This window comes from Carassius auratus, chromosome 27, assembly GCF_003368295.1.
Source record: "Carassius auratus strain Wakin chromosome 27, ASM336829v1, whole genome shotgun sequence".
Lineage (NCBI taxonomy): Eukaryota > Metazoa > Chordata > Actinopteri > Cypriniformes > Cyprinidae > Carassius > Carassius auratus.
In genome coordinates, this window is record NC_039269.1 from 10,901,781 (window position 1) to 10,961,286 (window position 59,506).

At 35.0% G+C, this 59,506-nt stretch overlaps 10 gene segments (V, D, J or C); all 10 read right to left on the reverse strand.

Annotated features, from left to right (window-relative positions):
* Positions 1-5,762: 5,762 nt before the first annotated feature.
* LOC113046394 (T cell receptor alpha variable 5-like) lies at positions 5,763-6,450 on the reverse strand. The segment is given in 2 exon segments: positions 5,763-6,196; positions 6,385-6,450. Coding segments are annotated over 2 exon segments (462 nt in total).
* Positions 6,437-8,657, reverse strand: LOC113046289 (T cell receptor alpha variable 6-like). The segment is given in 4 exon segments: positions 6,437-6,455; positions 6,946-7,285; positions 8,339-8,416; positions 8,549-8,657. Coding segments are annotated over 4 exon segments (507 nt in total).
* Positions 8,658-13,439: 4,782 nt separating this feature from the next.
* Positions 13,440-13,992, reverse strand: LOC113046290 (T cell receptor alpha variable 14/delta variable 4-like). The segment is given in 2 exon segments: positions 13,440-13,783; positions 13,881-13,992. Coding segments are annotated over 2 exon segments (384 nt in total).
* A 1,492-nt stretch (positions 13,993-15,484) lies between these two features.
* Positions 15,485-16,157, reverse strand: LOC113046291 (T cell receptor alpha variable 14/delta variable 4-like). The segment is given in 2 exon segments: positions 15,485-15,801; positions 15,920-16,157. Coding segments are annotated over 2 exon segments (357 nt in total).
* A 488-nt stretch (positions 16,158-16,645) lies between these two features.
* LOC113045447 (T-cell receptor alpha chain V region RL-5-like) lies at positions 16,646-18,894 on the reverse strand. The segment is given in 2 exon segments: positions 16,646-18,462; positions 18,655-18,894. Coding segments are annotated over 2 exon segments (471 nt in total).
* On the reverse strand, positions 18,886-34,541 carry LOC113045448 (T cell receptor alpha variable 6-like). The segment is given in 3 exon segments: positions 18,886-19,598; positions 34,262-34,339; positions 34,466-34,541. Coding segments are annotated over 3 exon segments (456 nt in total).
* A 3,875-nt stretch (positions 34,542-38,416) lies between these two features.
* On the reverse strand, positions 38,417-40,378 carry LOC113046292 (T-cell receptor alpha chain V region RL-5-like). The segment is given in 3 exon segments: positions 38,417-38,592; positions 39,749-40,147; positions 40,330-40,378. Coding segments are annotated over 3 exon segments (615 nt in total).
* Positions 40,379-44,221: 3,843 nt separating this feature from the next.
* LOC113045449 (T cell receptor alpha variable 20-like) lies at positions 44,222-44,916 on the reverse strand. The segment is given in 2 exon segments: positions 44,222-44,717; positions 44,859-44,916. Coding segments are annotated over 2 exon segments (453 nt in total).
* A 1,532-nt stretch (positions 44,917-46,448) lies between these two features.
* LOC113046293 (T cell receptor alpha variable 18-like) lies at positions 46,449-46,943 on the reverse strand. The segment is given in 2 exon segments: positions 46,449-46,762; positions 46,860-46,943. Coding segments are annotated over 2 exon segments (354 nt in total).
* A 10,534-nt stretch (positions 46,944-57,477) lies between these two features.
* On the reverse strand, positions 57,478-58,066 carry LOC113045450 (T cell receptor alpha variable 12-2-like). The segment is given in 2 exon segments: positions 57,478-57,899; positions 58,003-58,066. Coding segments are annotated over 2 exon segments (390 nt in total).
* Between the last annotated feature and the right edge of the window lie 1,440 nt (positions 58,067-59,506).

The following is a 59,506-nucleotide window of genomic DNA, read 5'->3' on the forward strand; positions in this document are numbered from 1 at the left end:
TGAATTTTATATCTAAACAAATGTGCATAATTATTCTTTAGCTTGGGTAAAACTGATTACTTTTACTTTTTTGAAACAGCAGCTATAATTATGTTTACTATGGTAAGATCAGTTTATTAATGTTCTCTGTGCTCCAATTCTAATATATGCATTCAGTCCTCACAGTCCTCTTTTTTTTCTTTTTTTCTTTTTCTTTGTTTTAAACGTATGGTTTCACATGCAAGTGATCGGTTGGAAGTGACAGTTTTGAACACAAGCACAAGTGTCTTGAAAAAAGAAATCAGAAAGTATGTGATCATGTTCTGTTGGTCTGTTTACTCATTCTGGGTCACTGTACTGCAAACACGGTTTAAAAAAAGTTGAAGTGATAAAAATAATAAAACAATGGAAGTACTATAGATCCTCTACCCTTTAGTTGAACTTCACAAATTCATGACTGTAGATTCATCTTGAACTTTTAAATGGCTTAATGCTTTAGTTACACAAAGGAAACTTTACTGTTTATTACTGATGATTCTGACTTGATAGCTTATGAATTATGATACATTTTATAATGTTTTTACTTGGTTTATAATGTTGCATTGGCAAAGTTGGATTTTTATTTTTATTTTAAAAAAAATCATGTTTTTGTATGAGTGTTGAGTGTGTTTCAGTCACTGTGGGCCTCAGAGCACAGTAGTACACAGCAGAGTCAGACACACGCACATCCTGGATTGTCAGAGGAACTGTTTTTGATGTTGTATCCAGTGTCGCAGAAAATCTCTTCTTAAAATCAGACTCCGTTGTTCCTTCACCAAATGGAATTTTATTCAGAATGAATGCTGGTGATTTGTTTGATAGTTGTTTGTACCAGAAGAGATAAACATTTGTAGCTTTGGTTGTGTAATTGCATGTCAAAGTTATTCGATCGGCTTCATTTGCAGTCAGTTCTCCTGGAGGCTGTTCAACACTGTCTTGTCCCCAGCACACTGGGAAATAGATTTAACTATTAATCTTTCAAACATATGAAGTAACTCACATATAAAAAATAATAAAGTAAAAATTAAGAACTTTCTTACCAAAGTCACGTGCTGTGAAGAAAAACATAATAATCACCCATTTGTCCATTGTTGAGAGAAAGAGATTCATATTTTAATGTGTATTCTTTAGAGTATGTCTCTCTGTCTGGTGTGATCGTAGCTTTTGGTTTCCTCTGTGATGCTCATCTCTTGATGTTTGAAGTCTTCAGGTCTGGAGTCATGTCTCCTTAAAGAAACCTTAAGGGATGCTGCCTCCCTGTGGTGAATTTATGTATTTCTAACCAATTCAATCAGATACCAAAGAAGCCAGTAACAACAATACGCTTAATGTTATCAGATTTCTGCAAACACAGGAGTACTACATTGTAGGCATGCTTCCAGAGAAGGTGTCTTGTTTTGGAAATTGCAGTAATTTGAGATTGAAAGATTAAGATATTATTAACAAACCTACTTATAAATCCAAAATGTATTTGTCTCTGTCTTGTTTGCCAGCTTTGTAATACAAATTATGTATAACAAATGGCAAGATAAAGACACTCTGTATACACAGATTAATGGTTTGTCGAAAGAAATAGAAAGACATTTTAAGTTTAATTGTATTGATAATAACACTAATTAAAATATGTGACAATAAGAAGACAAAATGAAAAACTAAACATTGTAATATTACCAAACTTGTGAATGCTCACACAGTTTTTGTATGAGTGTTGAGTGTGTTTCAGTCACTGTGGGCCTCAGAGCACAGTAGTACACAGCAGAGTCAGACACATGTAGATTCTTGATTGTCAGTGGAACTGATTTGGTTTTTGTGTTCAGGCTTGCATTAAATCTTTTCTTGAACTCTTCCTCATTATTTCCATAAGTACCAACTCTGTTCAGCATATACTTTGGGAATCCATTTACTTGTTGCTGATACCAGAAGAGAGTAGGGCTTGCATCAGTGCTTATATATGTACAATCAATTATTACAGTTGCACCTTCATCTGCTGTTTGAACTCTCAGATTCTGCTGGACAGCATCCTCAGATTTACATCCTGGAATTTAGAAAAACCATTTGCCAGTTTAATTCATTCAATTATTAATTCATTGAATTCACAAGGAATAATGTTTAAGACTCAACTTACCCAAGAAATATGAGATAAACAACACTAAATATTTTTCCCAATGTGTCATCATCAGAATAATTATGCTGTGGTAAATCAAATCAAACTGAATGAACACACAAGCAGTTCTGACTCCTTGTTAAATCAGTCTCTCTTTGCTAAAGTAACACTGAACACATTTACAAACACCTGGAGGAGGAGTCTGACTATACCAGTGCAGAGATAGCTTGACTGAAGGGTTTTATTCATTAGGAAACTTAGGGCTCATAGCATTGTAGAGTAATTTGCTTTAACTTTAAAAGAACATGATATTTTAGTAGTCTCTCCTTTTTTTGTAAGCAAAAATGCATAGTAATACAGATATTAGAAAATCAGGTATAAAGTTAGTAAATTAGTTTTTTGTCTATACAGTGGAATTCATTTTTTGGTTGTACTGTAAGTCAATCTTCGGTTACCAGCATTTTTCTAACTATTTTGTTTTGTGTTCTGCATAAGAAAGTAATACGGCTAGGATAAGATGAGGGTGAGTAAATCATTGCAGATTTTTTATTCTTTTTTTTTTTTTTTTGATTGTATGATTTTTTATTTATTTATGATGACAGGAGTGGATTGCGGTAGATACACTTTTTGTGTGAGTGTTGAGTGTGTTTCAGTCACTGTGGGCTGCAGAGCACAGTAGTACACAGCAGAGTCAGACACACGCACATCCTGGATTGTGAGTGGAACTGTTTTTGATTTGGAGTCCAGTGTCGCAGAAAATCTGTCCTTAAATTCATCCTCAGTATTTCCTTGACCAAAACTAAATTTACTCAGCATGAATGTTGGTGATCTGTTTGGTAGCTGTTTGTACCAGTAAATATATACACTTGTAGCACTGGTAGAATAATTGCACTGTAGAGTGACTGGATCTCCTTCATCTGCAGTCATTTCTTCAGAAGGCTGTTCAACTTTGTCTTGCCCCCAGCACACTGGAAAAATAGATTTAACAATTTATAATTGACATAACTTAAACAGATGCTAAAGTATACAGAAATTAATCTTTCTTACCAAAGTCCTGTGCTGAGATGAAAAGCATAATAATCATCACTTTTTCCATTGTTGAAGTGAAATTAATATTTTGGTGTGTGCTCTAATGAACGTGTCTCTCTGTCTTTACTGTAGCTCTCTGTTTCCTCTCTGCTGATATACTCTCTTGATATTTCAAGTCTTCAAGAAGGTCTAAATCCTCACATACAGCAGCACACTGTTGACTTGACTTGACTTCATAGCTCTTTTTGGTTTTGCCCTCCAGTGGTGAATTTATGTATTTCTAACACACATAGGCAAATACGGTTTTCATTTTGTAGCAGTGGACATACAGAGGACACACTTCTTGACATAAAGGTTTATTTTTTATGATTAACTTCACCATCCAGAAACGTTTCAGAGTTTATCTACGTTGACTTGTTTGATCAGAATTCTGCAGTCTTCATTCGGTTCTTGACATTTGCAGCTATTTTAATATTAATTTAAAATAGATCCTGACAACTGGTGGCAACATTTGCTGATTCACATTGTGAAATTAATTTGTTATAAATATTGATGATATCTGAAATTTTTGCATATTACCCTAAAAATCTAAAATGATGTTTTTGTTGTTGTTGTTTTCAAGTCAAGACCAGGCTGATTAACAAGGGTGTAGAAACACCTAACCCTGATTTAAAGCCTATAACAGAAATTTCTTGAATTTCTAACAGAAATTCAATTGGTTGATTGGAATATTGTTCCAGGATCAACAAGGAACATGTTGTACTTGGTGACATCACGCTCACCTTTACATCTTATGGTAAAATCAAGTTTCATTTCGTAATAGTTTTCTAATTAGCTAGTTTGTTTGTTTTAATATATGTATTGATCTATTAATAAAGGTAATTTGAGAATTAAAGTCTGATGAAAACATTCAGTGTCTGAGTTGTAAATGTTATTATCTTTATTGTTTTGTGATTCAGTCTAGAAAATGTAACAAGATCATATACAGTAGGATGAATGTGCATACGTATCATATAGCTGAGCACTTCCACTGTTCTTGTGTGAGTGTTGAGTGTGTTTCTGTCACTGTGGGCCTCAGAGCACAGTAGTACACAGCAGAGTCAGACACATGTAGGTTCTTGATCATCAGTGGAAATGATGTAGAGTTCATTGTTGCAGAAAATCTCTTCTTAAATTCCAGCTCAGTGCTGTATTGACTCAGAATTAATGTTGGTGATCTGTTTGGTAGTTGTTTGTACCAGAAAAGGTTTATGTTTTTATCAGTGGCAAAATAATTACACCTTACAATAACTTGATCTCTTTCATCTGCAGTAATTTCTCCTGAAGACTGTTCAACCCTGTCCTGTCCCAAAGACACTGGAAAATTTTAGTAAAAAAGTAAATCATTAACATTAATTATAAGAGAAAATAAGTGTAAACATTTAGTAACCTATACTTAAGTAAACCTTTTTCTGTTTAAACATAGAAACAAAAATTTGCTTACCATCATAATGTGCTATGACGCATAGAGAAATCAAAGCCCATCTAAACATAGTTGATCTATGGTAAAAGAACAGAAAATTAACTTGACTCTGCTCTCAAAAGCTCTGTGATTCACATAAAGCTCTTCTATGTTTGTATCATGTCACATGATAAACTCATACATGCAGAGAGCAAGGCTGACCCCTTGTGGAGGAAGTTTGAAATGGCTAAACATTGTTATTTTTCAAACCTTGAGCAATTATGTTTGGTATAAATAGTGTTTTTGACCAAATGCTTGATCACCACTATTCTTATGTTTTATATCTGAATGTTTTAAAGCTGCAGTAGGTAACTTTTGTAAAAAAAAAAAAAAAAAAAAACAACATTTACACATTTGTTAAACCTGTCATTATGTCCTGACAGTAGAATTTGAGACAGATAATCTGTGAAAAAAGCAAGCTCCTCTGTCTCCTCCCAGTGGTCCTATTGCCATTTGCAGAAATACATCGCTCCCGTTAAGAAACAACCAATCAGAGCTGCGGTCCGTAACTTTGTTTGTGTTCAAAATGTAGAAAAATGTTAATACTAAGCGAGTACACCATGAATCCATTTTCCAAACCGTGGTTTTAACCTGTCCTGAATCACTAGGGTGCACCTATAATAAGTGTTTATATTCTGACTATTTTAGATTGCTTCGGGGATACCACGGCGGAGTAACCTTTGTGATTCTTCATAGACATAAACAGAGAGAAGTAGCTCCGGCTACAATGTCCTTCCGCAAGCAGTTCTGTTTATTAACCACTAGAGCATCAAAAGTTACCGACTGCAGCTTTAAAGCTATTTACTGATTTGTAGAATAACTGAATGTCATATCATTGAATGTACTGCATGCTTACAGTCTGAGTTTAAATGATCTTATGACTCAGTCTCTGTCAGGTTCATTAAAATACCCTCAGATATAAACCCTTCTTTCCTGCAGCTGGGAAAAAGAAAATGCATATAAATATGATTTTATCACCCTTTTAACATGGTTGCTGTATAAAATGTTATGAATATCTGGAGAAGCATCTTTTAACATTTTTAACCTTTGTTTTTTTAATCTTTAACCCTGCATGTTATATATTTTTTATGTTGTGATTGTGAATGACAATCTATACTGTTTTTACTGATTAGAGGGTAGTTCCCTTGTGTTACAGCAGATATGGAGGTTGGATATGTGTGATGTAGATGCAATACTGTGAACCAGGTTTTTGTACAATGTTCTTGTGTTTCCTGTCACTGTGGGCTCCAGAGCACAGTAGTACAGAGCAGAGTCTGATATAGATACAGAGGAGATCTCCAGATCCACATGGTTTTCTTTGTCTTTGGTGACTTTGGCAGTGAATCTGGGATCTACAATAGATTCCTGATCATCTTTTGCACTGCCTGAGATGAACACGATGAACTGAGGAGCCGATCCGGGATACTGACGGTACCAGTAGAGAGTTAATGCAGATGAATAACTGTAGGATAATGTAACACTTGAACCCTCCTCAGCAAACTCCAAAGTTTTGGTAGGTTTAATTTCATTTCCATATGCTGCATCTGCAAGAGGAGATCATATTTTTTTAAGTACATTTGTTTAAAATGAATGTATATTCATTTTAGATTTATCAGTATAGAATGCAATGTACAACATAAAAATAAAAAAATAAAAAAAATCTTAATTTTGAGAAGAAATTAGTCATTCTGGCTGCTCAAAGTACTAGGATGCAAAACACTTCAGTACTTACATGTAAAGGCAAAAAGCAGAATTACAGAATGGAAAATCATTGTGTGTGTTTCTTATTCTCTCTCTAACAGACTTGAAGTTTTACAAGATCACATCAGATATCAATGTTTTAAACCCCACCTCCCAGATTCATTGGTTTTAATGGGTCTACGATATGTGTTTCATGTACAACTGTCATTTGATTACTATTCATGTCCTATAGTGCATTGCGCCCTCTTGTGGTTACTTACTAACTCTATTGTATGTTAAAGTATTTGAATATAATCTGCATAAATTTTTCATTCTTTTGTTTTTTGTTATAGCACTTTTTATAGTCTCTGTTTAGATGTGCATATCCACACAGAATAAATTTAGGGATGATGTTTATTTTGGTGGTAAAAAAACATTCATTTGGCATGCCTATACATATACTGTAAGCAAGTTGTATTGTTTTTAAATCAACATTTAGTCAGGGAAATAGAGTGTAGTGTAAATAATTAAAAATAATAGTATTCATAATTTTAAAATGTGCATTCATTACCTATAATTCATATAATTGTTTGTGTTTTTGTACAGTGTTCTGGTGTTTCCTGTCACTGTGGGCCTCAGAGCACAGTAGTACAGAGCAGAGTCTGATACAGCAGCAGAGGAGATCTCCAGATCCACACGATTGATTTCTTTTGTTGCTTGTTTTTCTTTTCTGAGCTTAGTAGAGAACCTGGGATCTACATCAGATGTCCTAGTCTCTTTCACACTCTCCATTATGAGCACAAGAAATTGAGGAGCTAATCCTGGAGACTGACGGTACCATTGAAGTGACTGTGTTTGTGCAGAGGAATAACTGCAGGATAAAGTAACAGTTGAACCCACTGCAGCAGATTCCTCAGTGCTGTCTGGTGTGATTTCATCTCCAAAACTCACCCCTGGAAAAGAGAAAATGAATAACTTATTTTTCAAATAGTGTTTTAAATTGTGAAATTGTATCCTGACAATAAATCAATTAGATAACGATTATTAAATGCTGCTACATTGTCATCATGGTATTAAAAATACAATACTTTTAAAAAAATATAATAAGCTCATTTAGCAATTGAAATGTGAAAATGATGTATAATACTGTAAATATTCTCTATCTGATCTTTTTCAAAATGCACATGCATGCAAAACATACACAAATGCACTTACATGTCGAAGAAGAAAGCAAAATGAGGAAATGAAGTATCATTTTGTGTGTGAGTGTGTGTGTGTGTGACAGCAACAGGACTGAGGTTTGTGACAGTCTAGCAAATTCAACAACATCATCTCAGATCTATTTGCCAAACTCCTCCTCTTTTATCCATATCTTACGGCGATATTTTTTTTTTCAAATCTATATATTCTAAACCCAGCCTGTACATGAAGTAACATGAGCTTTTCTCACGCAGGAATTTTTTTTTAAATATATACTGTATTAATGTATATATTATATTGCATTATATTATATATTATATCAAATTATATGTTATAGTAGTGGTAGATAAATCATGTAGATTTGCATGCTATATAATTGAGCTCTTGAAGTGACTGTATGATTAAACTATCTTTTTTCACAGTATCAGGATCAATTTATACACCCAATGAATCAGTCTCTATGGATTATGTTATGTTATAAAAATAAATGTGATTCAAAGATGTGTTTGTACTTGATGTATGGCATAGGTTCCAGTAGTATTTTTTGTACAGTGTTGTTGTGTTTCCTGTGACTGTGGGCCTCAGAGCACAGTAGTACACAGCAGAGTCAGACACACGCACATCTTTGATCATCAGTGGAACTGTTTTTGATGTTGAATTCAGTGTCGCAGAAAATCTCTTCTTAAAATCAGGCTCAGTAGTTCCCTCACCGTAAGTTAATTTATTTAGAATGAATGTTGGTGATCTGTTAGGTAGCTGTTGGTACCAGAAGAGGTATGGGGCTGTATCAGTGGTAATATATTTACACCATACAATAACTTGAGCTCCTTCACTCGCAGTCATTTCTTCTGAAGATTGTTCAACTCTGTCCTGACCCAAAGACACTGGGGAACAATAGACAGAGAAAGTAAATCATTAAGATGAATCTTTATGAAAAACAAGTGAACATATTTGGTATCCCATATGAAAAAAAAAAACACTTTTTGTTAAAAATACAGAAACAAAAAAATGCTTACCATCACAATGAGCTATGAAGCACAGAGAAATTAAAGCCCATCTAAACATAGTTGATCTTTGAACAAACATTCACTCAACTCTGCTCTCAAAAGCTCTGTGTCATAGAGCTCTTCTTTAAATGTTTGTATCATGTCACATGATATACTCATTCATGGAGGGAGCAATGCTAACCCCTTGTGGAGGAAGTTTGAAATTGATAAACATAACTTCATCTTGCAAACCTGGAATAATTTTTGTTATAAAGGTATCATGTCACGGTGTCTGTTCTGTGTATCCCTGGGTGTCCACTAGTGGTCTCACTTCCCCATAGGCACCTCACCGCAGGCACTTCATTTCCCACAAAGCCTTGTCCCTTCGTCACGGTAATTGCACACCTGTTAATTGCACTCAGGTGTCTTTACTTTCATCGTCATTATCTGTCTATTTAAACCGGTCTGTTTTCTGTCTGTTTCATGGAGTCCTTCATTTCCATCACCCAGTTTCCTTGGCAGCAGTTCAACCATACATACAACACAGAATACACAATAACATAAGACAACTAAAATAGCAGATACAACAACCACAAGTCCTTAGCATATCATGCAGAACAACTACAGCCAGATGTGGCTGCTTCCAAGTCAGTTAATATCCTCTTAAAAGTAACCGATGAGACAAGCTTATTAAGTTTCAAATCTTTCTGTAACTTGTTCCATGCAAAGGGAGCAGCAAAGTTAAACGCCTTTTTCCCCAGCTCAGTTCTAACATTTGGTACAGACAGAAGAACAAGATCCTGGGGCCGAAGATTGTGAGTCCCAGTATTTTTTACTCTGATGTAGGTCAGAAGGTAGGATGGAAGAAGACCTAAAATAGCCTTATATATAAAAACATACCAGTGTTGAAGTCTCCGTGTTGACAGAGAAGACCATCCAACATGTTCATACAGTTCACAGTGGTGAGTGAGGACTTTAAGACCAGTGATGAACCTCAAAGCTCCATGGTATATAGTATCTAGTGCATGTAAACTTTGAGACGAAGCATGCATATATAAAACATCACCATAGTCAATAATAGACAAAGTACCAGCAACTAACCTCTTTTTAGATTTGAATGAGAGACAGGATTTGATTCTTAAATAAAACCCTAGTTTAAGTTTTAATCTTTTTGCTAGCTGCTGAATATGAGAAGTAAAAGAAAGAGATTCATCTATTAAAATACCGAGATATCTGTATTTATACACATTCAATCTTCTTACCCTGAGAAGTGATGATTGATTGCAGATTTAATTTAGATTTTTAGATGATGAGGCCCTGAAGCACCTATTCAATGATTGCCTGGATGACTCTTTGCCTGGGCTGGAGATCCTGGACTTTTGGGGGTTTACCAGTTACCTTAAACATCGTAGCCAATGGGATATACAGACCACACCCGTCTCTCCAGACAAGATGACCGCTAGCCCAGCGCCACAGCGTGCTATTAGAAAGTACAATTAGTAGTGATCATTTTCCTGTTTGCAGTACAATTGGAGTACACGCAATAAAAACAGGAAAGCATTCCTAGGTGGAATTTTAAATCAGGAGATTGGGAGTTGTACAGTGAGATATGCCAAAACAAAATGGTTGGAAGATATTGATGTTTTAAATAAAAAAAAAAATCAGTGAGGTTCTTAGGAGCACAGCAGAAGAAGTATTTGGTAGAAAGAAGACGTAGGAAAATTGTTCCATGGTGGAATGAAGAATGCAATGAGGCAATTAAAGAAAGAAACAAAACACTTAAAAAGTAAGAGGATCGTTTAGCTATTATGACTTTATTGTTTATAAAAAAGCTCAGGCAATTGTGAGGAGTGTTATCAGGACAGCAAAAATAAATTATTGTAGAGTACTGCAATAATATTGGGGGAAACATTGAAATCAACAAGATTTGGAATATGATTAGAAAGATGGGAGGAAAACAAAGAAATAATACTATTCCAACGATAATTCATTAGGGAGTAGTTGTGTCCGATAGCAGGAAGGCAGAGATACTAGCACAAACATTTGTGAAAGTACATAGTAATGAAAATATATCAAATGACATGATGAAGATAAGGGAACAGAGCGTGAGGAAGAATCCACATATATTGGAAGTTGAGGAGTCAACTGCAGATCCATTGGATTATGAATTAACTTTGTATGTACAATTGGTGGGATCAAACAAACTTCTCAAGGTAGGATCATGAGATATGCTATGAAATGATTAAGCATTTATCAGATCCTTCATTAAATGTCATTTTAAATCTTTATAATAAGGTATGGAATTCAGGAAAGCTGCCAATGGAATGGAAACATGGAGTAATTATCCCAGTAGCAAAACCAAGAAAAGATAATACGCAACCCATTAATTATAGGCCAATGAATCTAACCTCAAATATATGAAAGATTATGGAGCGTTTGGTAATAAGCAGGCTGGTTTATGTTATCGAGAGGAGGGATATCTTCTCCCCTTACCAAAGTGGCTTCAGAAAAGGGAGGAAAAATTATGGATTCTGTGCTGTGTTTGGAAGCTGACACAAGACATTGATGTTGAAAAGGCATATCATATGGATATGATGGGAATAAAAGGTAAAATGTATAACTGGGTTAGGTACTTTCTGTTAAATAGAACTATTCAAGTCAGAGTGGGATGTGTGTATTCTCGATTTTATTTAATCGAGAATGGATCTCTTCAAGGAAGTGTCAGCAGTCCTATTTTAGAAACTTAAATATCAATGACATCTTTTCTCAGATAGAACCTGGGATAAGGAAATCCTTATATGCTGATGGTGCTGCAATATGGAAAAGAGGAATGAATGTTAAGTTTGTACAGGAAAAGGTTCAAAATGCTGTCAATTTGATAGAAAACTGAGCAAATAAATAGGGCTTTAGACTCTTCATGGCAAAAACACAAGCAGTTTGTTTTTCAAAAAAGAAGACGAACCCTATACAATAAATATTAAAATGTATAGAGAAACATTGGAGCATCAGTTGTTAGGTTTTTAGGAGTATGAATGGACTCAAAATGTAATTTCAGAGTACATATACAGAAAATAATAGATACATTTAAAAAAGTAATAAATATAATGAGATGTCTAGCTGGAGCTAAATGGAGAGCATATTGGAAACTGCTCAAAAGTATTTATGTGGCCCTAAGCTGGAGCAACTATAGATTATGGTAGCATGGTGTATTTATACCTTAATTTGAAGTAAACATTTTGAAAAGAACATCTTAATAGCATTAATAGCAATTATATTAGCATTACAGTGGGTTGAAGAAGTTCAGCCTATAAGATCAGTTATATGCACAGACTCTCTATCTGCAATTGAAAGTCTAGAAAGTGGAATTTCTACAGCTAGACAGGACTTAATTTATTAAATATTACAAAGTCTTTTTAGAACCAGACAATGGGGAATCAATAAACATTTTCTTTGAATAACAGTTCATATGGGGGTGGTGTGACGATCGTGTACCCAGAGAGACACAGGGAGAGCGAGAGATCCAATTGCAGGTATTTAATATATGGTAATCCAAATCATAGTCAAATACAGCCAAGGTCAAAACCAAAAAGACAGTCCAAACAAAACAAACAAATGAAAGGGACAGGAAAAGGGAACTCGGAATGCAAGATGACTCGGAGGACGAGCAGGCAGGAAGAAACTCGGGGGACGAGAAAGCTGGACACACGAAGGGTAAGGACTCCAAACAAACAACAGGAAAAGACTGGAATTTATAGGGAGGCTAATGACAATAGAGTTCCTGCACCTGGTGCAATTAACCGGAGTGCAATTACTGTGATGACAGGACAAGACTCGAGGAAATCTAGTGCCTACGGTGAAGTGCCTAAGGGGAAGTGAGCCCACTAGTGGACACCCAGGGAAACAGAGACCAGACAGCATGACAGGTGGCAGGAAATTAAGAGGTGGATAGTTTAGCCAAACAGGCCATACATTTCCAGAAGTTGATATTAAAATTGCATTGAGTAAGACTGAGATAAAAAGTATAAAATTAGCAAGAAATGGCAGAAGGAGGGGGAGAGTGGAAATAAGGGTCAATCTTTATACAACATTCAAGGAACAGTTGGTTTAGAAAGAAGAAACACTGGAAATAGGAGGAAGGGTGTTTTAATTTCAAGAATGCGCATTGGCCATTGTCTACTAAATCAAAGTATGGTCAGGATTCGGAAACACCAGACTGGGTATTGTGACATGTAGTTTGGAAAATATGGAAACAGTAGTACATGTATTATTAAAATGTAAGGCTTATGCAAGAGAAAGATTTGAATTATTTCAAGCAGTAAGAGAAATTGAAGTTTTTTTTTTTTTTCTATCCAAGCTTTATTAGGTAATGGCCCAAAGCAATTTAAAATATAGGAAGAAGTATTTAATTTCTAAAAAGAACCTCATTTAATTAACAGGATTTCAATCAATGGTCAATACCATAATGTTATCCACACTCCAATCCAGTAGGTGGCGGGAATGCACCATTTAAGTTTGGTTTGCCAACTGCCATTATACTTGAAAAGAAGAAGAAGCCTTTCTAGTAGAAATTGCACTGAAGCTTCCATTTCCATCATATTTACAAATAAGGTAGATGTTTTTCCCTTCAAATTTTCCCTCAAATGTTTGTGTTTTTACAGTGGTGTTATTGACGGTGCAAATGTGTCCCTCGCAAATAAACTATTAATACAGCATTTAAATGTATAAACATAAATGCAAATGATATCAAAGATTCAACCCTGGTTTTTACTTGTTTATTTTATAATATACATCTGTAGTCCAGGAAGTATTGTGTTATATTTTCATTTTTTCAGTAACCACACACAGGTTTTTCCACAAGTATAATTATATTGTGTAAATTATAGATTGTGGGTCTGACAATGCTTGACATCAAAGGGAAAAATTAGTTTTTGTACAGCTTCACATAGATTTTATAGCACTGTGCTCCAACTCTTAGAGCACAATAATAGAGAGCTGAATCTGACAGAGTTACTCCAGTAATAATGAGTTTAGTGGATGATTGTGGTGTAGTCGACTGAAAGCGGGGATCATCGGAGCTCCCACTTCCACCTCCTACAGTCTTATATATTAAATAGTGAAGCTCTCCATTAGGATACTGTCTGTACCAGTAAAGCCTAACATATCTGCTGCTTGTATCATATGAGCAGCTGAGGGTCACAGTCTCATCTTCCTTCTTCATGACACTAGTTTCTTGATCTGGTCTAATCTGGTCTGCAGTCATCACACCTAAAACAAGCAAACAACATAAGAGTCAAGTTACAAAACAATATCCCATTGGATGTGTCTGGATACACCTGTAATTATTAAAAGAGTCAAATTGTACCTGAAATCATAATTAAAATCAGCAGGAGGTGTTTCTCCATGTTGACTAGGTCAGATCAGGAGTGTGTTAATGTTGTCTGTGCTCTGAGCTGTAGATCTGTGAGTCTCTGCAGGTTCACTCTCAAACACACTGGAACTTCCTGCTTTCTGTGTGATGATATCATCTGCTGCTTCTCATGTTTTTGCTTAGAGGAAGGCAACTGCAAGAAATTATATATATATATATATATATATATATATATATATATATATATATATATAGCAGATGATTTTCAAAAAAAATGCAGACATGAATGACTTTGTTGTGATGGTTTTAGGCTCATGGGATTTGAGTTTGGAAGTTCCAAGTACATTGAGTATGAAAGTTGTTATAAGATGTTGTACAGTATCTTTCTGTGATTAGGACTGCAGAGGATTGATGCTTATTCAGGAGCAGTATTGAACAGTTATGATTTTTTTCATGTTTTTGTATGAGTGTGTTTTAGAGTACAGTAGTACACAGCAAAATCTGACATACACACTCTCGATTGTCAGCGGAACTGTTCTTCGTATGAAGATAAAAAAAAAAAATCTCTCCTTAAAATCAAGCTTGGTAGATCCTTCACAAAAAGTAAATACTGTACACTCGGCATAAATGCTACTTGCTAGTTGTTGTACCAGAAGAAATAGAAGTATTAATTTGTAGCTGTGGTAAAATAATTGCACAGTAGAATAGCTAGATCTCCTTTATTTGCAGTATTTTCTCCAGAAGGCTGTCCAACTCTATCTTGAGTCAGCACACTCTGATTTATGCTTTTCAGTCTTTAGCACTAAAGATCTTTCTGCTCTTCATGAAATACTGTGCGAGTCTTTATCTGCTTTGATTATTTGCTTCTTCAGATTTCTGCATTGTTAACCAAAAAGTTAACCATGCTTTAAGTAAATGAATTCATTATTGTTTTATAGACTATTCCAATACTAGAATTTATGATAAATTGACAATTCTGTAATAATTTATTGAATTGTTTCTTTTAGAAAAATACTATCATTAGCTTATTACTTTGATGAAATTTTGTAAAGTCATTATGATCATGTCCACCTAAAAATGACAATTTTGTCATTGTCAGTACTCAGTAATTGTTTTGTTCAGTTTCTACAAAATATTTACTGTACATTAATTAGAATTAAAAATCAATGAACAATTTGAATTGACATTTGAATTAATCATTTACCACATCATTTTGGCAATAAGAATATTTTGCTGATTGTGATAAATACTTTTAATTATTACAGATAATAATCAGTAAATCTTTAAATTTATACACACACACACACACACACTCACACACACACACACATACATGTTATCTGAAATGAACTGAATTTATTATGTACAGTAGTCTGTAAGTGTCAGAATGCAAAATGTTCTTTTGTGTATTGCTTCACTTCTACCTCTTTTTTTTTTTAACAAAACATATTCTGATAAATTATGAATCACACTCTCACACAGGTGTTTCCACAAGTGTAATTATATTGTGTGTGTTACAGATTGTGGGTTAGATCAGGTTTGAGATCAAAGGGAAAAAATAAATGTGAGTTTTTGTACGGGTTCACAAAGACTTTGTATCACTGGGCTCCAACTCTTAGAGCACAATAATAGAGAGCTGAATCTGACAGAGTTACACCAGTAATAATGAGTTCAGTGGATGTTTCTGATGTAGTCGATTGAAAGCGAGATTCAGCTGGGCTCCCAGTATCACTCCATTTCCGAGCATCTTTCCACATTAAATACTTAGGTTCTCCATTAGGATACAGTCTGTACCAGTAAAGTGTAACATATCTGCTGCTTGTATCATAGGAGCAGCTCAGTGTCACAGAATCTCCTTCTGTACTGAGGACATTTTCACCCTTGTTTGGCCCAATCTGTTCTGCAGCCATCACACCTGCAAACATAAACATAATTATTTGCTTATATTTTAAAAATCAAGTCAGTAAATTTCAGATTTCACATCACACTTAATTATCTATTGTCCTTAGCAATGGCATCAAAAGGTATTTTACCTGAAATCATGATTAATATCAGTAGCAAGTGTCTGTCCATGTTTTCTAAGTCAGATCAGTTCTGTTGATGTTCTTCTGTTCTGTGGGTTGTGATGATTGTGATGCTCTGAGTTTCTTCAGGAACTGAGTCATACAGTCGATCTGGGACTTCCTGCTGTCTGTAGAGATGATGCTCATTTTGGTAAATGAATGAAAGAGGTAGAGAAGCAGATCTGTAAATAACATGTTATTTATTAAATAAAAAGGAGCTAATGATCCTGTAATGAGGCTTGATGATATGAATTTGTGGTGTATATTCCCATCTTATGGTAAAAGCATTACAAATTGAAAATCAAGTTAAATGTTGTAATAGTTTCCTAATTAGCTAGTTTGTTTGTCTTAATGTATGTATTAATAAAATTAATTAGAGAAATAAAGTCTGATGGAAACATTCAGTGTCTGAGTTGGAAATGTTATTCTCTTCATTGTTTTGTGATTCAGTCTAGAAAATGTAACAAGATCATATACAGTAGGATGAATGTGTATCAGTATCATGTGGATTTGCAACTCTTCATATAACTGAGCACTTCCTCTGTTCTTGTCTGAGTATTGAGTGTGTTTCAGTGACTGTGGGTATCAGAGCACAGCAGAGCACAGTAGTACACAGCAGAGTCAGACACGTAGATTCTTGATGAAGAGTTCATTGTTGCAGAAAGTCTTTTCTGGAAACTGTGCTCAGTGCTTTATTGACCCAGAATGAATGTTGGTGATCTTTTTGGTATTTGTTTGTACCAGAAAAAAAACCAGTAAATGAAGAAAGCATCTTCATCAGTTTGACAACACAAGTGTTGCAAATCATCACAACACATGCATATAATGAAACACACTGCAAATCCTCACAAATGTGTGTTCACCCCAGCGTCTGTGAGAAAGAGAGAGAGAGACCAGTCACTCATATCACAGTGGAGTCAGCCGTCTGAACGTCAGTGGCTTGTGTACTGTAAACACATACAAACTTCATCACTGTGTCTGTCAGGCCATCTGTTCCTCTTTCAGGCTTGAACTGATGCCAAAACTAAGTACATTATTAACTGTCTTTATATTTATTTTGAAAGAAGATGCTCAGCATTATGGAAAGGGGCATTACTTTTCCGATAGTGATGTGTCATTCTTGAATGATACGCTCATTTTGAACAAATCTTTAATGTGACTTGGGAAGAACGAGTCGTCTCGGGGGATGATCCATGATTCATCCATTATTATAGGTTCTGTTCCGCTAATAGTAATTCACCTGTGTCAGTCAATGCCAGCCTGAGCCGGAAAGAGAATTGATTAGTTCATAGTTCGGGTCTATCAATAGACAGTAAAAGAAATGGACACAGCGACCCCATTAGATTCAACGGAGACAAGTGAAGTCAATTAGAAGCACGCACTTCCTGGTGGTCGAGCATACTGCGCATACTTAAACTGAGCTTGATGACGTAGATGTCACGTGAGCAACCTGTCTGACAATTGTAAGACTTCTAATCGCTGTACCAAGACAAATCTGAATCACTCACCGAATCTTGCAGATGTTGTTGAACAATTTTGTCCTTTTGCTTTTATGGACTCTCTCAGAGTCGGTAAAATTATCCGAACTTCCCATCACTAATTTCCGACGAGTGCTTGCGGTGTTTGGCCAATCACAATGCACTAGATCAGTTGCCCAATCAGAGCAGACTGCATTTGTTGGAAAGAGGGACTTGGTAGAAAATGAGGAGTTTGAGAGAGGCGGGACATAGTATACAGTATTTTAAAAATAAGGTGTTTTTTTTAAAGCATGTCAGCATATTCTGTTACACCAAATACACAAAATAATTATCTTTAAAAAAAAACATCATATGACCCCTTTAAATGATCTTATGACTCTCTGTCAGGTTCAGCAAAATACCCTCAGATATAAACCCCTCTTTACTCACGCAAATGCATATAAATATGATTTTATCACCTCTTTAAACATGGTTGCTGTATATAATGTGAATATCTGTATATGAAGCATCTTTTAACATATTTAAATCTTTTAAATCTTTGTGTTTAATCCTTCAAGTTTTATCTTTTTTATGTCGTGATTGTGAATGACAATCTATACTGTTTTTACTGATTAGAGGGGAGTTCCCTTGTGTTACCTACTGTACAGCAGATAAGGAGCTTGGATATGTGTGATGTAAATGCAATACTGTGAACCAGGTTTTTGTACAATGTTCTTGTGTTTCCTGTCACTGTGGGCTGCAGAGCGCAGTAGTACAGAGCAGAGTCTGATATAGATACAGAGGAGATCTCCAGATCCACATGGTTTTCTTTGTCTTTGGTGACTTTGGCAGTGAATCTGGGATCTACAATAGATTCCTGATCGTCTTTTGCACTGCCTGAGATGAACACGATGAACTGAGGAGCTGATCTGGGATACTGACGGTACCAGTACAGAGTATATGCAGATGAATAAATGCAGGATAATGTAACACTTGAACCCTCCTCAGCAAACTCCAAAGTTTTGGTTGGTTTAATTTCATTTCCATATGCTGCATCTGTAAGAGGAGATCATATTTTTTAAGAACAGTAGTTTAAATTGAATGCATATTCATTTTAAATTTATCAGTATAGAATGCAACAACAACATAAAGATAAACACTAGTTAAATTAACACAACTTTATTTGTAGAAGAAATTAGTCATTCTGGCTGCTCAACGTACTAGGATGCAAAATACTTCAATACTTACATGCAAAGGCAAAAAGCAGAATTACAGAATTGAGAATCATTGTGTGTGTTTCTTATTCTCTCTGTAACAGAGACTTGCAGTTTTTCAACAACATCAGATATCCATGTTTTAAGCCCCACCTCCCAGCTTCATTGGTTTTATTGAGTCTATGATGTACTTAAGTTTACAAAGCTTTAGGGAAATGCAGCTCAAATCTGTTTCATACACCACTGTCATTTGATCACTATTCATGTCCTATAGTACATTGCGCCCTCTTGTGGTTACTTACAAACGCTATTGTATGATAAAGAATTTTTCAATATAATCTGTATTAATTCTTCATTATTTTTGTTTTTGTTATAGCACTTTTTATTATCTCTGTTTAGGTGTGCATATCCACACAGAATAAATTTAGGGATGATGTTTATTTTGGTGGTAAAGCATATTCACTTGGCGTGCCTATACATACTGTAATCAAGCTGAATTGTTTTTAAATCAACATTTGGTCGCGGACTTACAGAGTATAGTGTAAGTAAATAACAATAATAGTATTCACATACAATAGTATTGATGTGCATTCATAATCTATCTATAATTCATATAATTGGTTGTGTTTTTGTACAGTGTTCTGGTGTTTCATGTCACTGTGGGCCTCAGAGCACAGTAGTACAGAGCAGAGTCTGATACAGCAGCAGAGGAGATCTCCAGATCCACACGTTTGATTTCTTTTGTTGCTTGTTTTTCTTTTCTGAGCTTAGTAGAGAACCTGGGATCTACATCAGATGTCCTAGTCTCTTTCACACTCTCCATTATGAGCACAAGAAATTGAGGAGCTGATCCGGGAGACTGACGGTACCATTGAAGTGATTGTGCAGAGGAATAACTGCAGGATAAAGTAACAGTTGAACCCACTGCAGCAGATTCCTCAGTGCTGTCTGGTGTGATTTCATCTCCAAAACTCACCCCTGGAAAAGAGAAAATGAATAACTTATTTTTCAAATAGTGTTTTAAATTGTGAATTTGTATACCGTACTTACAATAAAACAATACTGGTTAACAATTATATTAAATGTTGTTGCTACATTGTCATCATGATATTAAAAATACAGTACTTTTTTAAATATACAACAAGCTCATTTAGCATTTGAAATGTAACATTTATGTACAATACTGTATATATTCTCTATCTGATCTTTTTCAAAATGCACATGCAGGCAAAACATACACAAATGCACTTACATGTCAAAAAAGAGAGCAGAATGGCGAAATAATATATCATTGTGTGTGTGATTGTCACAGCAACAAGACTGAGGTTTGTGACAGTCTAGCAAATTCAACAAGATCATCTCAGATCTATGTGCCAAACTCCTCCTCTTTTATCCTTTTTTTATAGCAAAAAAAGTTTTTTTCAAATCGATATATTCTAAACCCAGCCTTTACATATGTAGAAACATGAGATTTTCTTGTGCAGTTAATTTTTTATTGTTATTATATATTAATACTATATATTATATAAAATTATAGGATATAGTAATGGTAGAAAAATCATATAGATTTGCATGTCATATAACTGAGCTCTTGAAGTGCTTGTATGATTAAACAATCTTTTTTTCACATTATCAGGATCAATTTATACACCCAATGAATCAGTCTCTTTATGGATTATGTTATAAATGTGATTCAAAGATGTGTTTGTACTTGATGTATGGCACACGTTCCAGTAGTATTTTTTGTACAGTGTTCCTGTTGCTCAATTGGTAAAGCACTGTGTTGTCAAGCGCAAGGTTGGGGGTTTGAATCCTCGGGAACAAATGATAGGGAAAAATTGATAGCCTGAATGCACTGTAAGTCGCTTTGGATAAAAGCGTCTGCTAAATGCATAAATTAAATTTTAATTTATTTTTGTACACATGTAGGTTCTTGATCATCAATGGAACTGTTTTTGATGTTGTATCCAGTGTCGCAGAAAATCTCTTCTTAAAATCAGGCTCAGTAGTTCCCTCACCGTAAGTTAATTTATTTAGAATGAATGTTGGTGATCTGTTAGGTAGCTGTTGGTACCAGAAGAAGTATGGGTTTAAATCAGTGTAATATATTTACACCATACAATAACTTGAGCTACTTCACTCGCAGTCATTTCTTCTGAAGACTATGTGTGAATACATTTAGTATTGTATATGAAAAATAGTAAACACTTTTTTGTAAAAAAAATACAGAAACAAAAAAATGCTTACCATCACAATGAGCTATGAAGCACAGAGAAATTAAAGCCCATCTAAACATAGTTGATCTTTGAACAAACATTCACTCAACTCTGCTCTCAAAAGCTCTGTGTCATAAAGCTCTTCTTTAAATGTTTGTATCATGTAACATGATATACTCATTCATGGAAGGAGCAATGCTAACCCCTTGTGGAGAAAGTTTGAAATTGATAAAAATAACCTTATCTTGCAAACCTTGAACAAGCCTTTATAAAGGTATTATTGATATAAACAGTGTTTTTAAACAAATGCTTGATCACCACTTTACTTATGTTATATATCTGAATGTTTTAAAGCTATTTACTAATTTCTAGAATAACTGAATAAAGTATCAGTGTATGTACTTCATGCTTACATGAAGTTTAAACAATCTTATGACTCAGTCTCTGTCAGGTTCTGGTAAATACTCTCAGATATAAACCACACTTTCAACACCACCTTGGAAATCTTTTTTTTTTTCTTCTTCTCATCTTTTTTAAACATGGTTGCTTTATAAAATGTTATGAAATCCCAGAGAAGTGTCTTTTAAGTGATTCTTTGTGTCTCCTTTTCTGTTATTACATTTTATGTTGTGAATGATACTGCTTTTTGCTGATTAGAAGATTAGATGCTGATTTAGTTTCCTTGTGTTACCTAAAGCAGATATGGAGCTTGGATATGTGTGATGTAGATGCAATACTGTGAAACAGGTTTTTGTACAGTGTTTTTGTGTTTCCTGTCACTGTGGGCCTCATAGCGCAGTAGTACAGAGCAGAGTCTGTTGTAGATGCAGGGGAGATCTTCAGATCCACATGGTTTTCTTTGTCTTTGGTGACTTTGGCAGTGAATCTGGAATCTACATTAGACTTCTGATCTTGTTTTGATCCATCTGAGATGAACACGATGAACTGAGGAGCTGATCCGGGATACTGACGGTACCAGTAGAGAGTTAATGCAGATGAATAACTGCAGGATAATGTAACACTTGAACCCTCCTCAGCAAACTCCAAAGTTTTGGTTGGTTTAATTTCATTTCCATATGCTGCATCTGCAAAATAAATAAAATATTTTAAGAAGCGCTGTATATTATGTTATATTCAATCTTTAGTCAGTTAATTATTAGCCTTTCTGGCTGCTCATAATATTTAGTTTCAAAACACAGACTCTTCAATACTTACATGCAAAAACAGAAAACATAATGACAGAACGAAGCATCATTGTGTGTGTTTCTTATTCTCTCTCTAACAGACTTGAAGTTAAAGATCACATCAGGTATCAGTGCTTTAAACCCCTCCTCTTCCAGACAACTCTATGAGAAGGAAGATCAGATTAGATTCGATTCATACACTATTGAGTCATTTACTATTCATATCCTATTGTAACATCTTGTGGTTACTTATGACATAAATCTTCAGAACACAAGAATGCTAGATTATTCCTCATACTTTAATTGGCACAGTACTTTAGATCTCATAAGGTTTATGACATACACTATGTAATTTATAATGTTTACATTATTTATTTATTTATTTATTTATTTTATCCATGTTATTTTTGTGGGACAGAGGTAAATAGCATGTGTGTTTGCACTTCATCATATAATTAAACACTTTCTCTGTTTTTGTATGAGTGTGTTTCAGTCACTGTGGGCTTCAGAGCACAGTAGTACACAGCAGAGTCAGACACATGCAGATTCTTGATCGTCAGTGGAACTGAATCTGAGCACCATTATCTTTTGCTCCAAATTTGTTTCTCCACAGAATGTATTTTGGAAAATCATTTGCTCTCTGGATGTACCAGAAGAGTTCTGGTTTAAATGAAGTTGTTTTATATTTGCATTTTAATGTTATTGATTTTCCTTCAAATTCGTGAGGAAAAAAAAAACATCATCCAAAAATAAACCATGGCTAACAGTCAGATTCAGCCGTTTATTTATGATCCAGAATCAGATCCCGAGGCTGAAACTGAACGAGAGCAGCAGCAGCAACGACTCGCTCCGAGCGGGACTCGAACCCGGGTCTCCGGCATGGGAGGGGACGCACTAACAAGGAGGCAGAGATATTTGAAGCAGTTTTACTCACCGCCTGTGGTTCCAACACACGATCGTGACCCTTTTTTGTTGGGATTGCATCATCTTTAAGAAATAAACGATGTGCAAATCCGGCGTCAAACTGGGTCTTGTTTGTAAAACAAACATCTTCGAAATGCAGAGAACAAACAAAAACACTTGCACAACTCCGTTGATGCTCTGTAAAAATAAACTCCATCCACTGGTCCCTTAATGCTGTTTTTTTTTTTTTTTGGTAATCTGTGCAGGGTTGTCTTGCCCTGGCAACCAAAAACACACTTCTTTTGTGACTTTTCATGATGCTCTCGCTCTGATCAGTGAATGTCTGTTGTGCTCCATCTAACGTCACACAGAGCCATACTCGAAAAAAACTTTCCGAAACTTGTGACAAACCGGAAGGAGTATTTTGGGAACAAAAATACTCCTTCAAACATACAACTTAATTTTTGAAACTTTGTCCATGTTTAGCATGGGAATCCAACTCTTTAACAGTGTAAAAATCTCAGTATGCATGAAATAGCATTTCACCCCCCCTTTAAGTTGTGCCTTTGCATACTGCCCTCTTCAGGATATTATTGTAAAAAGATTTTTATAAATATGTTTTATGTTTGTTTAATTCATTGTTCCTTCAGCATTTGACAGAGAAAAGTCTCACTATTTTACAGTGACTATGTTTCCAATGTCTTCATTTAAGTTATTGATAATTTTACCCTTTTGCCACTTAAACATGCACGATTATACCTTACATTTTTACATTCTGTACATTTGTACAATTTAAAGTGAATCATTAACATATAGGTAATGTAGGGAATAGAAAATGTAGATTTACACAAGTCAGATTTAAATTTATTCAAATATGTGAAATATGCATTTTTGCTTAATGTGTTTGATTTACAGATATTACAGCACATAATCTGTTATTTTAGCAGGAAATACCTCCAGGCTCACAATATCAGGCTATTATGAACAGGTAAAATACAAAGAAATAGAGAAATAGAGGTGCATTGAGCCTCCTTGTGGTTAAATAAAAAACAGGAGCTCTGGATCCCAGATACTGACTATGCCAGGGCATGTTAATCATAGTTCCATCATATTTACAGATGTCGTAGATGTTTTATTTATTTATTTACTTACTTATTGATATACAACTGTAATTCAGGAAGTATGTGTTTTATTTTTATCACCCTACCGTTTCAGTAACCACACACAGGTGTTTCCACAAGTATTATTATATTGTGTAAATTATAGATTGTGGGTCTGACAATGCTTGACATCAAAGGGAAAAATTATTTGAGTTTTTGTACAGCTTCACATAGACTTTGTATCACTGTGCTCCAACTCTTAGAGCACAATAATAGAGAGCTGAATCTGACAGAGTTACTCCAGTAATAATGAGTTTAGTGGATGATTGTGGTGTAGTCGACTGAAAGCGGGGATCATCGGAGCTCCCACCTCCACCTCTTGGATTCTTATATATTAAATAGTGAAGCTCTCCATTAGGATACTGTCTGTACCAATAAAGTCTAATATTACTGCTGCTTGTATCATATGTGCAGCTGAGGGTCACAGTCTCATCTTCCTTCTTCATGACACTAGTTTCTTGATTTGGTCCAATCTGGTCTGCAGTCATCACACCTAAAACAAGCAAACATAATAAGAGTCAAGTTACACAAAACTATCCAATTAGATGTGTCTGGATACACCTGTAATTATTAAAAGAGTCATGTTTTACCTGAAGTCATAATTAAAATCAGCAGCAGGTGTTTCTCCATGTTGACTAGGTCAGATCAGGTGTGTGTTAATGTTGTCTGTGCTCTGAGCTGTAGATCTGTGTTACTGTGAGTCTCTGTTTCACTCTCAAACACACTGGAACTTCCTGCTTTCTGTGTGATGATATCATCTGTTGCTATTCATTTTTTTTTTACTTAGAGGAAGGCTTTTGCAACTGCAAGAAATTATAAATTAATTAATTAATTTATTTATTTAGCAGATGATTTTGAAGAAACATATAGACATAAATGACTTTGTCGTAATGGTTTTAGGCTCATGTGATTTGAGTTCGGAAGTTCTGCCAAGTACACTGAGTGTGAAATTTGTTTGTACAGTATCTTTCTGTGATTAGGACTGCAGAAGATTGATGCTGATCCATGAGCAGTATTGAACAGTTATGATTTTCTTCATGTTTTTGTGTGAGTGTTTTTTAGTCGCAGTGTTTTAGAGCACAGTAGTACACAGCAAAATCTAACATATATGCACATTCTGGATTGTCAGTGGAACTGTTCTTCGTGTGAAGATCAAAAACATCTCTCCTTAAAACAAGGCTCGGTAGATCCTTCACAAAAAGTAAATACTGTACTCTCTGAATAAATGTTAGTGCTACTTGCTAGTTGTTGTACCAGAAGAAATAGAAGTCTTCATTCGTAGATGAGGTAAAATAATTGATCCAGAAGGCTGTCCATCACTGTCTTGATCTCAGCACACTGAGATTGCCTGCTTTTCAGTGTTTAGCACTAAAGATCTTTCTGCTCTTCATGAAATACTGTGCACTTGAGTCTTTATCTGCTTTGATGATTTGCTTCTTCAGATTTCTTCAGCCTCCCAAAAAGTTAACAATGTTTTAGGTAAACACATTTTTTATTGTTTAAAAGACCCTTCCAATACTAGAATTTATGAAAAATTAACGATTCTGTAATCCTTTATCAATCTGTTTCGTATAGAAAAATACTATCATTAGGCTATTACTTTGATCAAATTCTCTAAAGTCATTATTATTGTGTCCACCTAAAAATGACAATTTTGTCAATGTCAGTAATTGTTTTCAGTTTCTACAAAATATTTACTGTACGTTGATTAGAATAAAAAAAAAACAATGAGCAAGATATATTGACAATTGAATTAATCATTTAATACAGCATTTAGGGCAATATGACATCTATTTTGCTGGTTGTGATAAAAATACTTTTAATAATTGCAGATAAATAATTGTAACATAAAAACAATAGAATATAAATCAATAAATCGATCAATAAATCTTTAAACAAATTGTCCAAATTCACCCTAGACTTTTGTTAGTTTGGATTTTTTTTGGGGGGGGGGTTAGGGTTAGGGTTAGGGGGAGGGGGGGGGCATGTTTATTTCTGAGGAGTTTTTTTAGATGTGGAAATGATTGAGCAACTGAAATTTCTTAATCAGATTCTGCCCTCCTTTCCACCCTTAAATACTGTTGACAACTTTATCCGAAAAACAAACCCCTTTTATATTCCCCAATTCTCCCTTCCCCCCATAATTCCTGTGTAGGTTTTATAGTCATGATAAAACAAATTGAAAAGCTTATTTGCAGTTCTGAGTTTATAATGTACAAGTTAGCCTATGAATTCTCTCTTTACTCCAGCAGGACTTTTTATGAGTGTTTTATCTGGCATATATATATATATATATATGCTATTATCTGAAATGACCTGAATTTATTAAGTAGTCTGTAAGTGTCAAAATGCTTATCTTCTTTTGTGTATTGCTTCACTTCTACCTCTTTTTCAACATAACATATACTGAAATTATGAATCACACTCTCACACAGGTGTTTCCACAAGTGTAATTATATTGTGTGTGTTATAGATTGTGGGTTAGATCAGGTTTGAGATCAAAGGGAAAAATTCATTTGAGTTTTTGTACGGGTTCACAAAGACTTTGTATCACTGGGCTGCTACTCTTAGAGCACAGTAATAGAGAGCTGAATCTGACAGAGTTACTCCAGTAATAATGAGTTCAGTGGATTTTTCTGATGTAGTCGACTGAAAGCGTGATTCAGCTGGGCTCCCAGTATCACTCCATGCCCGAGCTTCTTTCCATATTAAATACTTAGGTTCTCCATTAGGATACAGTCTGTACCAGTAAAGTCTAACATATCTGCTGCTTGTATCATATGAGCAGCTCAGTGTCACAGAATCTCCTTCTGTACTGAGGACATTTTCACCCTTGTTTGGCCCAATCTCTTCTGCAGCCATCACACCTGCAAACATAAACATAAATATTTGCTTATATAAAAAAAAGTCAGTAAATTTCAGATTTCACATCACATTTAATTATCTAATTTCCTTAGCAATGGCATCAAAAGGTATTTTACCTGAAATCATGATTAATATCAGTAGCAAGTGTCTGTCCATGTTTTCTAAGTCAGATCAGTTCTGTTGATGTTCTTTCAGTTCTTTTCTTCAGTCTAGAAAATGTAACAAGATCATATACAGTAGGATGAATGTGCATCAGTATCACGTGGATTTGTCATATATTGTCTCATCAAATAGCTGAGCACTTCCTCTCTTTTTGTGTGAGTGTTGAGTGTGTTTCAGTCACTGTGGGCTGCAGAGCACAGTAGTACACAGCAGAGTCAGACACACGCAGATTCTTGATCATCAGTGGAAATGATGTAGAGTTCAATGTTGCAGAAAATCTCTTCTTGAAACTGTGCTCAGTGCTGTATTGACCCAGAATGAATGTTCGTGATCTGTTTGGTAGTTGTTGGTACCAGAAAAGGTTTATGTTTAATTCAGTGGTAAAATAATTACACCTTACAATAACTTGATCTCTTTCATCTGCAGTAATTTCCCCTGAAGGATTTTTTTTTTTTAACATTTATTATTAGGAACTTATAATATATAATATGGGATAGTTCACCCAAAATTTTTAATTATCTCTTTAATAACTTACCCTCATGTCGTTCCAAACCCGTGAGACCTCTGATCATCTTTGGAAAACAGTTTAAAGGGGGGTGAAATGCTATTTCATGCATACTGAGTTTTTTACACTGTTAAAGAGTTGGATTCCCATGCTAAACATGGACAAAGTTTCAAAAATTAAGTTGTACGTTTGAAGGAGTATTTTTGTTCCAAAAATACTGCTTCCGGTTTGTCACAAGTTTCGGAAAGTTTTTCGAGTATGGCTCTGTGTGATGTTAGATGGAGCGGAATTTCCTTATATGGGTCCTAAGGGCACTTCTCCCGGAAGAGCGCGCGCTCCAGTAGAGCAGAGCACTGAGAGCACAGACATTCACTGATCAGAGCGAGAGCATCGTGAAAAGTCACAAAAGGAGTGTGTTTTTTGTTGCCAGGGCAAGACAACCCTGCACAGATTACCAAAAAAAAAAAAAAACAGCATAAAGGGACCAGTGGATGGAGTTTATTTTTACAGAGCATCAACGGAGTTGTGCAAGTGTTTTTGTTTGTTCCCTGCATTTCGAAGATGCTTGTTTTACAAACAAGGCCCAGTTTGACGCCGGATTTGCACATCGTTTATTTCTTAAGCAGGGCCGTTTGAAGGAATTTGGGGGCCCCAAGCAGAATGGACATAGAGGCCCCCCGACAACAACCCAACACCCCCCCCCCCCACACACACACACACGGAAAGCCTACAGGAACCACAGCATAGCCATACAGTTTAAGTTCACCCGCACCTTATATAAATTAAAAAAATTTTACAGTGCAAATACTGCTTGAAAAAATAGTTTGGTGGGAATTCAATAGTGATTTGCACTGTTTTTTTTTTCTTCTAATAATATGACAGCACAAACTTAGTTTAAACTCTGGGCTGTGCAGGAAATCAGCTATAATTATACAGCTTGTGGTACCTTGTGCTTTATAGAGGAAAAATCAGCACTGAGAAGTGATGCATCTGTTGATGCTGAGGATGAAGTTGATGGTGTAGCTGGGAAATAATTGAAACAAAAATCTGAAATTACCTGTGAAGTACGTTTTACCATTTCCCTGTTAGCATATTGAAAGAGGTCACTATTACCAGCTCAGGGGTGCGTTAAATGAACAACTAAGTTTCCTTTTTTAGATTTTTTTTTTTTAAATGCATAGAATGCAATGCATACATAAAAAAAAAAAAAAAAACATTTAATTATTAATAATTGTTTCTCTGTCTGTACTACTTGTACTTTGAACAATGACAATAAAGTTGACAGATGAATTAAGTGCATTTAAGTGCCATTCAGGTGGGTTTTTAAATAAAGCATTTTCTGAGATGCACATTAAACACCAAACATTAATTTATCTTTTAATTATTGAAAATTAAGCAAACTAAAGTTTTTTTTTAAGAGCAGTTCTGTAGATGTTGTTCATGCGTTCACATTCTTATTTAGTGAGACATCAGACGCGAGACTGAAATCACCGCGAGCGTCACGCGCGCTTCAGTGCGTCTTCAAGGAAGACGCGCTTCTGCTCCTTTCATTAACAGAGACACGCAGAACATGCAGGATTCATATTTAAACAGACTGTTCCTGCTTAATATTTACAGATATTAGTCCTTATCGTGGTTTGATGTAAGCGCAATTGACCTATTTTTAATTCATTCATTCAAAATTTGGCAAATTACGTGTCATTCTGCTTTAAACTGTAAATTCCGTTTTTATGACTGGATTCCGCGATTCTTGCAATCGAAACACGCCACGACGTTCTCTTTATGTTTGCCTGAGCCCTCAAATCAAAACACTGCTGACTCCTTGCAGTGTGCGATTTCTGATCTGCGTTTTCCTTATCCCGTTAAAAAAAAAAAAAAAAAAAAAAAAAACATATTACAGAAACCATATTCCTTCCGTTCGAAAAAAAAAAAAGCAGAGATCACTTGACTTGGTTGGCCTGCTGCTGTCAGCGACAACTGAGAGGGGGCCCCTTGAGGGGGATCCCGATAACAGTGTCATTACACGTTACTGCATTGACGATCAAAGGGGCGCTCACACAGTGTCGTTGCATTTTATTCTTAACCAGTCGTTGTCTTGGGGCCCCAGGTCAGCTCGGGGCCCCAAGCAATTGCTTGGTTTGCCTGCCTTGTTGCCACGGGCCTGTTCTTAAGGATAATGCAGTCCCAACGAAAAAGGGTCACGATTGTGTGTTGGAACCGCAGGCGGTGAGTAAAACTGCTTCAAATATCTCTGTGTTGTTAACTTAGCTATCGGCGCGTAAGCACATCAAGTAAACAACATGGGATGTTGGCATAAAACTGCACTTTCCGAATGTACACCTTAAAAAAAAAAAAAAAGACAACATAAAGTGGAACTTAGTCATTTTCCAAAACCGCTAAGCAAATATATACAGTTTCAATATATACCAAATAGAGACGTCCTGCTGTAGTCGTTGCTGCTCCTGCTCTTGTTCAATTTCAGCCTAGGGATCTGATTCTGGATCATAAATATACGCTGAATCTGACTGTTAGCCATGGTTTGTTTTGGATGATGGTTTTTTCCTCACGGTAATGTCACAGTTTCTAGCGCTCTCAACGCAAAAGCCTACTGGCGCTCAAGATTCTTTAGCTCCGCCCACACGTCACGCCTCCAGACACTCGAGTTTTTCTGGGAAAAATCGGTACAGACTATCTTTCTCTTATAAATATAATAAAACTAAAGACTTTTTGGAGTTATGAAGGATGCAGTACTACTCTATAGGTACTCAAGATTAACAGGATATTGAGTGAAAACGAGCATTTCACCCCCCCTTTAAGATATTTTAGATTTAGTCAGAAAGCTCTCAGTCCCTCCATTGAAACTGTGTGTACGGTATAATGTCCATGGTTAGAAAGGTAAGAAAATCATCATCAAAGCAGTCCATGTGACATCAGAGAGTCATTTAGAATATTTTGTAACATCAAAAATACATTTTGTCCTAAAAAAAAAAGCAAAAACTACGACTTTATTCAGCATTATCTTCTCTTCCGTGTCTGTTGTGAGAGAGTTCAAAACAAAGCAGTTTGTGATATCCGGTTTGCAAACAAATCACTCGATGTAACCGGATCTTTTTGAGCCAGTTCACCAAATCGAACTGAATCGTTTGAAACAGTTCACTTCTCTAATAAGCATTAATCCACAAATGACTTAAGCTGTTAACTTTTTTAATGTGGCTGACACTCGCTCTGAGTTAAAACAAACCAATATCCCAAAGTAATTCATTTACTCAAACAGTACACTGACTGAACTGCTGTGAAGAGAGAACTGAAGATGAACACCGAGCCGAGCCAGATAATGAACAAACGATTACTCGTTCTCGAGTCAAGATCCGGTTGCATCGGTTTTCAGATCACCAGTAGTTATGGGTAGTTCGGTTCTTTTCTGCGAACCGGTTCTTCCAAACAGTTCGATTCAATAAACCGGTTGAAGAAAACGGTTCACCCGTTCTTTTGCACTCGACGTAATGAGGTCATTGCCGATGATTACCCTTGATTCAATCCTTTGGTTTACCTGCACTCATAACATTAGCACAGAATCAGTTCAGAATCAATCACCAAAAGAATCAGTTTGGTTCAGATGCTCTGTGTGTCAGTCTGCTTCACAATGAATCACGCATGAGCAGTATCAACAGCTCCTCGGTTCACAAATTGTTGAAGTGGTTCAAGAAGATCCGGTAACATCAAGTGATTTGTTTGCAAACCAGATATCACTAAACTGCTTTGTTTTGAACTCGCTCAGAACAGACCCGGAAGAGAAGACAATGCTGAATAAAGTCGTCGTTTTTGCTATTTTTGGACCAAAATGTATTTTTGTTACACTGACCCTCTGATGTCACATGGACTACTTTGAAGATGTTTTTCTTACCTTTCTGGACATGGACAGTATACCGCACATAGGTTTTCAATGGAGGGACAGAAAACTCTTGGACTAAATCTAAAATATCTTAAACTGTGTTCCGAAGATGATCAGAGGTCTCACGGGTTTAGAACGACATGAGGGTGAGTCATTAATGACATAATTTTCATTTTTCAATGAACTAACCCTTTAAGTGTAAACATTTAGTAACCTAAGTTCAAGTAAACCTTTTTCAGTTTAAGTATGCAGAAACAAAAATGTGCTTACCATCATAATATGTTATGAAGCAAAGCTAAATCAAAGCCCATCTAGACATAGTTGATCTATGAGGAAAAATAACAGAAAATTAATTCGAATTAATTAATTAAATCTTTTAAAAGCTCTGTGATTATCACATAAAGCTCTTCTATGTTTGTATCATGTCACATGATATATTCATACATGCAGAGAGCAAGGCTGAACCCTTGTGGAGGAATTTTGAAATTGCTAAACATTGTTATTTTTCAAACCTTGAGCAATTCTTTATAAATATTATGTTTGATGTAAATAGTGTTTTTGACCATATGCTTGATCACCACAATACTTTTGTTTTGTCTCTGAATGTTTTAAATCTATTTGCTGATTTGTAAATAACTGAATGTCATATCATTGAATGTACTTCATGCTTTACAGATATAACCCCCTTTCCCCACCAGCTAGGAAAAAGGAAATGCATATAAATATGATTTTATCACCCCTTTAACATGGTTGCTGTATAAAATGTTATAAATATTTTCAGAAGCATCTTTTAACATCTTCAAATTTTAAGTCTTTGTGTTTAATCCTTTATGTTATCTTTTTAATGTTGTGATTGTGAATGACAATCCATTGTGTTTTTACTGAATAGAGTTCCCTAAAGCAGATATGGAGCTTGAATATGTGTAATGTAGATGCAATACTGTGAAACAGGTTTTTGTACAGTGTTCTTGTGTTTCCTGTCACTGTGGGCTGCAGAGCGCAGTAGTACAGAGCAGAGTCTGATGTAGATGCAGAGGAGATCTCCAAATCCACATGGTTTTCTTTGTCTTTGGTGACTTTGGCAGTGAATCTGGAATCTATATTAGAGTCCTTAGATTGTTTTGAACTGTCTAAGATGAGCACAATAAACTCAGGAGCTGATCCGGGATACTGGCGGTACCAGTAGAGAGTTAATGCAGATGAATAACTGCAGGATAATTTAACAATTGAACCCTCCTCAGCAAACTCCAAAGTTTTGGTTGGTTTAATTTCATTTCCATATGCTTCATCTGCAAGAGTAGATAAAATCTTTTAAGAACAGTTGTTTAAAATGAATATATATTCAATTTAGATTCTCAGCATTGAATGCAATTTACAACATGAAGATAAACTCCAATTAAATTAACACAATTTTGAGAAGAAATTAGTCATTCTGGCTGCTCAAAGTACTAGGATGCAAAACACTTCAATACTTACATGCAAAGGCAAAAAGCAGAATTACAGAATGGAAAATCATTGTGAGTGTTTCTTATTCTCCCTCTAACAGACTTTAAGTTTTACAAGATCACAGCAGATATCAATGTTTTAAACCCCACCTCCCAGCTTCATTGGTTTGTGACAGTCTAGCAAATTCAACAAGATCATCAAAGATCTATGTGCCAAACTCCTCCTCTTTTATCCTTTTTCATTTTGATGGCAATTCTTTGTTTGTTTTTTTATCTATATATCCTGTTAACTGTCACCCTGGCCCCTCGGTGGGCCCCCTACACTTACGTCACTACAGTATATTACAGTTAAATCCTAATCTAATCATGACAAACTATATACTGTATCATTGGAAAGGTCTAAGACTCCTAAATAGATGTTTTACCAATCTTTTTTGTTAAAAATTATGTAAGAAAAGTAACCGATTAATTTATGGTAAAAGTGCACCTCAAAAATCTACATCATAACAGGAGTTCTGACTTTAGAAATCATCAGAAATGATGTATCACTTGAAAATGTAAAATCTCAAAATTCATCCTTTGAAACCAATTTCAATATATATATTTTTTAATTCAAACATTGCATTGCCATGAAAATGGTTCATCAAAATCATGTTACCAAATGTTTTCAGTCATGAATTATAAAAAATTAGGTTTGGATCATGCACTTTCAAGTCTATGTTCAAAAATGTGAGTGACGGTTAAGAGGATATTCTAAACCCAGCCATTAAATGTGTAGTAACAAGAGATTTTCTTATGCAGGTCAAATCTTTATTATATATTAATACTATATATGATATAAAATTATACGTTATAGTAGTGGTAGAGAAATCATGTAGATTCGCATGTCATATAATTGAGCTCTTGAAGTGACCGTATGATTAAACTATCTTTTTTCACAGTATCGGAATCAATTATAATCAATCAGTCTCTTTATGGATTATGTTATAAATGTGATTCAAAGATGTGTTTGTACTTGATACATTGCACAGGTTCCAGTAGTATTTTTTGTACAGTGTTGTTGTGTTTCCTGTGACTGTGGGCCTCAGAGCACAGTAGTACACAGCAGAGTCAGACACACGCACATCTTTGATCATCAGTGGAACTGTTTTTGATGTTGTATCCAGTGTCGCAGAAAATCTCTTCTTAAAATCAGGCTCAGTAGTTCCCTCACTAAAAGTTAATTTATTTAGAATGAATGTTGGTGATCTGTTAGGTAGCTGTTGGTACCAGAAGAGGTATGGGGCTGTATCAGTGGTAATATATTTACACCATACAATAACTTGAGCTCCTTCACTCGCAGTCATTTCTTCTGAAGACTGTTCAACTCTGTCCTGTCCCGAAGACCCTGGGGAACAATAGACAGAGAAAACAAATCATTTATATGGATTATTAGGAATGTAAGTATAAACATTTAGTAACCTATATTTATGTAAACCTTTTTGATGTTAAAGAATGGAGAAAAAAAGCTCACCATCATAATGTGTTATTAAGCACATATACATTAAAGCCCATCTAAACATAGTTGACCTGAAATTCACTTAACTCTGCTTTCAAAAACTTTGGGCTCATCTCACAGAGCTCTTGCTTAAATGTTTGTAACATGTCACATGATATACTCATAAATGGAGGGAGCAAGGCTGACCCCTTGTGGATGATGTTAGAACTGGCTAAAAATTATGTTATTTTACAAACACAGACAAATTCTTTGTAAATGATTGATATAGTGTTTTTGAACAAATGCTTGATCACCACTATATTTATTACACTTCTGTATGTTTTAAAGCTATTTACTCATTCATTTTAACAATAACTGAATGAAGTAAGTATAAAGTAACTGAATAAATGCATCTAAAGTACATTGTTATGATTTTACAAGTTAGATCTCTTATAAAATGCTATAAAGACATAAATAAGCATCTTTTAAGTGTGTCTCCCTTTCTGTTATTAAAGATTTTTATGTTCTGAGTGACAATCCTGATTTTCTTTGTCTTTATTGGCTTTGAAAGTGAATCTGGAATCTATATAAGACTTTTTTTATCCATCTGTGACGAGGATAATGAACTGAGGAGCTAATCCGGAATACTGATGGTACCAGTAGAGAGTTAGTACAGATGAATAACTGCAGGATAATTTAACACTTGAACCCTCATCAGCAAACTGTTTTGTTTCAATTCCATATATTGTATCGACAAAAGTAGATCAAATCTTTCATAAACTTGTGTTTATATTGAGTAAATTAATATTCAGCAGATATTGGAAAGATTCAGCAGATTTGGCTGCTTATGATATGAATATATGCAAATGTAGAGAACAGAATGACAGAATTGAGCATTGTTTGTGTTTCTTATGCTCTTTCTAACAGTCTTGAAGTTTAAGAAGATCACATCAGTTATCAGTGCTTTAACTAGTACTATTGTACTAGGAGCTCAATCAAGCGCAATGTTGGGGGTTCGATTCCCTGGGAATACATGATAAGGTAAAAATTGATAGCCTGAAAGGCGTCTGCTAAATGCGTAAATTTTAAACTCAACTTCTAACTCTGTTATATTTACATTTACATTACATTTACATTTATTTATTTAGCAGACGCTTTTATCCAAAGCAATCAAAAACAACAAAAAGAGCAATGATATATAAGTGCTATAACAAGTCTCAGTTAGGTTAACACAGTACACGTAGCATGGGATTTTAACTAATATAATAAATAAAAAGAAAACAGATAGAATGAAAAAAATAAAAGAATAGAGCAAGCTAGAGGTCTTTTCACATACACACACATACATATACAATTGCATAATAAATGAAAAGAAAATAGAATACAAAAAGATTAGAAAGGTAGTTAGATTTTTTAAAGAATAGAATTAGAATAGTGAGTGTTAAAGTTAGAGGGTCAAATAAAGATTGAAGAGATGTGTTTTAAGACGATTCTTGAAGATGGCTAAGGACTCAGCTGCTCGGATTGAGTTGGGGAGTTCATTCCACCAGAAGGGAACATTTAATTTAAAAGTCCGTAAAAGTGACTTTGTGCTTCTTTGGGATGGCACAATCAAGCGACGTTCACTTGCAGAACGCAAGCTTCTAGAGGGCACATAAGTCTGAAGTAACGAATTTAGGTAAATGGGTGCAGAGCCAGTGGTAGTTTTGTAGGCAAACATCAATGCCTTGAATTTTATGCGAGCAGCTGTTGGAAGCCAGTGCAAATTGATAAGCAGAGGTGTGACGTGTATTCTTTTTGGCTCATTAAAAATTTATCTTGCTGCCGCATTCTGAATTAATTGTAAAGGTTTGATAGAATTGGCTGGAAGACCTGCCAAGAGGGCATTGCAATAGTCCAGCCTGGACAGAACAAGAGCTTGAACAAGGAGTTGTGCAGCATGTTCCAAAAGAAAGGGCTTGATCTTCTTGATGTTGAATGAAGCAAATCTGCAGGATCGGACAGTTTTAGCAATGTGGTCTGAGAAAGTCAGCTGATCATCAGTCACAACTCCAAGGCTTCTAGCTGTTTTTGAAGGAGTTATGGTTGACGTGCCTAACTTGATGGTGAAATTGTGATGGAACGATGGGTTTCCTGGAATCACAAGCAGTTCTGTCTTGGCAAGGTTGAGTTGAAGGTGATGGTCCATCATCCAGGAAGAAATGTCAGTTAGACAAGCTGAGATGCGAATAGCTACCGTCGGATCATCAGGATGGAATGAGAGGTAGAGTTGAGTGTCATCAGCAATAAATTTGGATTCTGCTCTTGCCAGTCTTAGAGCTTCAACAACTGAGAGCAAGGCCGTCTCAGTTGAATGTTCACTTCTGAAGCCAGATTGGTTGCTGTCAAGGAGATGGTTGTGTGTGAGAAATGTAGAGACTTGTTTGAACACAGCTCGTTCAAGTTTTTTTGGAATAAAAGGAAGAAGGGAAACTGGTATGTAGTTCTCTAAAAGAGATGGGTTGAGGTTGGGTTTCTTAAGTAGTGGAGTTATACGTGCCTGTCTAAATGATGAGGGAAAAACACCAGTGTGGAGGTAAGTGTTGATGATGTGAGTGAGTGCAGGAGAATTCAGGAGAAATGGCTTGAAGGAGACACTTCTGCCTCAGAGAGTGAAGAGAAGGATGTAAATGAGTGTAAGTTTACTGGTGATATGAGCTTGACTGATTGTGGTGTGGGAAATTGTGCACTAATGTGTTTAATTTTATTAATGAAAAATGTTGCAAAGTCGTCAGCTATTAGAGATGAAGCAGGAGGAGGAGGAGGAGGACAAAGAAGTGAGGAAAATGTTTTAAAAAGCATGCAAGAGTTAGATGAATTGTTAATTTTGTTATGGTAGTATGTCCTTTTAGCAGAGGAGACATTAGCAGAGAAAGAAGATAGGAGTGACTGATACACAATAAGATCAGTAGTATTTTTGGACTTGCGCCACACCCTTTCAGAAGCTCTAAGCTTAGAACGGTGTTCGCGTAGAACATCAGATAACCAAGGGGCAGAAGGGGTGTTACGGGCTGGCCTGGAAGATAAAGGGCAAACAGTGTCTAAACAAGATGTAAGAGTGGAGCAGAAAGTATCAGTAGCACTGTTAGCATCCAAAGATGCAAACAGTTTAGGGGAAGGAAGTGAAGATCATATAATAATGTTATATATGTTATAATTTAATGTTATATAAATGTTATATTATGTTAATATAAAGATGTTATATAATATACATTCTCAGAATGCAACAAATAGAATATGATCCAGATTATAATCCAGAAAAAAAAAAAAAAATATATATATATATATATATATATATATATATATATATATATATATATATATATATATATATATATATATATACATACATATATATATATATTTGAATTTTGTCACATGTTGCTTACTGACCTGCCTTTTCTATGCCCTGTCTCCCATTTTTATTGTGTCCACCTAAAAATGTTCAGTTTTTACTAAATAGTTACTGTACAATAATTAGAATCGTTAAAATCAATGAGCCAAATAAATTTACTGAACTGAGTTAATGATAAAACACTAAAATTACAGCACATCCAAAGGATTTTGGGTAATATTTCTGGCTGTGATAAATACTTAGATAATTGTAACACAATAAAATGAAAATAAAAATAAATAAACAACACATTTAAAAACAATAAAAACTTAGTAATCTTAAAAATATAATACAATGGCAATGCTATTATCTGAAATTACCTTATGTTGTCTTTAAGTATGAAAATGCTTACATATTTGTGCCATCTGTTGTGTATTGTCTCACCTCTACCTCTTTTTTTAAACCTTACATATTCAAAAAAATACATATATTATCCAACTTTTCACACAGGTGTTTCCACAACTGTAATACAATTTAATGAATTATAGATTGTGGGTTTGATAGGCTTGAGGTGTGTTTCTGATGTAGTCGATTGAAAGCAAGATTCATCTGGGTTACCAATATTTCCATATTAAATACTGAGGTTCTCCATTAAGATACTGTCTGTACCAGTAAAGTGTAACATATCTGCTGCTTGTATCATATGAGCAGCTCAGTGTCACAGAATCTCCTTCTGTACTGAGGACATTTTCACCCTTGTTTGGCCCAATCTCTTCTGCAGCCATCACACCTGCAAACATGAAAATAAATATTTGCTTATATTTTTAAAACCAAATCAATTAATTTCAGATCTCACATTACAATTAATTATCAAATTTTCTTAGCAATGGCATCAAAAGGTATTTTACCTGAAATCATGATTAATATCAGTAGCAAATGTCCATATTTTCTAAGTCAGATCTGTGGATCTGTGGCGTATATTGCCATCTAATGACAAAATAATTTCAACATTAAAAAAAGTTTTAATTTCTTAATTAGTAAGTTTATTTTAATGTATTAATAAAATTAATGAGAAGTCTGATTCAAACATGCAGTGTCTGAGTTGGGAATCTTATTCTCTTCATTGTTTTGTGATTCAGTCTAGAAAATGTAACAAGATCATATACAGTAGGATGAATGTGCATCAGTATCATGTGGATTTGCACCGTATCATATAGCTGAGCACTTCCTCTCTTTTTGTGTGAGTGTTGAGTGTGTTTCAGTCACTGTGGGCCTCAGAGCACAGTAGTACACAGCAGAGTCAGACACATGTAGGTTCTTGATCATCAGTGGAAATGATGTAGAGTTCATTGTTGCAGAAAATCTCTTCTTAAAATCCAGCTCAGTGCTGTATTGACTCAGAATTAATGTTGGTGATCTGTTTGGTAGTTGTTTGTACCAGAAAAGGTTTATGTTTGTACCAGTGGTGAAATAATTACACCTTACAATAACTTGATCTCTTTCACTTGCAGTCATTTCTCTTAAGGACTGTTCAACCCTATCCTGTCCTGAAGAGACTGAAAAAAATACACAGAAAAAGTAAATTATTAGCATTATTAGTAAACTAAGTGTAAATATTGTTTTTCTTTAAGTATGCAGAAACAGAAAAATATACTCACCATCATAATGTGCTATGAAGCACATAGAAATCAAAGCCCATCTAAACATAGTTGATCTATAAGGCAAGAGAACAGAAAAATCACTCCGCTTTCAAAAGCTCTTGTTTAAATGTCTGTATCATGTCACATGATATACTCATATATGAAGAGCAAGGCTGACTCCTTGTGGATGAAGTTTGTAATTGCTAAACATGAACACAGAATATTTTTGTCACCCTTCCTTTTATATTGTTTTATGTTGTGAATGACAATCTATAATGCTGTTTTCATTGAACAGAGGGGTGTCACCTACAGCATAGCAGATATGGAGGTAGGATATGTGTGATGTAGATGCAAAAGTGTGTATCAGGTTTTTGTACAGTGTTCTTGTGTTTCCTGTCAATGTGGGCTCCAGAGCGCAGTAGTACAGAGCAGAGTCTGATATAGATACAGAGGAGATCTCCAGATCCACATGGTTTTCTTTGTCTTTGGTGACTTTGGCAGTGAATCTGGAATCTACAATAGACTTCTGATCTTGTGTTGATCTGTCTGAGATGAACAAAATAAACTCAGGAGCTGATCCGGGATACTGACGGTACCAGTAGAGAGTTGATGCAGATGAATAACTGCAGGATAATGCAACACTTGAACCCTCCTCAGCAAACTCCAAAGTTTTGGTTGGTTTGATTTCATTTCCATGCGTTGCACCTGCAAAAATAGATCAAATCTTAAAGAATGTGTTTAAACTGCATCTATATTCAATTTAAATGTATCAGTATAGAATGCGATATACTACACAAAGAACACTTTATACTTAATTTTGAGAAGAGTTCGCAGTTCTGGCTGCTCAGAGTACTGTGATGCAAGACACAAAGCATTTCAGTACTTACATGCAAATGCAGAAATTAGAAGGACAGAACGGAGCATCATTGTGTGTGTTTCTTATTCTCTCTCTAACAGACTTGAAGTTAAAGATCACATCAGGTATCAGTGCTTTAAACCCCTCCTCTACCAGACGACTCTATGAGAAGGAAGATCAGATCTGTTTCATACACCACTAGACCATTTAAATACTATTAATATCCTATAGTACCCTCTTGTGGTAACTTACTACTGTAACTCATATATAATATAAATAATGTAAATCTTCAGAACACAACAAACAGAATATGAACTACACTGTTCCTCATAATTTTGTTGTTATAATACTTCAGATCTCATAAAAGTTAATGACATTCATTTTGCACAGCACTAACTAAATAATTTGATTTTGTTAAATTATATGCATATTACTGGGACAGAATTAAATACAGTAGCATGTGGATTTGCACCGTATCATATAGCTGAGCACTTCCTCTGTTCTTGTCTGAGTGTTGAGTGTGTTTCTGTCACTGTGGGCCTCAGAGCACAGTAGTACACAGCAGAGTCAGACACGTGTAGGTTCTTGATCATCAGTGGAAATGATGTAGAGTTAAATGTTGCAGAAAATCTGTTCTTAAAATCAGGCTCAGTGTTGTATTGACTCAGAATTAATGTTGGTGATCTGTTTGGAAACTGTTTGTACCAGAAAAGATAAGGAGTTCCAGAAGTAGTATAAGTACACATTAAAATAACTTGAGCGCCTTCATTTGCAGGCATTTCTCTTGAAGACTGTTCAACCCTGTCCTGTCCTGAGGACACTGAAAAAAACAAAAACAATATAAGTAATTTACATAAATGATTAGCATTAAATTGAAACATTTAGTAACATGGATGTAAGTAAAGCATTTTCTTTTAAAGTATACCGAAACAGAAACAAAAATTGCTTACCATAATAATGTGCTGTGAAGCACAGAGAAATCAAAGCCCATCTAAACATAGCAGATCTATGTGGTAAAAGAACAGAAGATTCACTCAACTCTGCTCTCAAAAAATCTGTGATTATCACACAGAACTCTTCTGTAATTAAAGGTATGAATGTCACATGTACCTATAAATGAAGAGAGCAAGTGCTGACCCCTTGTGGAAGAAGTTGGAAATGGCTAAACATTGGCTGCATCCGAAATCACATACTTCCCAACTTTATAGTAGGCAAAAGACAGTGTGTGGCAAATAAATTATGTCAGAATTCACAGTACTAATAAAAGAGTTTGCAAAATGTACCCTGATGCCCTTCTATTTCTCTCATTTTAATATCCCATGAAGCCATGGGAGTGGTTTTAGTGATGTCAGTGACAGAACGCAACTGATGCTGATGTGACAACAACAACATGGTAAACATAGTAGACTGATCGAGCATTTGTTTAAAAATATTCAATCTTTAATTTGTGGCCACCTTTTTGCTATAGATGACACCGCCTCTATAATTTCTTCAACAAAAAAACATGTGGTCATCACAACCCTTAAAAAAATAAACCATGCAATTGTATGGAAATAAAACTGCTTAATCTTCTTTGGCATGATTTCTGAATGCTTGTGACTATAAAATAAATCCCAAAACTGTATTAACAAACAGTAGGTAACTGTCTGAGCTGCAATTGTAATTTGTAAATAATAAAAAATATTTACTTTAATATTTTATTAAAGTAATTTTTTGACCCCTACAGTATGGGTGATTTTTTTTTTTTTTTTTTACTTCCATGATATTTGAGGGAGAGGGGCACAACAATACACTTCTGCTTTGGACACCCATTTGGCCAGCAGCGGCCCTGAAGTTAACACATAAGTATAATTTATCATACCACTTCTGCAATATGATTTACCCCATGCCAACAAAAACTCCACTCATATCTACACATATACTAACTACATGTAAGATCTTATGGAGGTTCACAGAAGATTATGAATAGCATTTTATGGTATAGACTTTATGTAAAATTTATATTTATAGAGATAATTATAATAATTACAAATTCTTAAATATATATATATATATGAGTAGTTTACAGCACTACATTTCCAATTTGTGGAATTGTGAAATGGATTAAACTTGGTTTAAAATGTTATTCCAATTCTGTGGAGCTTTATGGTTTAGTTCTGTGCACACTTTTTTAGAACAGAGAGTTAATGGGCCCTATTTTAACGATCTGAAACGCAAGTGTCAAAGCGCGAAGCGCAAGTAACTTTGTGGGCGGGTCTCGGCGCTGTTGCTATTTTCCCGGCGGGATAAATGGCTCTTGCGCCCGGCGCAAATCTAAAATGGGTTGGTCTGAAGTAGCTTCATTATTCATAGGTGTGGTTTGGGCGTAACGTGAAATAAACCAATCAGAGCGTCATCCAACATTCCCTTTAAAAGCAGGTGCGCAAGCTCCATTATGGATTGCTATTATTATGGCGTATTTACCAGGCGCACGCCAGGAGCGGTTCACAGCAGAGGAGACTGATGTTCTTGTAAGAGAAGTGAAAGACAGAGAAGTTGTGTTGTATGGGGATGGGAGAATAATTAGCCTGAATAATTTGTAAGCTAGATTTATGCCTATTTTTTTTCACATCTTCGTGTCACACCACAATGATTTCCGTCACCTCATGTGTTAATATTTTTTTAGTGTAACAATTTATGATTTTCAAAAATAACTGTTGCATCTGTGTAGATTATACGAGGAAAGTGTATGCGCGTTGTGCACGCCATACATTATGGTCAAGCATGCGCCCTTAAAATAGCAGAATGAACAACGCGCAACGCGCCACTGACTTTAGACTGGGTTTTTTCTGGTCAGTGGCGCAATTGTTTAATGGAACAGCAAAATAGCACCAGGGATTGTTTGCGCCGGAACACGCCTCCTTTTTTGCGCTGAACCGCCCAGGGAGCGCAAGTTCATTCACTAGTTTAGCGACGTGCTTCTGTGGAGGGAAAAGCGCGCTTTGCGCGGGTGCAAAATAGGAATGACACATGCGTCGGTGTACAAAGTCAATTGCGCTGGGTGCAAGATAGGGCCCCTTGTGTGAGTGTTGAGTGTGTTTCAGTCACTGTGGGCCTCAGAGCACAGTAGTACACAGCAGAGTCTGACAGATGTAGGTTCTTGATCATCAGTGGAAATGTTCTTGATATGGAGTCCAATGTTGCTGAAAATCTCTTTGTTAAATCAGGCAATACAACAGAGGTGTATTGATTCAAAATGAATGTCGGTGATCTGTTTGGTAGCTGTCTGTACCAAAAGAGGTAGTGAGTTGTGGAACTAGTTGTATAATTACACATCAAAATAACTTGATCTCCTTCACTTTTAGTCATTTCTCCTGAAGACTGATCAACACTGTCCTGTGCCCGGGACACTGGAAAAATAGACAGAAAAAAGTAAGTCATTAACATGAATTATTAGGAAAATATACTTAAAAATGTATTCACCTGAATGTAAGTATACTGATTTCTTATAATGTAGGCTTATACATTTGTACTTACCATCATAATGTGCTGTGAAACACAGGGAAATTAAAGCCCATCTAAACATAGTTGATCTATGAGCAAATATTCACTCAACTCTGCTCTGTGTTTATCTCATAGTGCTCTTCTTTAAATGTTTGTATCATGTCACATGATATACTCATACATGGAGAGAGCAAGGCTGACCCCTTGTGGAGGAAGTTTCTAATTGCTTAAAAACTGTTACTTTGTAAACAATTTTTCACAAAAGTAAAATTAGCCTGAATGTTTTTTTTTTTTTTTTTTTTTTTTTTTAACACATGCATAATCTTTCAATTGTAAAGCCATTTAGTTACTGGATATTGCAATGGTCATTATGTTCCTATTTTTATTTTTATTTTCTTCCTTGCGTTAAAGTAAATTATCTAAAGAAAGTATACCTTTTATATACAATGTATTGATCACATTTTGCATGTGAAAAGTTGATTTCTGTCATATTGTTTTATTCTTTTGTGAATTGGCAAAATGCTTAGATACCAGAGGGGTATTTATGTGTCACATTTCTCTCTGTCTGTTGAAGACTATTGTTACTTTTTAGAGTCAGGTTTTTGTACAGTGTTCTTGTGTTTCCTGTCACTGTGGGCTGCAGAGCACAGTAGTACAGAGCAGAGTCTGTTACAGCAGTAGAGGAGATGATTAGATCCACATGATTTTGTTCTTCTTTTCTATTATTAGTACTGAATCTTTGATCCACAGCAGATGTCTTAGGTTCTTTAACTCCATCTGAGATAAGCACAAGGAACTCAGGAGCTGATCCGGGATACTGACGGTACCAAAGTAAGGACCATGCAGATGAATAACTGCAGGATAAGGTAACGCTTGAACCCTCTGCGACAAACTCCTCTGTTTTTTCTGGTTTAATGGTATCTCCATTACTGACAACTGCAAGTAAATGTGAAATGTTAGGTTTGTCATTTTAGTCTGAAAGTTAACTTTAAGTGCACTTTTTATGTATTAAGTCCACAAATAATAAAACTATACCTAATTCTTCACTTTGATCATAAAGGTAATGATTTTACTTACATGCCAAAGCAGAGAGCAGAATAACTGAATGGAGTATCATTGGGTTTTTCTTACAGTCTCAGATTAAATGATCTTGTGTCAGTTTTAACAAACTATTGTCAGATATACAGCACTTTAAGCCCCTCCTTCCTCACCACATGGGAAAAAGCAAATGTATCTAAATTAACAATCCATGCTTGCAATAATATATTTAATTTTATATAGGAGGATTTATGCTTGTGTGAACTAGCTGATATGGGGTTGGATATGTGTGATGTGGATGCAATAATCGATTTTCTGTACTGTATTGTTGTATTTTCTGTCACTGTGGGCCTCAGAGCGCAGTACAGAGCAGAGTCTGATACAGCAGCAGAGAAGATGATCAGATCCACATGTTTGATTTCTTTTGTAGCTTTTGAATACATACGAAGATCAGGCTCAGATTTGGTTGAATATTCATTGAGAAGAAGTACAAATACCACTGAATAGAGTTAATGGTGACACCAGTGGCAGTGGTACTAGTTAAAAGACAGAGTCACATTTTCACCTTCAAAAACATGTTTTTCTAAAGTAAATGGTTGTATTGTGTCAGCTGATGAATTTTCTGTGAAAAAGAAAAAGGGATTCGGTTAATCAAGCAATAAAGTGATTAAACCATCTGTATATAAAATCACTTGTCATTTTTAGATTTATGTATTTCATTTGACTGAAATAATAATGATCTTTCCTTTTTAGTTCTTTTTCACTGCTGCTTGATCCAGTCGAGAGTTTACAGAGCTTGTAAACTGCAAATCCATTGGTTTTCTGTTGGTACCAGTAAAGATAAGGGTATTTGGTCACTGGTACTGTTAAGTGAAGTGAAGTTTGTCCATCTCATGTTCAGAAGCTGTTTGAACTCTTGTTGGCTGATTGACAGAATTTGTGTATTGCAGTCTGTCATGAGATATATACAGATGTATGTGTAAATAAATCAGTTTCTTCTGTAGAACACAAACGAAGGTTTTTAACTCAAACCACTGCAGTCTGTCAGTCATATAATGTAAGTGGATGAGAATCACAGCCTTGAGAGTAACAAAAAAATAAATTAAAAAAACATACACAAACGGTTGCTATAGAAACAAGACTACACATGGCTGATCTAGCCTAAAAATATATGCTTTTTAAAATCTATTTGAACAAAATAAACAACATTTATCAGACAGTTGTTGTCAGATTTTCAGTGGTCATTGAAAAGTGAGGGGGACATGTCCCCTGTCCCAAGTGGAAAGTACACCCCTGTATGCACTATATACCAACCCCCCATATGTGTGTGTGTGTGTATCTATACACGTTTCAACATTTACAATACTTAGTCAAACGTACAATTGCGGAATAGATTAACTTGATGCTGTAAAAATGGAGGAATCTAATGAAACATAAAGAAAGTATTGTAATGCTTCTTGTATATGTTTCAGGTTTACTTTTATGCATTAAACAGTCTGCTTCACAGGTGTGACCACATTTTATTATATTTTTTGCGATATAGATTGGGGTTTTGATTGTGGTTTTCACTAGTTTGGTTCAAAGTGAAAAGAGCTTCAGGTTTTTGTACGACATTCTTTATGTTTTGTATCACTGGGCTCCTACTAATAAAGCACAGTAATAATGAGCTGAATCTGACAGACGTACATCAGTTATAGAGAGTTCAGTGGATGTATTTGATGTAACAGACTGAAACCGAGCATCAGCGGTGTATGTGTTTTTCCAAGATCGAGCACCTCTGTATGTTAAAAACAAAGGTTCTCCATGCAGATATTGTCTGAACCAGAAAAGACGAACTTCATTTCTGGTTGTACTGTACGAGCAACTCAGCTTGACAGTTTCTGTTTCTTTTGTGATAACATTTTTCTCTTTATCTGGCTCAATACTGTCCCCGGACACCAAACCTGTGAACAAAAAGCAGAATACAAATCAAACACATTGTCAAAATTTTTTAATGATTTCAGGGCTTCACTGTTTCATTTACTCAAGAACGTACTGTACCTGTTCCCATAATAACAATGAGTAGAAAGCATCTGTCCATGTTGAATAAGATCAGCTCAGGTCTTTCTTGAGCCTGTCAATATTCTGCACTGTGTATGAGACACTGAAGGTCATAAAGACACACGGGAACTTCCTGCTCGCTGTCACATGATGCCGTTTGCTTTGAACAAACTATTCAAATGAGCACAAAGGGTCCATCTGTGAAATGTTTTTCTTCAGTAAACTTGACAATAAATTGTCATCTTTTCTGTCTTTCTAAGATTTACATACATAATTTAATATGTGTATGTCTGTTATAAATTGTTTATATTGTATCTTGTTTTTATTTTAGTATCATTTTATATACTGTATACTGCCTACATATATACTGGAACCTTGCAATTACAGCTTTTTTCCTCATGCATTGGGGGGGGGGGGGGTCTATGTGTGCATTTTCTCAGGAACATTTGACAACACTATAGCCCTGTGGTAGAAATGAGCTGACACGTCGTGATTTGCAATATATAGAATCCATTAAATCACTTGGGAAAAGTAGAGTGCATGCAAAGTGAAGGACAGAACTGTATGTTGTATCAACATCTTAATGTCAATTTGAGACTGTCTACATTATTGCTCACTCTCTCTGGTAAAGGGTTTTTGTAGAGAGCTGATGTGTTTCCTGTCACTGTGGGCCTCAGAGCACAGTAGTACAGAGCAGAGTCTGATACAGCAGCAGAGGAGATGATCAGATCCACATGCTTTTGTTCCCGGTTAGTGAGTTTAACTGAGAGTCTTGGATCTACATAAGACTTTTTTGTGTTTGATGAACCATCAAAGATGAGCACGAGATGTTCAGGAGCTGATCCAGGATACTGACGGTACCAGAATAGATAATCTGCAGAAGAATAACTACAGGATAATGTTACATTTGAACCCTCCTCAGCAGAAAGATCTGTTTCATCTGGTGTGATGATGTTTCCAGAGACAGCAGCTGAAAAAGAAGAGATACATTTTAATGACATATGTTTTAATTAAGTTAATCATTAAACATTTATAATTTTATATTAATATACATACATGCCAGACTATAGAAGAGAAAAACTGAAAATACATCCATTGTGCAGTGCAGTGTGTTCACTGGAAGACTGAATTGTTTCTACTCCAGTCTGATTTGATTAGATTGTGTCAGATCTGTGTAGACCCTCCTCTCTGTTTACATTTCACTCCTGGAGAACAGAAGAAAGATTCAGTAACAATCATTAATGTTTTCTCCTGATTTTCATAGATGCGTGTAATATATACTACAGCATAAATAAAAAAATGTATCTGTGATCATTGTTTTATTATTTGAGGTGAGCACATTAGTAAAGAGCTGAATGTGTGTGTGTGTTTTTTTAAAGAGTTGTCACATACAGTCTCATTATTTTAAGCATTTTATTATATATATATATATATATATATATATATATATACTTTTTTTGGTCGCTAGTTTATAGTTTGTAGAAGTCTGACAAAGGAAACATTTTAAGAGACATGTTGACTTATCTTCATAGATATGTAAGTATAATCTCAGAAATGTCCTCCTATAAATAGTTTTGACTTTTGTGTTGACACAACTTCTGGTATAGTTCTTTCTTTTTTAATACGTTGTAGTTCATATGAGAAGTACATTTTATTTCTATTTTTTACATATTTTGCGTTTGCTTATAAAATGTTATATTAGACAAAATAGATATTGCTCTAGTTTGGTAATTTGCCATGCACCTCAATGATGACTGATTGATTACAATATCATGTTTTTTGTGGGTGTTGAATGTGTTTTAGTCACTGTGGGCCTCAGATCACAACTCTCATATTCTCCAATCATTCTCAAATTAAAATTTAGAAAAATGTTTAAAATATACATACCCAAGGAATATGAAATAAAAAACCTGAAATATTTTTGCCAGTATATGGAAATACACTTGACTGAAACAATCTGTGATTCATTCTTTGAGTGAAAATGGAAGGGAGAATATTTTAACAGAACTTTCCAAAACTGTTTTCTTATTAGTGTATACTGTTGTCTGTGTTTCTGTTTGTACACTGTAAAAAGTTTAACTATTATTTACTCAATTTTTTTGGTGAAACATTTTTACACTCAAAAAAATTGAGTAAATTTTAAAGCTGTGAAATCAATGAAATATACTGTTTAAATTGAGTAATTGTCAGTAAAAAAATTAAGTAAATCTGAGTAACTGAATTACTTTATATGAGAAATAAAATTAATTGCATATAATCAAAATTATAAAACACCACAACTGTAATTCTATGTAAAATAAACAAAAAATATTGAGTAGATATAATTGAAATATTGGATGAAATTTTACCAAAAAAAATGTGCTACGTTTACTACATGTAAAAGTGAATTTAACTTAATATTGGACTATAAATTATCAAAATGCTGCATTCACTTTTTCTTTTTTTTTACACCATTTACCCTTTATAATTAATATAATAAAACCAAATAAAGAAAGAAACACATTTTTTATTGAACATTTATTTGTCAATTAAACATAAGACAAAGTCTAAAATCAACCTTTGAAACATTGTATCCATTTTAATATTCCAGTAGATTGCAAAAATTAAAAACTGTAAAGTAGCCATAAGGGAAATGATTAAACCTTATGAAACATTTCATCCATCTTAGTATTCAAGTAGATTACATGTAAAATACGATAGCCGTAAGAGAAATGACATCTTTGTTCCTGGTGCATACCAGCCATTTGCAGTCACACTCAACATTAAACCATAAAAAAATATAAAAGCAACACTTACATCAATATTAAAGGGATAGTTCACCCAAAAAGATGATGTTGTCATAATGTACTCGCCCCCCCGGATTGTCCCAAATCTGTACGAATTTCTTTCTTCTGTTGAATACAAAATATATTTTAATGAATGTTGGTTAACAGATAGTTGAAAGTTGCCATTGACTTCCATAATAGGAAAAAAAAAAAAAAAAGTATACTATGCAAAGTCAATTGCAACCTTTAACTGCGTTAACCAACACTCTTTAATACTTGGCTGAATGTCACGTCACTTCACTTAAAATATCTTTTGTGTTCAACAGAAGAAAGAAACTCGTACAGGTTTGGGACAAATTGAGGGAGAGTAAATTATGACAACATCATCTTTTGGGGTGAACTATCCCTTCAACAGAATTAATCAGATAACAGAAACACTTCCATCAGGAATACCCATTCTGTGGGATGACCATGAACCACTACTATGCAAGAAGATAATTTTTTAACCTCTGAACATTAACAGAGTTTTGGAGGATCCAGCTCAAGAAACAGTTTTTGGAACAACTCAAGTGAGTACAGGGTCCTTCTCAAAATATTAGCATATTGTGATTAAGTTCATTATTTTCTGTAATGTAATGATAAAAATTTAACTTTCATATATTCTAGATTCATTGCACACCAACTGAAATATTTCAGGTTTTTATTGTTTTAATACTGATGATTTTGGAATACAGCTCATGAAAACCCAAAATTCCTATCTCAAAAAATTAGCATATCATGAAAAGGTTCTATAAACGAGCTATTAACCTAATCATCTGAATCAACTAATTAACTCTAAACACCTGCAAAAGATTCCTGAGGCTTTTATAAACTCCCAGCCTGGTTCATTACTCAAAACGGCAATCATGGGTAAGACTGCCGACCTGACTGCTGTCCAGAAGGCCATCATTGACACCCTCAAGCGAGAGGGTAAGACACGGAAAGACATTTCTGAACGAATAGTCTGTTCCCAGAGTGCTGTATCAAGCCACCTCAGTGGGAAGTCTGTGGGAAGGAAAAAGTGTGGCAAAAAACGCTTCACAACGAGAAGAGGTGACCGGACCCCGAGGAAGATTGTGGACTGAGTCTGGAGTAGAAACATCCAGAGCCACCGTGCACAGGCGTGTGCAGGAAATGGGCTACAGAGAAGCAGCACTGGACTGTTGATCAGTGGTCCAAAGTACTTTTTTCGGATGAAAGCTAATTTTGCATGTCATTTGGAAATCAAAGTGCCAGAGTCTGGAGGAAGACTGGGGAGAAGGAAATGCCAAAATGCCTGAAGTCCAGTATCAAGTACCCACAGTCAGTGATGCTGGTGTTGGTCCACTGTGTTTTATCAAGGGCAGGGGTCAATGCAGCTAGTTATCAGGAGATTTGGGAAAACTTCATGTTTCCATCTGTTGAAAAGCTTTATGGAGATGAAGATTTCACTTTTCAGCACGACCTGGCACCTGCTCACACTGGTAAATGGTTTACGGACCATGGTATTACTGTGCTCAATTGGCCTGCCAACTCTCCTGACCTGAACCCCATAGAGAATCTGTGGGATATTGTGAAGAGAAAGTTAAGAGACGCAAGACAAAACACTCTGGATGAGCTTAAGGCCGCTATCGAAGCATCGTGGGCCTCCACAGGCTGATTGCCTCCATGCCACGCCGCATTGAAGCAGTCATTTCTGCAAAAGGATTCCCGACCAAGTATTGAGTGCATAACTGAACAATTATTTGAAGGTTGACTTTTTTGTATTAAAAACACTTTTATTGGTCAGATGAAATAAGCTATTTTTTTGAGATAGGAATTTATGGTTTTCATGAGCTGTATGCCAAAAGCATCAGTATTTAAACAATAAAAGACCTGAAATATTTCAGTTGGTGTGCAATGAATCTAAAATATATGAAAGTTTAATTTTTATCATTACATTATGGAAAATAATGAACTTTATCACAATATGCTAATTTTTGGAGAAGGACCTGTATTTGTGGGTCTTGGGATATCTCAAATCCAATGTGACTCCTGAAAGATGGCAGCAGGCTCTGCTGAGATTCCCAAGATTACGTCGCTGACTGCCCCATTATTGTTCTGAAGGATGTAGATTTTTATGACCTCCTCTGCCAACTCTGCGTGTACGAAGACGGGTAGATCAGCTGAACCCTACAGGCAAATTTTAAAGATAACTGGTTAGAGCTAACATTCAAAACTGAATGTTACAAGAAAGTGACAAATACACAAAACAAATAGCACCTGAAGAAGCAAACATTCTGTTGGACCGTATGATAGGTAAAATCTCAAACAAAGTTTACTAGGGGGAGGAGTTGCAAAAATTAACAGCATTCTTCTTAACAAGAGGACAGGTTAATTTTCTACATAGGGACATTTATTTTTAACAATAACCCTAAAAGAAAAATGAAAAGAGACCAACTGCGAGCTTCTATGCTGTAAATCAATGCTATAGGCTTTTATTGAGGTCTGCATTATTTCAACCAATTTCTTTATAAACATGTTTAATATTTAAGTAAAATGACTAATGGTTTTGAAACAAAAAAGCTTGTTTAATTGCACTACTTGAAAAAAATATGCATTGCATTAATCCTCACACTCAACCCTTAACCCTCTAAATAATTCTGTGGCTTAGTAAATATTACAGTAATATTTAACTTTATTAACTTAATAAAATCTCTGAATATAGTTCACTTGATTATACAAAAGATGGCTTTCCTGTAGCTCAAACAGTAGAGCGTCGGCGCTAGCAAAAATGTATTAAATTGTAAATGTGTACCTTGAAATGCAATGTAAGTTACTTTGGCTAAAAGTGTCTGCCAAATGCATAAATGTAAACATATTAACGGACTAAAAATACAACAGTTTATTTTATCTAAAATGTACAGTTATATTTTATTTTTTCCACTAAAACAATTTAGTATTAGACTAACAAATTGTTTATTTATAATACACATAATATATTTGTGAAATTTCTATCAATTTATTTAAGGATGGAAAATTAAACTGATCTGTTTCAGGGAACAAAAATATTACAAAAAATTTCAAATCAAAATGAATATATTTAAAAACACTCTTAAGAAATTTAGTAAGTTTACTCAATTAAAACAATGTACCCCTCCCCCAGCCTCCGCTGTCCTTCAATACCCACCAGGTCTGGATTTGTTACATTAAAAAGCTTACGGTTTTCAAACTTTTGACCGATATTGTATGTGATCTAGGTTTCAGTGCACTAGAATGATTTTACAATGGAGCAGGTCTTAAACTGTCCGACTCCCTATAGTGGGAGCTGATTAAAACGCACCAGTCTATGTTATGTCCACGCCATTTTAAATACTTTTGCATGGCGTATTTGTAGTGGTGATTTAAGAGCTCATACTTGAGTTCATGTAGTAATTATGATGTTTTACAACAACGTGACAGCTTTTGTCATTTGAAAGTTCATAAATGAAGTGTTCCCTTTTGACAAGCCACTGACCCCAAAGGGGAACCTGTACAAAATCGTTTTCCATTGGGCATGTATAGTTATAGTTGCTTGACCACAGTACACTTATCGTTATACTTTCAAATGGCGGTTGAAATAAACGGTGATCCAAATAGTACCAACGTTAACCCACTCCAAAAAAAAAAAAAAAAACTAACATACATATGGCTGCCCCACTAACTAACTTCGAAAACTACACTGTTATGTACACGTACACACGGTCAATGTTTAATCAACTTTTGAAAACATTTTTGCAAATATACATAGTTATAAAAGGACTACGTTACTTACAGGAAATTCGAGTAATGCTGTTCACGTCGTTGCTGAGAAAAGCAGTCCTTCAGTGACAGGTGCCTCTTGTTTGAGCCGCGAAACTTGTTAAACTTCTTAAGATAACGCAAAATACAAACACAATTGTTAGGAAATCCTTAATAATTAACTTCTGAATTAAACATTACAAACATAATTAGTATTAGCTGGCTAAATTACATAACGTACCACGAAATGAGAGGAGTGCGGGTCTTGCCGTTGCTGAGGAAAGCCGTCCTTCAGGTGACTTCGATTAAGCTACGAAACTTGTTGAATATGACGTAAAATACAAAGACAATTGTTAGAAAATGCTTAATAATTATTAACTTTTTAATAAAGTGTTACAAACGTAAGTAGGATTAGCTGACTAACCTTACTTACCAGGAGCTGTGAGGTGTATGGCCAGTCGACGTCGCTGCTGAGGAAAGCAGATTTTTTTTCCTGCGGAGCTGCACACGTGATCACTTTAGCCGCGAAATTTACTCAATTTATTTAAACTGTCATTTATTAAGCTGGAACTTTATTTAGGAAAATTGGTTGGAAATACTTAATAATTTTAGTTTCTAAAACAGATCAGTACAAGTAAATCTTGGTCGTCTTGGTAAGTATCCTACATCGGACATAGCCGTCTGAACGCAGGCCTATACTGTATCAGTGCACTGAATCAGTGCATTCTCTTAAAGTCACAAGTCTTTATATTAATCGAACAGCAACAACAAAGAAATCATTTACTGCTCTTGATTAAAAAGCTTTTGTAACTTTAATAAAGAATAATCAGTATCTTTAATCACTGTTTATTTTTTGTATTTTGTGTTTATTTTTCTTTATTGTATTTATTTGTGCTGTTAATAGCTGGATTGGTAACACTTACCATGAAGCCTGCATGTATAATATTCTTAAGAATATCCTTATAATGTATTATAAAAACGGGCTTTATAGAAAGTGTTACCGAATATTCTTACTTTTTTATTTTTATTTGAAAGTATAGTTTTTCTATATACATAGCACATACCGAACTCTGCCGAAACTGTGACTCTTTAACCGTGAAACAAACTGAACCTTGAAAAAGTTGAACCGTGCCACCCCTAATATAAATGCAAGATGTTGAAGTTTTCTGTGATTATACTACCCACTAACTGCAGAGGGAGTCTTGTACAAAATTTATTATCTATTTCTATATATAATACTGTTTTTGTGTGAGTGTTGAGTGTGTTTCAGTCACTGTGGGCTGCAGAGCACAGTAGTACACAGCAGAGTCAGACACACGTAGATTCTTGATTGTCAGTCGAATTGTGCTTGATTTGGAGTCCAATGTTGCTGAAAATCTCTCTTTAAATTCATCTTCAGTATTTCCTTTACCAACTGTAAATTCACTCAGAATGAATGTTGGTGATCTGTTTGGTAGCTGTTTGTACCAGTAGAGATATGCATTTGTAGTTGTGGCAGAATAATTGCACTGTAGAGTGACTGGATCTCCTTTAATTGCAGTCATTTCTCCTGAAGGCTGTTCTACTCTGTCTTGCCCCCAGCACACTGGAAAATAGATTGCAATTTACATACATTAAGTAACTAAAACGGCATCTGTAAAGTGTGATAAATTGTGATCTTTCTTACCAGAGTCCTGTGCTGAGAAGAAAAGCACAATAATCATCAGTTTTTCCATTGTTGAGATGAATGTTTTGATGGGTTTTCTAATGAATTTGTCTCTTTGTCTTTACTGTAGCTCTCTGTTTCCTCTGTGCTGCTCTTCTCTTGATATTTCAAGTCTTCAGGTCTTAATCCTCAGATGTTGATGTCACTACTGAGGGATGCTGCCCCCCAGTGCTTAATTTATGTATTTCTAATGATTCGTTTTAAATTTAAAGGCACAATATGTCATTTTTTGCTTATTCAAAAACTTTTTTTATTGCAAATTCAAAGATGACATTAATGAAATACAACTTTGCATACATTACACAGAATGTAACAACAATACATCCAAAGTCATCTGAACAAATGGAAGAAGAGAGAGAAAGAGAGAAAGAGAGAGAGATTGATGACTGACTGTTAAAAGGTCATAAAGAAAGGCAGGAACAGAACAAGTAAAGAAGAGAGGAATATATATATATATGCAGAAGCTGAGTTCGAGATTGAGAAAGTTGACGAATAAACGTATTATTACATTGTTTACTTAAAAGCGAAACACCTACCACATATAACTGTGAAAGTTGTTTTGTGCATAACTCATGGGTAAGCTTTCATTAGACATATTAATCAATCAGGAATTGCTTTTATAACAGCATTAAATTATTTAAACAGAACAAGACACTGATGGATATTAATAAAGCATTCATAAGATAAATTATATAAAATAATTAAGATTAAGATAATTGCATTAGACTTGATTCCATCTCTATAATCAGTAAGATCCAGAAAAAGTCAAGTATTACAGCTATTATGACAACCTTTTATTACGCCACAGTCGACCGCTTCTGCACCTTCCACTCATGAGCATGTGGGGGGGAAAGCAGCACTGTTTTATCATATATATGTTTGAAAGTTCTGTTATAATGCTACTCTGTGCGATCATCACCGGTCTATTAAAATGCACAACAAATTAAAGTGTCAATGGTGTTTCCATGTTTTCTACAAAACTGGAAATCCAAGGGTTATGACATTATTGGCAGGTGACACACTGATGCCACTAGTGTCACTAGACAGTCAGCAAAATATATAAAACTGTTCTGAGGTTTTTGGACATTTTAATCAAAATATCTTACATATTGTGCCTTTAACACATAGTCTAACAAAACTATTTATTGTTATTGAGGATCATTTTGGTCTGCACATCAGCTTATCATCTTCTCTGAAAATATATTTATTTTGGTGTGCAGCATATTGTAATATATGTTTCCATCTAAAGCTGTGAATTTAACATTTACAAAAAAAAAAATGGTATGTTGCTTTAATAATTTGCAAATAAAGCACTGTTTGCATCCCATGTGTTCAAGAGAACAAAATAATATTGGAAGCTGAAATTTTTTTCTTACATTGATGTTTGGGAACACATCTTGTGAGACAGTTGTGGGAGGTAATTTAAAATACTGAAATAGCATGTAAGCTTTTTTGTTGCATGTTGTTGTGAATTCAGCCATTTTCACATTATGTCTTAAAGGCAAAGTTACAGAAATACATTTTAATTATGCATATCTTTCTCTTTAATGTCTGTATCCTTCATTCAATTCTTAAAATTTGCAGGTCTTGTGTATTAAAGCTTCACTGTGAATCTAAGGGTTGCTGCTACCTTGGGGTCACATTTTCTCACTAAAATTCATGTCATTTAATAGATTTTGCAGTGTCTAAATTTTTGGGAAACTGAATACTGATTGTTTGTGCCCCAGAAGGACCCTCAGGTTCATCTGGTCTCTCCTACATAATCAGTTTTACAATGCAAGATTTGACTTTTCATACCACCAAAATCTATATTAATGTATAGTTTAAAGAAAAAAATTAATAAAATAGGTCACATTAATATAGATTTTGTCTGGTTCTTACCACAACCAACATGATGTATTTCTTATTATAAAATCTGTCATGGGTGGGGCCTAATTTTACACATTTTTATTTTGTACAAAGTAAACAATTGTTTAGTTTTTACAAAATTAAAATATGTAAAATTAGGTAATAAGATATGTATCATGTTGGTTGTGGTAAACAGAAAATTAAAACACCTACACAACAATAATAAATACACCATCTTAAAATAAATATAATACATACCATTATGATATAAGCTGAAATTTCCTGTATTTGTTATGTAGTCTGTAAGAGTCAAAATGCTTACAATTTTACTCTCACATTCTTTTACACAGATATTTCTGCATAATATATTAGTTTCTGTGTATAATAGACAGTGGGTTTGATGTGGTTCAGTTTCAAAACAAAGAATGAATTTTAGTTTTGTACAGCTTCACATATGTGGTTTCTTTTCTTTTCTTTTCTTTCTAAATGGAACCTAATTAAACATGGATATTTAAATGCAATTTACTAGATTTTGTTTCAGTGTCTGAGTTGATATTTTGGGAATGTGATTCTCTTGATTGTGATATGGTTATAGTTATGTCAGGTTTTTGTACAGTCTTCTTGTGTTTCCTGTCACTGTGGGCTGCAGAGCGCAGTAATACAGAGCAGAATCTGTTGTAGATACAAAGGAGATCTTCAGATCCACATGTTTTTCTTTATTGTCTTTGGTGACTTTAGCCTTGAATCTGGAATCTACATTAGACTCCTGATCGTCTTTTGCACTGCCTGAGATGAACACGATGAACTGAGGAGCTGATCCGGGATACTGACGGTACCAGTGAAGATTGTATGCAGATGAATAACTGCAGGATAGTGTAACACTTGAACCCTCCTCAGCAAACTCCAAAATTTTGGTAGGTTTAATTTCATTTCCATATGTTGCATCTGCAAGAATAGATCAAATATTTAGTGAACTGTGTATTGTAATATAAAGGAATACACTTTATACATAATTTAGATGCAAATCACTTAATACTTCAATACTTACATGCAAAGGCAGAAAGCAGAATGACAGAATGGAGCATCATTGTGTGTGTTTCTTATGCTCTCTCTAACAGAGGTTTAACAAGATCACATCAGGTATCAGTGCTTTAAACCCCTCCTCTTCCTGAGAACTCTTTGAGGATCAGATCTGTTTCACACACCACTGTGTCATTCAATTACTATGAATTTCCTATTGTACCCTCTTGTGGTTCCTTAATCTTTTGTATGATAGAAAACCTCAGATCTCAATATACAGAATATGATCTGGAATATTTCCTCAAACTTGTTTAACAGATTTAAATAAATTAAATAATGAACTTTAATAATATTTTATTAGAAAAGTTGTCACCCACTTTGCCATAAATTAAAAAAGGAGAATATTTTAACAGAAACTTCCAGAATTGTTTTCATCTTACTATATAGGCTGCGTTTCTCATTGTAGTTTCATATTCTTCATAAGGTTCAGCCTTATTTATAATTTGATGAATTATGCCTCCTTGTGGTGAGTTAGAATATTTTGCTGAGCGGAACAAAAAAAGTGATAATGTCCATCCAGATGGTTGTTATCACAGAATAAACCCCAAGAGGGCGATCAACATCCCAGTGAAATGTGGGGCTTATTACACAGCTACTTGCCAAATAAGTACATGAAATATTAATTTGAGTTGAAATATTTAATTAGTTCTTTAAATGCAAAGCTTCTACTAAGACGAACAGCTCCTAACAAACAGCTTTGAGCCTAGACAAAGTTCAGATAAGAAACCTTTCTTTAAGAGAAGTGTGATGTACTGTAAGGAAGTAGGGTATTCTGCTATATTTTGTTTCTTTCCTCTCCGTAACCCTTTCAGTAACCATAAACAGGTGTTTCCACAAGTTTAATTATATTGTGTGAATTATAGATTGTGGGTTTGATGTGACTTGGCTTCAAAGTGAAAAATGAATTTGAGTTTTTGTACGGCTTCATGTAGACTTTGTATCACTGGGCTACTCTTAGAGCACAATAATAGAGAGCTGAATCTGACAGAGTTACACCAGTGATAATGAGTTCAGTGGGGGATTGTATAGTCATACGAAACCTTCCACTACTTGACTGAGCACTATATACTAAATATTGAAGCTCTTTATTAGGATACTGTCTGTACCAATACACGTAACCACTGCCTGTATATGAGCAGCTGAGAGCGGCATTCTCATCTTCCTTTACGACAACAGCATCTTTGTTTGGCCAAATCTGGTCTGCAGTCATCGCACCTAAAATAAACAAACAAATAATAATAACAAAATCTTAAATTATCTCATTAATACCACTGTAATAAAAATATAAAGAGTCACTATACCTGAAATCATAATTAAAATCAGCATGAGGTGTTTTTCCATGTTGACTAGGTCAGATCAGGTGTGTGTTAATGTTGTCTGTGCTCTGAGCTGTAGATCTGTGAGTCTCTTCAGGTTCACTCTCAAACACACTGGAACTTCCTGCTTTCTGTGTGATGATATCATCTGCTGCT